The sequence below is a fragment of the Epinephelus lanceolatus genome, chromosome 24, assembly GCF_041903045.1.
Source record: "Epinephelus lanceolatus isolate andai-2023 chromosome 24, ASM4190304v1, whole genome shotgun sequence".
Lineage (NCBI taxonomy): Eukaryota > Metazoa > Chordata > Actinopteri > Perciformes > Serranidae > Epinephelus > Epinephelus lanceolatus.
The window spans coordinates 11,025,740-11,097,828 of NC_135757.1; the positions used below are offsets into that span (position 1 = coordinate 11,025,740).

At 40.3% G+C, this 72,089-nt stretch overlaps 1 pseudogene across 1 annotated transcript; it reads left to right on the forward strand.

Annotated features, from left to right (window-relative positions):
- The first annotated feature begins 16,947 nt into the window (after positions 1 to 16,947).
- Positions 16,948 to 28,241, forward strand: LOC117250220 (uncharacterized; annotated as a pseudogene). Its single transcript, XR_013490533.1, has 7 exons — positions 16,948 to 17,034; positions 24,181 to 24,845; positions 24,940 to 24,985; positions 25,122 to 25,214; positions 27,215 to 27,325; positions 27,486 to 27,774; positions 27,868 to 28,241. The product of XR_013490533.1 is annotated as an uncharacterized LOC117250220 (transcript).
- The last annotated feature ends 43,848 nt before the right edge of the window (positions 28,242 to 72,089 follow it).

Below are 72,089 nucleotides of genomic sequence, written 5' to 3' on the forward strand. Positions count from 1 at the left end.
ATTTTGGTCTCCACCAAGTCCTAGGATGAATACTTGGCTCTTTGGCAGCTAGCTGCTCTGCTATGTGTACCAGCTAGTTGCTAACTTGAGTTGAGTCTCAAATTTTTGTGGGTTCGTCATTACTACCTACAGCTATTTCATCCACTGCTATATAAAAATATTTGTTAGGGCAGCTTTAATTTATTTTTAATCATGGTCTCCCTTCTTGTTGCCCATCCAAATGATGCCACTTTAATATAACCGCTCTGGGCAGCTACAGTATGCCTGTGTGTTTAGACATACGATATTATCCTATAAGACATTCATGAGAGCAAGTTCTATGGTCCTGCGTACAAGACATCCTTGACAAGCTACTTTGTCTCATCAAAAATAGCACTGAGATATCATGGCTGCTTGAATCCCTATGTGACAAATTGCTTATGTTTCCCTTCGGACTGTCTCTGGCATGTAATGATAGTCAAAAAATATCTCTGAAAAGCCTTTAAACTGCATATTCAATGCAATGGCCAAATTAGTCTTCTGGTCCCCTAGCAACTGAGCACTCTGGAAGGGAGCCGTGTGCAGGCACTGGGAAGTGAAGTTCACATCAGTTTCTGGGATGCTGATTCTTTTTGTCCAATCTTCTTACAAGTCCTATACATAACATATTCACTGGATATTTCTTTAAAATATGCATAGGCCGGGTGCTTAAAACAAGCAAAGGGCTATTAATTATGGATAATGGCCCCCGTTGTTCCGTCCGGTGTCTCCCGAACAGTTGGCAGCAGTGTCTTGGTATAATAGGGCTGTCATTTCTTTGTTTTTTTTCCGGCAAACCTTAGAGGAAAAGCAGAAGGATTGGGTGACAGCTTGGGAGTTAAAACTTTGAAGTGTATGACGGCGCCTTTTTTTTTTTTTCCTCTACAATTTGTGTTAAAAATGTTGAACAAATGGGTGAAAAATGACACTTTGAATCTGCTGTGGTGACAAAAATGAGTCTGTCAGCTGTACGTCTCTACTATAAAGGGTTTGTTTTATATTTCATCTCAGCAGCTTTTCTCGTTGTGGTCAAAATATCCGGTGCAGGTAAGCAAAAAAAGATCAGTATAGCCATGACAACAGCACATTTAGAGTTCTTTTTCCAAGCACCTATCATTTTAGGATCAAGACTGCACTTTTTATTTGTTCAATAGAATTAAATCATCCTGTTACAAATGTTCAGCCCACTCAATGGTGTTACTGTCGTAACCTTTATTGATCTGGTATGACTGGTAGCTTATGGAGGCCAATGTTAGCAAACTTAAAGACAGAATTCTGCCTCTTACCTGTAGTGCCATTTATTAATCTTGATTGTTTTGGTGTTGGAGATATCGACCATAGAGATGTCTGCCCCCTTTTGGAACATAAAAGAACTAGATGGCACCCAGCTTACTTAAGATAATCTACAGACCTTGTTGTAAGCCTCCAACAGGGGGCCAGAGGGAGCCTTGGCCCCTCCCTTCTTCCTCTGCTCCTACTGGTGAAAATAATTGGACATGGCTGGCATTACTGTCTTTGAGAGACTGTGGCATGCTCAGTTTTTGAGCTAGCACAAAGGAAGCTGGACCACTCAAGGTCCATTAGTTCCAACTGTGTTGGCAAACTTGTTCTGAAGGGAGCTAAAAAGAAATGCTCCAAGGTTTGGTAAAATTTTGGCAGGGAAACACCTGGAACAACTGGCATGGCCATCTTCAAAGGAGTCCCTTGAATTCTCACCACAAAATACCTGAATGAAAATGGATTCTATGGGTACCCACAAGTCTCTAAACTTGAGAAGGCTTGTGCCCGGTAAATGTTTTTGTTCCTTGAAATCAATATACTCCTTCAAACTAAAACTGTATTTGTCTTTTTAAGGAAATTGCCAGCCATTCCATTAGAAAAACAGTGAATTGACTAAATATATAACACATTAAAGTAAGAAGAAATGTTAACCGCACTAGTATTGACATCGTTTTCAACTAGCATATTTCAACAAGATAATCAAATTCCTGAAATTCAGTAATGGTTTTTGGTTTTGGAGAGCCACGCCAAGATTTTCCGTAGCCCCGTGTGGCCACCCCTTTGAAAAATTTCTGAGGGAACCACCGATTGTAACTAGTTTCATGTCAGAACTATTTTCAACATAACATGACATATGACATGTTACCGACTTACAAATTTTTATGGCTAACATGCTAGCAACTCCTACTTACACATCCCTAAGACACACGGCAAGATTTGCATTCATTTTGAGTTTTTCCAACATCTTGTTGAATATAGAGCCATTATTCAATCGCCTTTTATCTCTATTTTGGTCTCCACCAAGTCCTGAGATGAATATGTGGTTCTTTAGCAGCTAGCTGCTCTGCTATGTTCAGAAGGAGGTGTGCATCTACTGCTAGCTCACTTAGCACCTCTAAGCTAGCTAACATTACAGCTTAGTCAAGAGAGACACCATTAATGTTTACATGTCACACTGTCATTAGCCTCTCGTCCATGAGTAGATGCACTCTTCCTCCTTTCAAATGTATTTTTGGGCGCTTTGAGCACCACAAGCCAAGTGTCATCTAGTTCAGTTATAAAGGAAAGAAGGCAGACATTTCTACAGCCAATATCAGCAAGAGAATTAAGTTCTTATTTGTATTTTGCTTTCAGGAGTTCTATCTTTTGTGCTAAAAACATAATAGAAAAAGGCTGCTGTGCACTTTGGTAATGTTATTAGTCCTCTCTAATTGTGCTACCTTTCCACACGTTACAAATACTTCTACAGCACTCACAATGTACCTCGCCAGGAAACATGTTTGCAGTGTCCTGCGTTTGATCCCAATCCACTTAATGATGATGTCTTTAAAGCAAATGACTCCAGAGAAATCAAGAGCAAATTGAAATGCCATTATAATGCAATCACCACTACTTGCCACCTTGGCCGCTGTACAGCAACACACTCTCTTTAATTGTTCCAACAACAATCCAGACAACATCCTATCCCTGGTAATTATTTAAAACAAAACCAAGATAGAACTTCTTCCCGACCTGTGACCTCAATAAGAAATTTAGTTTCTCATTTTGGGCCAAATGCTCATTAAAGTATATTACCACTGTGCGCTATTTAAAGAGTGAATCTATAGTTTGAGAAACCTTGCCCCAGAGGAAATCCTCTTTTTGAAACTGAGGAACCTCGCTCGTTCCTCACTGTCAAACTGCTCAGTGCTGACTGTGATAAAACTCCACACGAGCCCGCTGCTATGTGTGTGTGTGTGTATGTGTGTGAGAGACAGATAGAGAGGGGGAAGAGGAGTGTTGCAGTCTTACTGTATACCGAGGGTAGTGGGAGGGATGTGATGGAAGGGACAGGCATGGGAGAATAAAAGAAGTGAAGGGGAAACAAAGGAGGGGGACACAACAGCGAGGAAGGATGAAAGGAAGGAGGGGCGGAATGAAGGGAGAGAAGCACAGAGGAAGAATAAAGGATGGATGGATGTGAGGAGAAGAGGGGGAGCAGGTGTAAAAGGAAGAAGGAAAGGACAAGAGGCCACTGTGAGGGAGGGATTAACACAGGAGAGTCCTGTATTTATACGCACTCATCCTCCAAGAACACTTAGCAACAACTTGACCCCGGAGTCATGTTTATATGAAAGGCTGTAAAGCGGTGCCAGAGACGACCTGTACTTGGTCATGTTCATACTCTCCCCGTTAAACGACTGCTGGCCCTTAAACGGCTGACTGCTTAATTCACTCCACGTTTGGATTAGTGCTGTTTTAGCTAAGAGAAGCGCTACTAATGTACACGGTGCTATAAGAGGCACAGAAGGAGCGGGATGGGGAGGAAAAATAAAGAGGGAGATAATTCCACGAGCCTCCTGTGTTGGCTTTTTGATGTTTGTCAGTAAACAGTAGCATCAAACAAGATTTTCTCTTTAAAAGAAATATAGAAATAAACAAAAGACAGAAGCAGGATCGCCTCATTGTCACGCTGAGATGTTCGCCTCAGTGTGAGTGATCTAATAAGCTATTATCCAACACTTCTTGCGCTATAAATAGTCATTACTTGTCATGTCCAGGATTTGATACTAAACCCCTTGAGATCAGGGCTGTGAAGGCTGACAAAGAATCTGAATAAAGCTCAGAGAGGCGTTTTCAATAATATCCCTTCAAACAGCAGTTCCTATTTGAGGATTTTCTGTTTCTTTATTTGTTTGTCTTTCTGTCCCGGCCACCGCTGATACAGCCGACGAGCTGCCGTATTCATCATCTCTCATATTGTGTCATGTCACTCGGAGGTGAGCGGCATGGATAATCAACCGAATCATGAGGCTGGAGGAGAGCAATTTTTGTGCATCGAGACCGGCGCTTCACTGTAGGTTTTTTGTTCTCTGTTTTTTTTCACCCCGCGGGCCATTTGTGGGCTGCACGCCATCGCAGGGTGAAGGCGAAATTACACACCCTGATGCATAACGTACATGCAGACATATGAAGACACACATTTCTCATCTGTCATCTCCTGTTGTCAATTTCCTGTGGTTTTGATGCGCCAGTGGCAAATGGGAGTCTGAGTAATGAGTATGCGAAGTACTAAAGTGCATGTTTTCATCATGTTCATTCCAGTGTGGCGACCTTGAGCGGCAGCCAGTTGTCTTTCAGGTGGCGGTGCCGTCGCTGTGCATAAATATAATTTACAGACTGTAAAATCCTAAACAGCCTCCTGGGTCAGTCGTGACGTTGCAGAAATTTCTTGCTAACAGGGGTAATGAACTTGCTGTAAGTGGCCTCTTGTGACTTTACTGTCAAGGAGCCTCCTGCTGAACAAATTCAAGTTATTTAATAAACAAATGTTTGCTTAACCCCTACCCCAAATAGGGACTGCTCAATCATAGCTTAGTAACCGTTGCTAGGCACGGCAGGCCTGTCAAGCTCTGGATTTTTCCACATCCTTCAGTGGCGTGCTCCAACATAATCTGCAAACATAAGCATATCTGACTTACTAGCTGCTTATTGTCATAACCAAACTCAACGTTACTTCCAAGGCCAGTTGGCATTTCACACTACGTTATTCTGTGAGGCTGCAGGTACAAAAAACAACATTGTTTACAATAGCTCTTTGTGGTATCCATGGCGTTATGCTCACCAAACATATTGATTGGTCTACAACTATATAAAAGTTTCTTCTCTTCTCTTCTTCTCGCTCTACTCTCTCTATGTGCAGCCTAAGCTAAGGGACTGTCTGTTATTTATCAGAGGAGGGGGTTTGTTTTGTTTTGTATTTTTACATTAGCCTGACTGGGAGAAAATGCATGACCCTCCCCTCCATCATCAATGCCCATATTGTTTCATACTCACACCAAATGTTGGTAGCATTGAACAAACAGCACGGGGGGGAGTGAGAGTTATCACCCAAACAAACAGCTAATTTCTCAAGTGAAATGCAAATCCTCCTCACCAATCGCTTCATCACACAAGCTGTCGGTGCACCACAACGGAATATAGATGGATGCATGACAGCCACCCGTCATTGATCCTAACGCACAGAACCAACAGTATTTCATCAGCTTACATATTCCAGACACACACACACACATCACAGCAGGCACACACAGGCAGCATTAGCAGTATGTGCATATCATGTCTGATTCCTCGCCAGAAAGAAAACGTGTCATAGGCTATACAACAGTAGCAGCATTTTGTCATGCATGTAGTAGCACAGAGTGTAATATGTTTTGCAGAATCTAGTTGGTGCAAATAGTTTTTAATATTTTTTTAGTACAGTAGTATTTTTTGCAAACTTTTAAATGACACATAGAGCAAAAATATTTTGATAAAATATTGCTATTTTAAATGTAGTTTTATAACTAGATTCGGGAACAAAGACCACGCCTCAAACACATCCTATTTCCACCCAATAGTATTTAAGCACACCTGATGCATAACCCTTCATCCCTCATACATTCGACCCACGACCCTCAACTTTCATCCCTCAACCCTTCATCCCTTCATCCCTCATCCATTCCACCCTCAATCTTCATTCTTTCATCCCTCATTCATTTGACCCTCATCCCTCAACCCTTCATCCCTCGTCCTTTCATCCATTCAACCCTCATCTGTTCATCCCTCATTCCTTCATCCCTCATCCCTCAACCCTTCATCCCTCATCCCTTCATTCCACATCCCTTCATCCCTCATCCATTCGACCCTCAACCCTTCATCCCTCATCCCTTCATCCCTCATCCCTCATCCATTCGACCCTCAACTCTTCATCCCTCACCCATTTGACCCTCAACCCTTCATCCCTCATCCCTTCATTCCTCATCCATTTGACCCTCATCCATTCGACCCTCAACCTTCATCCCTCATCCATTCGACCCTCAACCCTTCATCCCTCATTCCTTCATCCCTCATCCCTCATCCATTCGACCCTCAACTCTTCATCCCTCACCCATTTGACCCTCAATCCTTCATCCCTCATCCCTTCATTCTTCATCCATTCGACCCTCATCCATTCGACCCTCAACCCTTCATCCCTCATCCATTCGACTTTCAACCCTTCATCCCTCATCTCTTCATCCTTCATCCATTCGACCCTCAACCCTTCATCCTTCATCCATTTGACTTTCAACCCTTCATCCCTCAACCCTTCATCCCTTATCCCTTCATCCCTCATCCATTTGACTTTCAACCCTTCATCCATCATCCCTTCATCCCTCATCCATTTGACCCTCAACCCTTCATCCCTCATCCATTCGACCCTCAACCCTTCATCCTTCATCCATTTGACTTTCAACCCTTCATCCCTTATCCCTTCATCCCTCATCCATTCAACCCTCAACCCTTCATCCCTCATCCATTTGACTTTCAACCCTTCATCCCTCATCCATTCGACCCTCGACCCTTCATCCATTTGACTTTCAACCCTTCATCCCTCATCCCTTCATCCCTCATCCATTCCACCCTCAACCCTTCATCCCTCATCCATTTGACTTTCAACCCTTCATCCCTCAACCCTTCATCCATCATCCCTTCATCCATTCGACACTCATCCCTTCATCCCTCATCCCTCAACCCTTCATCCATCATCCCTTCATCCATTCGACACTCATCCCTTCATCCCTCATCCCTCAACCCTTCATCCCTCATCCCTTCATCCATTTGACCCTCAACTCTTCATCCCTCATCCCTTCATCCATTTGACCCTCATCCCTTCATCCCTCATCCATTCGACCCTCAACCCTTCATCCCTCATCCGTCAACCCTTCATCCCTTCATCCCTCATCTATTAGACCCTCATCCCTCAACCCTCCATCCCTCATCCATTCGACTTTCAATCCCTCATCCCTCAACCACATCCTTTCATCTTCTAATCCCTTAATCCTCACCCCTTCACGCTTTCCTCCGAACCACTAATCCATCATAGGCAATAAATCATTCAAAGTCTTTATCTTATTGTGGTGTGTGGTCTTTGTTAGTGAAATTAGATTTGGTTATGTTTCCTGAGCAAAGGGTTCAACACATGATGTATTTAAGGACTGCTGGAAATTTTACATTTTGATCATAAGGTATTCAAAATAAACAGAAAAATACCACCATTTAAAGCCCCCTTCTCATTGCTTAAAAATTATTTGATGTTCTTCCCCCATTTTGCACCACCCTATCCCTGTATATATGCTCGTGACACTTGTCTACCTGATGTCCCTTGAAGTGAAAGGTGTGTCAACAGTAACTAAGGGAAGTGGGGCTCAGCAAGCAGTCATTAGGTAATCACTTTGTTCATTTATGTTTCAAGTCATTAGCCACATCCTCTGCTGTGTCAGTATGCAGCACCACTCACGTGCCAAGCTAATGGTGTTTCCTCAAAGCCTTACCTGCCCTAAGAACGCCATGACAGCCAGGCTCAGACATGTAGTGATTACACTATGAGGGCTAAAAATACAGTGTGTGAAACAGCCTCAGGTTCACAAGGTTAATTTCCTAACGAGCTCGTTTGCTTGTTCATTATTCTGTTTATTCACTCTAATTATGTAACAGTGTTTCCTAACACAGTCCACCTGTCCTGCGTGTTTTTGCTCTACGCCTGCACACATGGTCCAAATATGTGTCATGAGAATAAATTGCCCTTAATTGGATATGGTGTGAAAGGGAGCTGGAGGAGTGTTTCGCAAGACTGGTGGCACTTCAGGAGTTGGTTTAATGGTTTCATGGAGCCAAGACATACAGTTTCTATGGGTTTAAGAAAAGTTCAGCAATGAATTGTTGGAGCTGAGTGTGCTCAATGTACAGTATGTCCTCACTTTTTTTTAAATCTCGGAAACTTAGGATCCTTGTTTTCAGCTTGACCTGTTAAGGCCATACTTTTTTTTATCAAGGTTTCCTCAGAGCAAGAGTGGTAAAAGTTTCATAACTCACAGAGAGGCATGAAATATCTCCACTTAAAGACAAATTCTTCTTACAATAAATTATCAATATGCAAATAAATCTACATAAAACCTGTTTATCTTCAATAAGTATGCACTGCTGTGAAAATGACTGTAACATTACAGCATTTCTGAACAAGTATCGCTATGAGAAAGCAATTACAGCTGCAGAGCAACTCTGAGTTCCTCTGAATGTTGAAACTTTGAAGAGCCTGAGCTTCAGAAGCTAATAGGGCTTGTGGACACAAATACAGTGCAACAGAGTGGAACGGCCCTCGCTGTCTAAAAGAAATTGGGCAGATAAGTTGCAAGGATTTTGAAAACAACCACTCCCCAACTTAAACCCTTTTATACCCGCTCAAATACCCCGGCCTCCACCGCTGCACAGCCCTCCCCTTGTTAGTTCATTTCATGCAACACTATCCAAGGTGTTGCCGGAGACTGGCGGACATCCATGCGCAAAGGTCCAATTTTACACACTCACTGTCCGGACTTCAGTGACGTGATTATCAGCTCACTTCTTCCAAGAAATGACTAGAAGATCTGAAGTGAAACACAGGGACACACATGTGATACTCCTATGGGTGCAGACAAAAGGGCACACAGGTAGCTAATGCTCCAGGGCTCCTTCATTCAGCTGCTGTATTCTTAAGTGGCAGACATCACACAGTTCTTGAATGCTCTCTCCCTCAGGGGCCGCTGGAGTAAAAAGTGTTTTCCCCTCACCTTCTTTTCAGCCTCAACGAGACCTAAAAATGTTTAAGTGCTTAATCCCAATTAATCTGGAGTTTACAGAAATCCTTTATTACTCCACTGAATTAGCTTAGTGGTCTTAATCCCCTGACAATAAGTGCAGGCGTCAGCATGCACCTACATACACATGCACAGAGTTACGCTTGCACACACCTTGTTTTACAACAACCAGAATTCACACAATGACTCTAATCTGATTTACAAGGGGGAGATGAAGTTATCTAAGATGGTGAGAATGATGTCATGAAAAATGAGACGTTAATAAGACGATAAGCACATTTACTTTGGATGCTTTTAATTCTGCTGATGATACTGAATATGCACTTTTAATCTTGTATTACGACACACGCGGAGCTTTTATCTTACATCATGTGACATTCAGAGCATTAAAACAGCAGCAAACTGCTATTTGCTTTGGAAGGATATAGTGGAGTAATGACATTCCAAGCAGAGATTGAAGTCACGATCCGTCTGTGTGTGTTGTAATCTGAGCTTCTCTGTGGTTTGTTGTGTCGCATGTTAGCGCACGTGGGGAAACTGACTGGCTGGCTCATTGCCGCCACTGCACTGCACTTATGCAGCCGTTGCCACTGATCGAGACGCCGTCTTTGTGGAAGCATAGCGCCAACCCTCTGGTTCCCCCCTGGCTCCATATATGGAGTTAGCATTGTTAGCTGCTAGCTTAGCCGGACAACTCATATGCTTTAGTTTAGCTCCTTTAATACTTCCTTCATCACTTACTTTCACAATCTTCCCATTGCCTTAACGTTTTAGTTGCCAAACTTAACAAAACTGGAACCAGACTATAGCAACTATATATAGCAACTAGATTAATAGAGTCTATATAGAGGCAGCAGAGTCCAGGTCATACTGACGTCTTTTCTCCAAAACTATTCAATTGTATACTTCCAATTATACAACTCAATAGCATCTTTCACAAGATCCTAAACCTCTTTCCATACCACAGTTTGAAAGGCAGCCTTTTCATTATGAATTTGTAGTCTCCAAGCACACGCGGAGATAACCTGATGGCATCGTCAGACTTTTCGAGAGCTTCTCCAAGGCTACAGGAGACATTAATGCAGCTATTTCACCGGCTTAGTAGTCCTCCCCATGACAAGTAGACTGATCCTGACAGTTTGAAATACAATTGGCGAAGTGTTGCTTTAACCTACTGAGTGAGGAGGTCAGAAAAAAAGGTTCATATCAGTTGTTTTCATATGGGTTGTTTTAAAAGGAAAAACAGCTTAGTATTATTGATATTAATCACATGCTATTTTAATATATTACTGGCTTAGAGGGATAGTCTGTGAAGCAGGCATGGATGGGGGCCACCTTTCGCCACCTAAGAATCAATTTCAGTTAAAGTGTACACAGCATGAGAATAGTTTCATTCCTTTACCTTAATGTCAGATAGCAATTTCCAGCAGGAAACTAAAGCTGTTATATTGCACTCTGGAAGGCCAGACTCCATTGAGAATCATTTACTATCACTGTACAGAAGAGCTACTGGTCTACCGCTGCCTTAGTCAGTTAGTTTGTGTGTATAAAGTGTGACTTTGGGGTTTAAAGTGTTCATTTTTCATGCACCAAAGTCACACAATAACGCAACTAACTAATTGATTGGATTAGCTTTAGACCAGCAGCTCCTGTGTTCAGCAAACTTACTGTCTGATGAAAAGGTGAAACAGTGAAAATACTCTCAATATAGTATACACTTACATTTTTTTGATAAGGACTTTTGGTAACACTTTACTTGAAGGTATATACATAAGAGTGACATGACACGGTCATGAACTTGTCATAAACATTATGTACATGGCATAAACGTTTATGACTGCTGTCATTAAGTGTCATTCAGTTTTTGTAATGACAAGCTGACATTGTTTGGGTTGTCTTGATTATGACAACTTGACATTAATTAAAGTGACATTACCAGAAGTTGTCTTTGTCATGACAAGTTGACATTACATTTGTTTGGGATGTCCTTATAATGACAACTTGTCATTAACCAAGATGACATTACCAGAAGATGTCTTTGTCACAACAACTTGACATTAACAATAAATGCACCTCTTTTGTGTTTATGACAAGTTGACATAATGATTATTATTGTTATGACAAAGACATCTTCTGGTAATGTCATCCTGTTAATGTCATAATAAGGGCATTCCAAACAATGTCAACTTGTCATTACAAAAACCAAATGACACTTAATGACAGCAGTCATAAATGTTTATGACATGTACATAATGTTCATGACAAGTTCATGACAGTGTCATGTCATAGTTATGAGTGTCATGTCACTCTTATGTAGATACCTTCAAGTAAAGTGTTACCAGACTTTTTTTAGGTGGTTAAAATGCATGTTGCTGCTGGACCCCATCCACAGCAGTGCATTGCTTAGCCTCTGTGTCAGCACTATTGCCACTTCTTTAAACAGGGGGCATGCCGACTGACATCTACTGTATGCAATACACTGACTTTGGATTAGTTTCTCATACAATCCCACTTCAAAAAAAAAATCTGAACTCTCCCTTTAAGTTGCCAAAGAACCCTGTATTAACCCAGAGTAAATGCAGCTGACCAAATTCTAGATTGCAATAAAAAAAATTACAATTTAATGCAGGTAATGTGTCACAGATTACTCTACAATTAGAAAACAACCTCTGCAGCCCCAGGGGATGCACTCACACACACAATAGCACACCCCTGCAGTATAATTTCCTGCTCTCAAATGATAATTAACAATTTTATGTCACAGCGTATAATTGCAGATGAGGGGAATTAATCACATTATCTCAATTTCATAGAGGCTCACAAGTGTCCAAACAAAGACGCGCTTACTCATGTGACACAGCACGTCTATTTAAGTCTCACGTGGGTTTATGAGCAACTAACTTGTCCTTAATCTCTATCTATAACCAGAGTGCTTATTCATCCGACCTCATTTATTTAACCTTGTTTACTGTACTGCTGCATTTGAATAATTGGGACTTTATGTTTCATGCTGTGGACAGTTTGACATTAGCAGGGACATTAAGGATGAATTGATGTTTTTGGGATGGCATTAATTTCCACCCACCTGCCTGCTCCACCCACCCAACCTGTCGGGGTGTTGAAACCAGTGATCAATCTCGGTTTGGATACGTAAAGATGAGATCAGAATGAGGGTTGAATGAGGGTGTGCAAGCATTACTGTGTTTTGTTTATAGTCAAAACTAGGTTATTGCATCATAATCTCTGTTTTCCATATTTTTACATCATCAGGACACAAAGTTTTGTCTTCTCGGCGCTTGACTTGTTAGCGACCTTTCGGAGAAGCCAAAAACCTCCTCAAATAACAAATGAGTCACACAGTTTTGACTTCAAAGAGAGACAAAATGCTTCTGTACACATAAAGTCTGCATGTGCATACACGCCCATGCACTGGCTGCAGCAGTGATGCAGGGAGCCAACATTTTATTCTCTGCGCTAAACAGGATTTGGTGTCATTTTGAAGTAAATCTCCTCAGAGTGGCACACTGTAAAGATAAGGTCATATGGAGAGTGAGTTCAGCACCTCTCAGCTGGAGGGACTGTGTGTGTGTGTGTGTGTGTGTGTGTGTGTGTGTGTTGTCCGCAGCGAGCACAAATATTCGCCAGGATTTAAAAAAATATTTAAACCCAGAAGTTGGAGTGCTAATCTAGAATGTCCAGATGTCTCACACTGTGTAATCATGTGATTTATTATGATTTGCTTGGTCGGGATATTTGAATAAATTGCTGCCTGGAAAGAGACATTTTTTAAATTAGAGATCAAATATGGCTCCTGCACTTATACACACCTCACTTATTACAGTATCCAAAGCTGTGATTAAGATGATTTACAGCTAATGTTGGAGCATCCTGCTCATTTTTAGCACACAGAGTAAGCCTGCCTGTAATGTGACATCCTCAGTGATTTTGTTCCCCCTGTGCTTTATGTGTTTTACCGAATAAATGAAATGAACCAAATCACATCTGAGTCATAAAACAAAGGCCTGTAGGCTTCCTGGTGGCTCAGCTGGCAACTGCACGTGACATTAGGAGTTTTAAGTCGAGCCAACAATTGCAGCATTCACATGAGCCTATGGTCAGTGCTGCAAAAAGTGGGACAAAATGCTGCAGATCTGCAAGCACACTGAAATAACTTGTTTTCTCCAACGTTCTATTTCGAAACAGTGCTACACTGCACTGGGATTAACAAGCAATCGTGTTTTTTTTAGCACGATACGACTGTACTTCTCAAGTCAACTAGATAATGAATAGATAATCACGGCTTTGTAGGCACCGACAACAACAAAAAAAAATCTATTCATCTTTGGAACACTCCGCTCATTATCCCAGCAATCTGAGAAAATAACTGACATTTGTGAAAACATATTGCAACAAGAAGGGTGTGCAAATTACGGATTCCACTCAGCATACACTGAATAGGAGGAGGCGTCTTGTCTTAATTATGGTTTAAGAGCGTAGAGGGCACATTTTCAGTCAAGGTCAGCTTTCATTAATTGATTGAGGCTTTTGATTACTTAACACACCCGTGCTTTTCATCGAGAGTTGAGGGGCAGTTTCGAGCAGCTGGTAATTTACAAATCTGCCAACAAATCAGTGTAGGTGGAGATAAAAACGAAGATGCATCGGCCAGTGGAGACTTCGCTTAATTAAAAGCACAGATTGTGTTCAAAGTTTTCATGTATGGTTCATTAAAGCTGCAATACTTTTTCAGCAAATACTGTATGACAAAAATCCTGTTTCTCTGCCTCCTCATGATGCTCCTAATGGCATTTGCAAGACTCATAATAACAACCAATCAGTGCTAAGGTCATTCTAAAGCAGCTGTCAGTCATGTCAGTCACTGCTGAACTGGGATCACTGTCAAACTAGGCAGCACTGATCAAATATGAATAAGACTCTGACACTGCACAGACTATTTCTTGCCTTAAATTTTTCCCAGAATCATATTTTAGTGTACTGTTTAGCTGAAATATGAGAAACTCACACAGTTTCTCATTTTACACTCAGACAGTATGAAATATGTTTCTGAAAACATTTGAGCCAATTGATATGACTGATGGCTCCATTAGGGACTCCACAGGTCTGATTGCTTGTTTTCATGATTCTTGCAAATGCCTTTAGGAGCACTAGGAGGAGACAGAGGATTTTTCCACATATCATCTGCCTCATGTACTACCATCAGGATACAGTGAAAATTATTTTTAAAAAAAATAGCTTGCTGCCATGCAGTAGTCGCTAAGAGTTGTTCACAAGGCAGGTCACAAGCTGTGAACCTCCATTAATAACAGCTGCTCTCTCTGAAAATGACCTATGACTGGCCAAAGTCTCCCATCACGGGTGAGATTTTTGAATCCTGAAAAAATAACTAAATGGAGGTGTAGAAGCCTAATCTCCTCTCAGACCATTCGAATTACAATATGCCAAAAGGTTATTATGGGATTTTTGCACAATGACGCCAAAATTAAACTGCCTACCTCCGTTTTAAGAGTTTTTTTGAGAATTTAGTGCACTTCCATACAGCTGGGGGACTCACAGAGGGAGATTACCAGAAAAAAAAGAATAGTTTAAAGGGTTTATCCTGACTTTTAATTCGTGGTACGGCTTGAGCTCTTGAAATGCTAGATCCTACACTTGCCATGATGCAATTCGGGATTGTCTTTCATTTAATCCACTCTAACTGCGCACTTGTTTCAAACCTCAAACCTCCATCCGTCCAGAAGGTGTTGTCCATCTGCCATCTACCGTCGGCCTCATTCCATGTGAATGCAGCGGTAACCTCAATGACATCATCTGTACAAATGTATTATATTCTATGAGTGAGTGTCTTTTAACAACTGTACATCTACTATATAATACGACTTCCAACGTCTAGGCTTCAGTGAATGATTTAACACCCCGATTTAGCCTGAACATGCCCCTTTCACCACTTTACAACATGCATTCAGCCCCAGTCTACCCTGCCCCTGCAGAATTTGCTGTATGTAGTGAAATTACTACCTAAGTACATGCTGATGCAAGATATAATATGTAGCTTAATGCCCAAGGGCTAGTTCTCTGTCAATCTGTCAATCTGGAAATGAACTCTGTAAAAACTGCCCTTAGCTGGCCTGCTAGCTGCTGAAATAATGAAATAGCTATATATACATTCTGAAATATCCTTGGCATAGGTATAAAAGGGAATAAAAAAAAGTGTATTGTGGAAAACAATAGAACCTCTAACCAAATTTTTGAATTGCCCTATGGATGTGTGATCAATACCAAACCTTACATTTCTGAAGGCTGCAGATTTTTAAGTAGACATTATTCAGACTAGTGATCACCTGCTCAGAACTGCTCACCCAAGCAACCTCACACTCGACACTATGCATTCTTGGGTCCTAAGAAATAAACCTACCATGGCATCGTTGCATTCCCTGGCAATGCTGGAGTGTACGCAGTGGGTGCAAAAGCTCACACCAACATTTGGCCTAAATAGCCCTTTTCATGTAGAGATTACGCCACAGGGCTGCTACAAAGTCCCTCCCTTATGCCTCATTTGCATTTTGACACAGAACCAAACGTTCACGGCATCATGCCACTCCTGTATGGGATTTTGGACTTGCATGCCAGCATCCCAGAGGCAAAAGAGGTGTGGCAGGCCTGAAATTGAACACAAAAACATCTGGCTCCAGTGTGACATATAACAAATGCAATTTTGCACTTTCTAAACAAAAACAATGGGATAAAATAACAATAACAATCATTTATGGTCCCTGTTAAATGGTAGCTGATCTTGTCCTCTGCTGTGATGGTACGAAGCTCCCAGCCCTCATTGTTTCCCAAATTACAGACATTTTCGGTTGCTGTTCTTCTCCTTTGAGTTAGCCGCTAACTGCTACTAGTTGCTTCTAAAATGACTCAGTGGTGGGTTGCACACAGAAGACGTCCTCAAAATGTCACACCCGTCTCATCTGTGGTCCCATCCATTAAACACAGACATCTATTCTGCTTTTTTACTGCCTAGCCTACCTCTTTGGGTCCTCATAAATACTCTCACCAAATGTGAGGTCAACTGGATGAACGGTTTTCAAGAAAAACGAAGGACAGACATACAAACAGACACACTCTTTCCATTTTAGCTTAATAAATCAACATGTTTGAAAACAAAACAGTTGGTTTCTTGCCTAAAATCATTTCAAAACTCAAACTGGCATTGCTCCAGTAAGGGACTAAATGAAGTAACATTGACACAATTGACTAACACCATTTTCCAGGGTGTATTTTAACAACTGACCACTGTGATTTGTGATATTAGGCTGTATAAAAATTGACTTGACAAGCCTTCTTCTTCATCCAGCTCTTGTTTGTTCCTCACTGTGGATCAATGAATATTGTCCTTGCAAAAGAAACATTTGCATGGTGTAAAAACATCTGGCATCCTTACAGAATTTGCTGTATACAAACAAGCAGCTCTCTTGTTGGGCAGAGCAACATACAGCACTAGTTGCAATTACAATAATATTTAGAGCAATTACAATATAATTTATAGCTCATCACAGCTATCGGGAGTTAAATATAGGCATGTTGGCAGCTCTTACCAGCTAGGGCTCCGGCCCAAAGATATATTGCAGTCTATTAAATGAAGCTTCCAACACCTGCCAGACTGCACAGAGCAGGTGAGGAGACAGAGGTTCAGAACTGGGAGCTGCCTATTGAGCATCCTGGAGGTGCCGTGGCCCTAATTCAATGTGATGTGTGTTCAATGTGACCATCTGTGATGGGTGGTGCACACTCTACTGCCTTTATGAGCCTCAAAGTCATCGAGAAGAGCACGCATACTCCAAACACAGCTCTGCTGATGAGGGTAGCTGTGTCAGAGCCTGCTTTTTGCATTGTAATTTAAATTGGACGGTCAGTGAAAAGCAAGTTACTGTACAGTAAAATGAAGATCCAGTAAGACCTAATAGAAAGTGACACGATTAACAGGGTTCTGACCCGGTGCTCCTCTTTGTGTTTAGTCAAACCCATCACATAACAGGGATTAAACCCCGTTTACAGCTTTAGTGACTGTCATGTTGTTTACAGATGAGGCTTTCACTGCACTCTTTTCTTAATCCCCTCTCCTCCTCTACTCTCTTGAAAACGCATGCACAGCATTGTGAGGCTCTCACAATAAAAGTGGCCCCTACTTTCGCTTTGATGGGCAGGATCCCTCCTCTCCACGTCTTGTAACCCAAGAGACTCGGGTGCAGTGCAGTCGTGCATATGGGCTATAATAAGTCATCAATGATGTTTATGAGTCGTAAAAGCTCTCTCTGGGGCCAAATCTGAAAAACAGTCTTCGCTTGTGTATAAGCCTTATTATGGAGCCATTTGAAGGGAATTTAGAAGGTGATTTTTGACAGAGTTCGGTTTACGGCTTGACTTAGAAGCACCACGTGTGTTGCATTAGTATGTAGATTCTGTTTATTTCACTAGATGTATAAAAGTGATCCCATGTAAGTTTTAAAGAAGAGAGCAGACTGTGCACATTCAGTGCCCGAGGCAACTTTCCCTTGCCACCCCTATATTTGTTATGTTGCATATTTATTGTATTTATTACTAACAAGAACAGCGGCTAATGAGATGTCAACACAAATATATAATAAAAAAAACAATAAGAGAATAGCGTATGTGCAGATTTGCAATATGTCTTTTGTATCAGACCCTAGATGGGCAATTTTGCTGTCCCCTCTCTGGATAGCACCCTAGGAAGGTTCCTCTGTCGCCTACAGAAAGATCAGCCACTGGTTGTCAAGTCACTAAACACACACTTCACTTACACAGCAATCCTGAGCTATCCTGTGCTAAGATTAGCTAACATTAACCACCATTAGCTACCAGTCATACCAGACCAAGAAAGGTTGTATCAGCCAATTTACTGTGTTTAAAAAGAAGAAGAAGAAGGGTGCATTTTATTATTCATCATTTTAAATATTCAATTTGTGTTCAGTATGTCTCAAGTTAGCCAAAACAGCAAGAATTCCATCAAGGTTTAATAATTTATTGCTAGCTAAAACGTGATCTGGTTGACAAATAGTAGCGACACTCCTTTACCTCTCTGAACTTCGATATACAGGTAATGCTAAAGACCAGAGGGATGCCAAATTTGGGCAAATATATGATAAATATTATTGCATGTGTACAAACATAAAGAGACATACATCAGTTACATACCTACACGAGACTAAATTTTGCTCAGATGAGCTAACATTAGCCGCCGTAAGCTACAGGTCATACCAGACCAAGAAACGTTGTATAGGCAAATTCACTGAGTTTACTGAATTGAAGAGGGTGCATTTTATAGCTCATCATTTCTCATTTTCATTTGTCTTCTTTGTGTCTCAAAAGTTGTCGGCCAAAATAACAAGAATTCCATCAAGGTTTAATAACGTATTGCTAGATAAGCCACTGGAACCATTTTAAAACGTGATCGAGATGAAAAATAGTAGCTACCTTCCTTCACCTTGCTTAACCTCCATATACAGGTAACGCCAAAGACCAGAGGGATGCCAAATTTGGGCATATGTTTGATATATATGTTTGCATGTCTACACAGCCAAATGTCAGTTACAAAGCAAAACCAGTATAACCATTCTTAATATTAGCCTCCATAAGCTACCAGTCACATTAGACCAAGAAACGTTGAATCGGCAAGTTTACTAAGTTTATTGAGTTAAAGAGGGTGCATTTCTTTGCTCTTCATTTTTAATTTTCATTTGTGTTCTTTGTATCTCAAACATTATCAGCCAAAACAACAAGAATTCCATCAAGATTTAATAATTTATTGCTGCATAAGCCCCTGGAACAGTTTTGGAACGTGATCCGGATGACAAATAGTACCTTGGTGAAGACCTTGCCTAACTTCCATGAACAGGTAATGCCAAAGACCAGAGGGATGCCAAATGTGGGCAAATATATGCGTGCAGGTGCACACACACAAAAAGACAAAAGCCTGCAAACAGACAGACTGAATTTAATTGCCTTTGAATGTTTCAACACAACCTCTTAACTGAATCAACTCTGAGAGAAACTCCAGAGAAATGTGCAGCAAGCCCTTTCTCAAGTAAGACTAATTATTTGAATTTCTGAAATGTAGTTCAGTGAAAGCTAATTATCATGAGTCACACTTTTCCTTTATTTTTATCACACTGCTGAAGCTCTGCCTTGGTGTTCACAGAAGCACAACAGAACTCTTTCTCCATCTTGTGGCGCCTGATTGTCATCACACCCTCACTCCCTGTGACAACGCCGGTCTCAAAAAATGTTCAGCTATTTCATGCATCATTAACATGCATCAACTGCTGACAATAATGAGGATAATTGGATTTTAAATGAACGCAGCTCATAATTTGTTCCAGAGATTGATGGGGATTATTGATGTGTGCACCCTCCCACCAGCCCGGTATTAATTTACACTCATGTCTCATCACTGTTTCCTTGTCTCTGTCCTTAAATCAACCTGGCACCTGTGTGTTTAAAGATGGTGACTCTTTATCTTTTTAGTTTGCAAGATTAACTTTCATAAGGGTGCTCAATCAGTGACAGTGGAAACAGGTGTGCATCGGCAGGGCGTCAGTTGTGGAAAGAAGGTTAACACTGTTGTGCAGTCCATTACATTATTTTAAAGTCTGCGGACTGAGATAAAGCATTGTTTTGTTCATTATTGTGTGTTATTAGAATGATTTTTTTTTCCAATTTAACTCCCCCTAAGGCAATCTGAGCAGGTGGTAGGTACCAGTTAGGTGAGGTTGAAGGGACACAGGAGCTTTTGAAAACATGGCCAATCAGACGCCTAAAAAAAAGCTGTTACTGGAAGGCTACCTGGAGCAGCTGCCTCTGTGGCTCATACTGACGCCTCTGTTTCTCAATATAGTGGAAGAGTAACTCCACATTGATGTGTAAACATGCAAAAAGTCCTGTTAGCAAGGTTAAGGCCAGCACTATCTGGCCACCTCCGCTATTGCATGAAATGTTGCCTCATTTGTGATGCACGTTCGGCATCTCAAGCCAAAAACTCCTTAGCCAAAAGCTGTTTTCAAATACACTTGTGTATGAACAAGGCCTTAGAAGGTAAAAGGCCTTTCACTGTTCATAGCAGTTGGAGTTGTTAGAATGTGAGGCTGTGGGTTTTATCTGTATTTATTTCCCCTGCAGTTTAATGTCGATTTGTTGAACCCATTCGTCATTTTGTGCATCACAGTAAACACACATAGAACATGTACACGAACATTTAAATTAGAACGAAATAAGATCAAATGCGAGACATGGAAGGCAAAAACATCTATTTTTCATGCAGTGGTCAATTTTGAGATTTTGGGCGAGTTTACTCCTTGGATATGTATTCTCTCAAACTGCTTTAAAGAAAACATTCAAATTATACATTTAGATGTTTATTTTATTAAATTTTGTCTACTTGTATAATGTTATTATGTAAATCTTTGAATGGAGTTTTCTCAAAATGAGTTTTTTTCAGCCTCTGCAGCACCTATGTACACCAAACTTTCCAGTTATACACCTAGCTATCCACCTTATTTTCAAACACGGAAGTAAATAGTGATCAACTTCCGTTTTTTTGTGCGTGACTTCCGGTCAGCCGCTTTCCCTCATGCTTTCCCTTACCGGAGCTAACGGTGCAAGCTAATTTTTTTCAATTTTCAGTTGTTTATGATAGTCAATCAGTTAGTTAGTTAGTTAGTCTGTGTATTTTATATAGATAACTGTGCCCACGTTTCCGTTATAACGGAAATTTATTCCCTCTAAACGCGAATAAATCGCACGTCAATCAAAAACTATGAACCAAAAAAGCACAATCTATCCCGAGTGAGACAAACTGCTTGATCCCCGTCTCCAGTGTACCAGCAGAGAACCTGCAGAACCGAATCAGCGAAAAAACACCAGGCTACACAGCCTCTCTACCTGAGCAGCTGAACCTGCGGCTCGCACCCTCGACACACAGACGGTGCTTCTGCATGCCAGCCACACGTGTGCGCAACTGTGAGAAATAAATATGTGAGGTGTACGCTGCTTTTCTATCTTTTTTCCCTTTTCTTTCTTTCTTTCTTTCTGCCAGCGACATACACTCCTAACACAGGACGGGTTGTTTTATTGACTGAGTTGATCATTAAGCCATAGTGATGCGCGGATCGGCTCTGATAGCACCTGAATCAGCATGTACGCATCAACCATCCAGCCGTTACAACATGATTGAGCTAGCAAAGCAGTCTTGTGTTGCTGTGTGTGGTATTTATTCAGTTTTGGGAAATCACGATGTCTAGAAAGCATCAGTGGCTGCAGCTGACAGGGACAGCTAACACTAGCAGCAAAGCTAACATCAGGATGTCATCTGTTAAAAGCCTCCCGGTGTCGGATACGACATGAAACTACTCCAGTTAGCTCAATCATGTTGTAACTAAGACATCCGCTGGAATTATTTTTTTTTCACGGACCGTTTATTGAGTTACAGACACCGCTAACGGCTAACGGCTAACGGCTAACAGCTAACGGTTAGCCCAGCTAATCTACGATAACCATGTTATCAATTACAAACAAAACGTGCACACAGAAATAGTAACGTTTGTTCGATCATTGTGTTTATAGACTTTACAAATATCAGATTAGTCTAAACGGTGATATAGTGACGTGAAAAATGTGATATATACATATATATATATATATATATATATAGCTAAACTCAACAAGGTAAACAACAAGGCAATTCCCATTTGCAGTGGTCAAGAGTGCTGGACCGGAAGTGTCGCACAAAAAACGGAAGCTGGCTGCGTTCTGTTTTGCCTCCGTGTTTCCGTGAAAAATAAGGTGGATATTCTGAAGATATTTACAGAGGGATTTGTATGGGCTGAAATATGTGCCACCAGAAACTGAATTTGAATCACTTATATTTGAATTGGAATTTCTAAACTTGAATAATTGCATTGAAAAACTGAATATGAATCACATAATTTGAATTTGAATCACATAATTTGAAATTGTATTGTTAATTTGAATCATTGCATTGAAAAACTGAATCTGAATAGTATAATTTGAAATTGAATTTATTTCTATACATCTTCACATTCAGTTCTCACAATTCAAATTCAGTTCTCCAAATTCAATTTCAATTTACTGTGACAGACATCCGGTAGTTTAAGGATGAAGGAAGAGCAATCGAGCGCAGATACACAGGACTCCCCTTCGGCCAATCAGGAGCACCTACGTTTTTGAGCACGTAGGAAGAACCGCTCACTCGCTTTGGGCCTTGACCGACCCATACTGGCTTGACAATCTTGTTGACAATGGATGCGGCTGGGGCAAATACAGTAATGTGGCATTTAACCATATATTTTAACGACCTTTTTTAACTGTTGTTAATGTTATAGCTATTTTGTAGGAACGTTTCGTTTCGTCAGCAAGCATAAACAAATCATGTTTACAATTACATTAGGCGACGTTAGCATTGTTTCAGCTATCATTTTAGCAACGCAGCAAGGAGCGCCGGAGCTAGTCTACAAACAGCAGTGCATACAATAACGCCACATATTTTTTTACTGTCATTGAATAGCACTGAGTGAAAGTCAACGTTTCACTCGGTGCTATTCGATTATCTATCCAGATAATCCCAAATTAAATATTTCCCCAACGTTGCACACTTGCAAACACAGTAACGTTAGTCATCCCACGTTTCCATGGTAGCCTACTAGCTCCAGTAACAACATCTTTGCCTAGTGTTTACTACTACTCGTGATTGATTGTCATTGACACTGTCTGGGTACCGCTCACTGACAGAGGGAGAGAGTAGTAAGCGTGTCTGTGTCGCTGTGTTTGGCAGGTGCTTGCATATTTAATGGCCATAAACTCGATGCAATTACACCATAGCACTAGCACTATTCATTTGAATGGAATGCATAGCTAATTCCGGTTGACTTGAAAACACAAAAATAGCACATTTACACTTCGAATTTCGCTTCAGCAATTATATCACAGCTATCTTGGGGTCTAACAAAGATACAAACATTGTCCGATTTCAGTGTAATCCATTATTCTGAATTTGGGAGGTCTCGTTTTGGAGGCTATGTTTTTCATTCATTCCTATGGGAAAAGCATTGTTTTTATAACGTTAAGAGTGGTAAGCACACACTCACTGGAAGTCACTTTGCACTGGAAATTGTAAGGGCCTATTGTATTGATATTTTGTTTTATATTGATATAGCTAGCCATTTACTTGAATAACTCTGTGCAATATATTTTCTATGGAAAACACCCCACTTTGTGATTTTTTATTTGGTAATATTTAAGTTATTTATATTATTGTATGGGTTATTAAGTTGATGTATTGTATAGCTCTTCCAACCATATTTCTTCTAAACGTAGCCTATTTATTGCTGTTAACATTGTTTCCCACAATGCATCGGTGTGATTGTAGGGCTATTATAAAGTTATACATGGAGACACCATGACTGAGTTTAGTAGGTACATTCATCAGGTTCCTGAGATCGCTGTATAGTCATGTTGAGGTACTATAGAGCACTCTGAAACGATAGCAACAGCCTAACACAATATCGTGGCTTCACAAATTTTACATTGAACTTACAGCCCCCCCTACCAAAAACATCTTCCAGCGCGCCTGGTCTGGACGGTTTCAGGCCAATCACAGTGATAATTGAATCTGTTAATGGTAAAGCAATTAAATTTCTTTGTAATGAAAAGGTCCTACAACTTTGAACCTTTACTACTTCTAAATTATTATGTTAGCAGCTACCTCTCTGTAGCTCACATCTTCTATTTGGAATATTATTAGTACCACAATAAATAATATTAATCGTAACCCTACTATTAATGTATGACATAATGTCATCTAATACATAGTATGTCAGTGATTCACAGTGGTATCAGAAAAGAATAGCTCCAGCTGATGAAATGGGTTGCATTACTAGATGGTGTATGTTAACAATTCATTTCACTGCTTTTGCAGAACATTGTCATTCAGGAGTGCTTAGCTAGACTGAAGGAAAGACTGCAGTGTGCCCTCAACAACAACCCTCCTGATCTTGATTATTTGGAATACATAGTGACCCAAGAGAGGACCTTCATAAATGCAATGGAGAATGTAGCTCTGCCTAATGAGATCGGTGAAGCCCTCCATCGCCTGAGCAGTTTGTTAGACCTGCGGAATAAACCTCCCCCCTCAAAATCTGTGATGAGGAGTATAGGTCCCTATGGACGTTTTAGACTACAGATCATGGAGGACCACCTCCAAAGTCTTCTTCATCTAGGTCTACCTGCCACATGTGTAGCAGACATTCTTGGAGTCTCAAGAAGAACCATATACAGGAGGATGCAGGAGTACAATATGTCAGTTAGGAGCCTGTATTCCACAGTGACTGATGATGCTCTGGATAATGAAGTGAGAGCCATCAAATCTAGACTACCTCATGCTGGATACCAGATTGTCAAGGGGTGTCTTGAAGCAGAAGGCCACCATGTACAGTGGACCAGACTCAAGGCCTCTATGCATAGAGTTGATACAGAGGGCATCCTATCAAGATTGACAAGTATGGGCTGTGTTGTTCGGCAAAAATACTGTGTTCAAGGCCCACATTTTCTGCAGCACATAGACACCAATCATAAACTCATTAGGTATGTATATTACATTTGAATATAGCAGGACTTAAAATAGTTATCGTTGGAATTATTTTTTGTGGTTAATTATCCTCTGCTTCTTTATCACCAGATATAACATGGTGATATTCGGTGGCATTGATGGCTACTCTAGGAAGGTAAGTTTCCGACTGTAACAAAGTACATACTCATGAAAATATTGCTGGTATCCATCATTTTTTGGTAGAGTGTCCATCTTATAACAATCAATCCCTTAACTATTATTAGAACTCATGTCCATTTTCCACCCTCTAGATCATGTACCTCAATGCTGGATCCAACAACACAGCGAGTACTGCGCTTCAATTTTTTTCTGGATGGAGTGAGGAGATTTGGATGGCCTTACAAGTGAGTAATGCTGCAGTAAATTTATTTTGAATTATGGTTCTCGTATTATCCTTTAAGCATAGAAATGATTTGTCAGCCGTTTATGAAACCTGAAATTATCAGGATTTATTCAATGCTGCATTTAGTTTTCATGAACCTGTGTGAGGAAATGATCCAGTATTTTTAGTAAAGTGTTTTTGTGGATTCAGTTGTATGTGTAAGCAGTGGCCTAAATAGGTCAGAAGGTGGCCCTGTTGTGTTGTTTATGCCCTCAGGTGTTACGCAATTGTTGCTGTTTGTCCTTTACCGGACACCGTGTTTTCAGTTATTCGCTCTGCGTGGTCGCCATTTTGGCTTAGTGTTTGTTTATGGTCTGTAATGTAAGCACTATAGATAGTTCTCCTCATCATAGTCCAATATCTTGACCATAAACGGTTAATACACTGTTTTGTTTAAATGATGTGTTTATTGAGATGTTTGTTTACCATCTGCTGAAGTTTTAGGAATTTGTAACTTGGTTTTATATGAGTATGTCAGCAGTGATTACGGCTAGCTTTTTAGTTGTACGTGTGCTAGCTCCGCGGGTACTGTCTGCTATTTACCTACCTGTGGGTTTTCTCTTATGCTCTGTGTTTTGAGCTGAAACCTTGTTTTAAGGGGTTAAGTAGCTGTGAGGGTACAGCGCTTTATTTTGAATACTGTACAATTACTTTTATATGACTTATCTTAACTGACTCAGTGTTTGTTTATGGTCTGTAAGGTGGAGCCGCCAGCGTCAACACTCATTAAACAATGCTGTCTCAGCCACGATCTTGACCATCCGTGTGTCCGACTCGTCCCTCACATCGCACCCCCCCAACAACATTAACACCCGTTTACACGTAGGCTACACGGTGATTTAAACCCAACATTTTTCAATAAATTGGCTGTTATAATTAAGAGTATTAAACCACAATTCTTGTTATCTGAATGACAGAAATATAGGATCTTAATGAATGCCGCAACACGGACGCATGATTATGTTATAGAACAGGTGTTTATTTTAGGAGCCAGGTGGTGAAGGGCTGTGCACACACAATGTTCCAACAGAGGACAACCCTCCATTCCGAAACCCCCCACTCCGAAATTGATTTTCAAGTCCATATCGAGTTTCCTGCATCAAACACTGCCGCCCGCTTTCCGGCCGCACTTGCACGATTCTGAAATTTGTTGTACTACAAAAGCTTGAAATGAACGTTCAACTCTTTGTTTTTTATTGAAAATATGTCACTGTCTTCATTTATTATGTATAATTTCGCTAGCAGCAAACACATTTAAAGGAGACGCTTGTCAAGTATTTTTACGCGCGCTGTCCGTGGTGCTGAAATCCCCGCTGCAGCCGCCGCTCCTGCAGACAGCAGACAGCATATCAGGCTGTGTGATTGTGCACAAAGATCGGTTTAACGCATTGGAGCAATTTCATACAATTTCGGACATTTAACATGATAAACTAATTTCAATTCAACATGGTCATTTGCTTACAGGACTCAGCTGTAGCATAATATGAAGTATTTGCTTGTTTTGTGGTTAATTATGCACATGATCCGTTTGACCCCATCATGCGTCCCTGCAGACGGGGGCAAAAGCATCAATGCGCTTACCTCCGTTTCCTTTCTGATTGCGTCCATCTCGTTCATTCAAACTTTGTAAACACGGTTGGGATTTGTAGGGGACATATGTATGCTGCTCACTATAAAATGTGTTTCCTATAAATAAATGTATCTCTGTGCAGAGAGGGCTTAAAATATTCATCAGTAGGTCAACATGAGAGAAGGTCCACTTTTGGAAATGCTTGTTGTTGTTGCTATTTTATGGATTCTGATTGGCTAACGTGGGCTTGAGCTTCATGTCCGTTTACGAAAATAGCTGGCCACGTGTAAACAGGGCATAACACAACGCAGAGTCTCCGGGTGTGGAGAGACGCAATCTCTCAGGGGCTGGGTTACATATGGATACTAATTTCAAAATCTGATGTGTTACAGGGTAAGAGGTGACCAGGGTGTTGAAAATGTCCGCATTGCCGAGATGATGTTCACTGTGAGAGGCACAGGACATGTAAGCGTTATAAGTGGAAAAAGTGTGCACAACCAGAGGTGCAGTATTCCTTTTGTATTATTATCAAATTACCTCAAGATCCAAGTAGGTACATGACATGTCTTGTTATTGTTTGTGTGCCCTTCAGTGTGATAGTTGAATTGCTGTTTGGCTATTCTTTTATAGTTTGATTGACCATTTTCTATGTATGAATTGTAGAATCGAACGCCTATGGAGGGACGTTTGGACAGGAGTTACACACGTCTACTATGACGTATTACACAGCCTGGACGAAGATGGATCCCTCGACATCTCGGATAATCTTCATCTCTTCTGTGCTCAGTACACCTTCCTCCCCAGACTCAAGGCTGATTTGGCCAAGTTTCCTGCTGGATGGAATGATCATCCTATCAGGACAGAGGGCTTCCTCTCCCCAAACCAGCTGTGGGAGCTTGGGATGCTGCAGCGCCCCATCAGAGAGCCAGAGATGTCTGAGGAAAATGTGGCAGTTGAGTAATAATGCCAGTGATATTGTTGTCCTGCCTCTAAATATGATTTTCTCAATCTACATACTGATAATACTATCTTCTGTTGGTTTTAGGCATTCCAAATTGAGGATATTGATTGGGAGAGCTCAGTGCTCTCTCATGATAACTCTACCAACCCAGGTGTTACCGTGCAGAAATGGAATGTCCATTGAAGACAGAGGACATTGAAACTCTACGCCTTGCCATTGATCCCCTTTCTCATTCAAACAGTTTTGGAAGAGACATTTATTTGACCACACTCGCACATGCTTTATACCTACTTCACCATCATTGACAGTCGTGTCTGTGCCAATCAGAAGACTAAAAGCTTTAATTATTCACGATGATTCATGATTGCACAAGTCCAGTCTAGGACCCCATGTATCCAGGCACCTTATAGTCCACCTTCCATTCACAGCAAACCCATTGAAAATAAATAAATAACAAAATGCCACAAGATTTTGTATTTTGCTTCCTTACGTTTTTTATTGGACACCCTCACATTCATTCTGTCAAGCTGACACAGCCACAGGGAGGAGGGAAAGAACGCAGTGAAGGACATCTTCTCTGACGAAAACATTGTAATGGTGCGATGCCCATATGGAAATGCTGTTTGAAGTGTAACATTCAATGTCATGATATATACTTTCTAAAACGTCAAAATCAATCAATTAGCCATGCACACTGGGTCATTAAATACACCCATGAACAGAGAATTGGGTGAACAGATACAAACTGGATTTTACAAAAAAAAAAAAGACTGCACAAACCATGAAAGAAAAACATTCAGTAGTCTAATTAGCACTGCATATTTAAAACAGCAACATTTCACCTAAACCTGATGAAATGCCTGCCCTAGGTGGAAGACCTCTGTCATAACTTGTTTGAACTCAGTATAAGTTTGCAAATGCTTAACAGGCAGGCGGATTGTATTGCTACATGCGGAGACCGATCTGGACAGTCGCCCACCTCTGGATGTTCACCTTTTCAGAGACAGACAAAGCAAACAATCATGTAAATGAAATATTGGACATGGTTTACCTGCACCAGCACAGAGGTAGAATTTGGACACCTTATATCTGATATAAGTGTACTTATAATGATAACGTGATCTACATGGAAAGGCAGTATCTCTGTAGATAAATACACCACCTCACACTTGTAGTGGGTCATAAGTGATGATTGGGGAGGATTACTTTTGTATGACACTATACATTGTTTTTTAGGAAAATTCTGCATAGTGGGAGGACCAGAAGGGCAACAGACAGAAACAGAGGAAGCTCCCGCACACTGTCTTAACTTGCATATAAAGTTTAATCGGAGAACAATGTTTCAGTCGCTGGGAGCTTCATCAGGTTATGTCACGGTGTGAACCATGGAAGCAATTTAAATAGACTCAATGGACCACGTGGGCCAATCAGAGCCCACACCTGGTGATGTCATAGTAACACATAACACAAACTTTCTATGCAAGTTAAGTAAGCCTACTGAACATAAAAATCATTGCCATGCCCTGCAAGATGTAAACAAATCTTGTTAGAGGACTTTGACTTATGGACCCCACTGTATGCAAACATTACATACCTGAAGTTTGCTTGATCAAGATCCAACATGGAATATTTGGGACATTTTCCAGTCTGGTCACCCTCAAACAGCTTCTGCTCAATCCCTGCAACCATCTCTTTGAACACAAAGAATCACTCCATTCATGTAACTACTGTCACTTCAATTGCAACTTTTTTTAAAATGTAATTTAAGTTATATTTACCTCCGCCAAGGAGGTTAGGTTTTTGCCGGCGTTTGTCTGTTTGTTTGTTTGTTTGTTAGCAAAAATAACTCGAAAAGTTATGAAGGGATTTCAATGAAACTTTCAGGAAATGTTGATAATGGGAAAAGGAACAGATGATTAAATTTTGGTGGTGATCAGTTGAAGCAAAGTGAATAAAATAATACAATGCCGGGAAATCCGAGCAGCTTGGCGGAGGTCTGCGCTCTCCGAGTGCTTTTCTAGTTCAGATACGTGTACCTGTGAGGAACTCCTTCCGTAATGCCCCTGTATCAAGGCCCGCATCCCCTATGAACCGGATTTTTAACTGACTGGTAGGCGATGATATTTTCTAAATTGTGCCAAAAGATTCTGTTACCTCTCTCCACACTTGCTTGCATGTGCCTCCAGCTCATTGGGAGGAAAATTCTGGCCACGGATTGGGCACACAATCTGCAACTGGAATCACTTAAATGTTAAACATAAAAGGTGGAGACAATAATACCTCAAAAATAAACACTCAACACATCACAACATACCTCTGTCTTGGAGGACACAAAAGCACATCTTCCACCGTAGAGTGTCAGGAGGAAAAAGAAACTGTGATGTGATGCCAATATTCATTTTGCTTGATTGCATATATCTGTTGTTATTCATCTTTCAACAGATGTTTTTGCATAAACTGTTCATTAATTAACACAGCCTCATTGCAAATATAGCTTAACTACCTTAAAAATCCACATCGCATCAGGTGGAACTGGCCACTATACAAGTTATGACCAAATCCAACTGTAATGGTGAGCCTCCTCTTTGTTCTCTTAAGACATTGTATTTAAGCTTAATGGTGCAACATGTCAAGGGGAATAGTGACTCTTATGGGGTTAGATTGACATTTTAATGTTTGCTTTTGGCATAGATGGTCAAGGGGTTGAGAGAGAATTTTCTCTAGGCCTATGCGAAAGGTGATTCTACACAAAAATGGCAACTGACAATTTCAGTAGTCAAAAGTGATGAAAAGAAATGATCTAGGAGTACAGACTTGTGTCATGTCCGTAATTGTGTAATAATTGTGTAATATGTCCCTTGTACTTTGTCCAAACACTTTTTTAACCCAACCAAAATGCCACTGATGCTTGAAAAGGTACCAATTATCTCGCCTTCTGATTTGAGTTTCCCTCAAAGTCTTCCATATCTGGTTTGGGGTGCCTGTAATCCGGGTCTTCATCACTAATCTGATGAAGGAGAGTAGCAAGTTCTCATTTATTATATGAAGACGGTCAATGAAGTGAGTATTATGCAAGCAACATTCACAATGTTGGACCCGAGGAAGATCCTGATGGAGCAATACGTCTATCAGAGATATCTAGTAGGAAGCTTAAAAGTGTGCGGCAGTTGTTTCTGTGTTTTGCAGAGTACAGCTATTTGTAATATAATGTGATCTCCCAACATCATCCATACAATGAGTCTGTACATACCTCCTGTGGATAAGTATCTGAAGGCTTACATGTTTCAACATGCAGCGCTAGGATTTGTAATGGATAGCTGGTGTGACAGGAGTGGCACATTGTCTTTGGCATACTGGAGAAGGACCTGGAGTCAGGAGGCAGTGGTTGAGTGTCTAATTCCTTCTGTATTGGAGCAATATATAGGACACCCTTTCCGCCTGTACTTGCAGTCTTCAGCATTAGCCCAGTATATCCACTGTCCTCAGGAGACACCATATATAGTTTTCTAGAACCCCATTCTCCTAACAAGAAAAGTTATTAAATAGTTGAATTCTACTGAAATGTGACAGTACTCATCACTCATGATATTGATCCAAATGATTTTATAACAAGATTAGACTGGCCATGGGTAAGGTCTATGTACCTGCTCCTTTGTAAATCAGCCAGCCCCCAGACACACTTTCCAGTTTTGGGTAGAGATCTTTGAGGGTTGAACATACCCCTTCAAGAGTAATATAAATCATACCATCATATTGATAAAAGAGCATTGGTGTTGATAGTGAACTATATTAAAATATTATATGACCAAAAAAAAGATTTTCTTGTCAGTGTTGCCTCACCTCATCATGTGTGTAGTTTTCTGGGATCAGCATGGACCTGCGTCCCAAACCAGCTTGCAGATGAACAACTTCTTCACTGCCTTTGGGAGTCCGCTCAACAAGCTTTGGTAAGAGGTAAAATGTAATTTGTATCTCTTTGACTGGTGTGTGGTTGGAAGGCCCTCGAAAGCACTGGCGCTTTCCCTTGCCTCCAAAAGGGGCAGGAAAAGACCTGTGATGATGAGAATGTTTTAATTTGATGACATTTGACATTACACAATACAAGTACACATCTCACTAGCTATAGTTTTAAAAATGATTAATGTAAGGAACAAGTCAGTCTGACAAAGAAACCAAATACAGTGAAGGACGTTAACAATTCACTGTGAACACTGGGTCGGCCATCTCTCCCTCTTTCCTGACTCCTTCCCTGTCTGCTAGAATGAGACCGTATTCAGAAGATGCATCACATTATTTTATGCTGAGTAGTCAACATTTAAATGAACAGGGAACAATGTCTCAGGGGTCAAATGATTGAATTGATGATGGGTGTTTGTTATTTGTTGTGAAACTAGACACAACACCTTGGAGTCTCTGGGGCAGTTTGCTGTTGGGCACTGGGCCCAACAGGGCCAGGGGAAGGTGTTGCATTTGCAAGCAAATTAAGGAGGTGTCTTGCTGATTTGACAAGTTCTGAGTTTTTTCCCTGTCAAAAGTATAAAAATGGAGCAGTAGGTTGGAAGAGCTATACAATACATCAACTTAATAACCCATACAACAATATAAATAACTTAAATATTACCAAATAAAAAATCACAAAGTGGGGTGTTTTCCATAGAAAATATATTGCACGGAGTTATTCAAGTAAATGGCTAGCTATATCAATATAAAACAAAATATCAATACAATAGGCCCTTACAATTTCCAGTGCAAAGTGACTTCCAGTGAGTGTGTGCTTACCACTCTTAACGTTATAAAAACAGTGCTTTTCCCATAGGAATGAATGAAAAACATAGCCTCCAAAACGAGACCTCCCAAATTCAGAATAATGGATTACACTGAAATCGGACAACGTTTGTATCTTTGTTAGACCCCAAGATAGCTGTGATATAATTGCTGAAGCGAAATTCGAAGTGTAAATGTGCTATTTTTGTGTTTTCAAGTCAACCGGAATTAGCTATGCATTCCATTCAAATGAATAGTGCTAGTGCTATGGTGTAATTGCATCGAGTTTATGGCCATTAAATATGCAAGCACCTGCCAAACACAGCGACACAGACACGCTTACTACTCTCTCCCTCTGTCAGTGAGCGGTACCCAGACAGTGTCAATGACAATCAATCACGAGTAGTAGTAAACACTAGGCAAAGATGTTGTTACTGGAGCTAGTAGCCTACCATGGAAACGTGGGATGACTAACGTTACTGTGTTTGCAAGTGTGCAACGTTGGGGAAATATTTAATTTGGGATTATCTGGATAGATAATTGAATAGCACCGAGTGAAACGTTGACTTTCACTCAGTGCTTTTCAATGACAGTAAAAAAATATGTGGTGTTATTGTATGCACTGCTGTTTGTAGACTAGCTCCGGTGTTGTGTCCCTACTGGTTTCCAATTTAACTGGTTTCCTGACCGAACAGCCGCAGATGTGCTTCGCCTCCGTCAGCAGATTCGTCACAAATTCACAAACATACACAACATATTACTGGCGATCTTAAAGTCGCAGCCCACATCTACCACAGCGAATATGCTTCTGTAAGTGAGCACTACGTACCAGCGACATTAAAAAAAGAAAGGGAAGAAAATATGATATACACAAATTTGCGTCAAGCTGGACTCGATTTCACCTCAACAAAAGACAATATAACACAAACCGCACATCTACCTGTGTGAGCCACTGCCAAAAGTGCCATATATCGCCACTATTTCAACGCTACCTGTCTTAAGACGCCGCTTTTTACGGCCGTTTTTAATCTAAACGGCCGTAAAAAGCGGCGTCTTAATTGGCTAAAGCGCCGCTTTTTCCGGCGCTTTTCCTGGGAGCCTTTAAACGTCGCTTTTAACGCGACAAAGTGCCGTAAAAGACTTGGGCTTGCTAACTGTGTATATCAGCGTCATAAGTTTCCCCCTTTGCAGCACTTCTAAAAGTGGTTTGCCTCTTGCTCTGTGTCAAATAATGCCTACAATATTTTTCAAAATGTATTGAGTCCAAATGTATTACTCGTCATGCAATTTCCATTTATTAGTCTTGCTTTTTGTTTTGTTTTAATGTCATAATTATCTGAACAATCTCTAGCTAAAACATTTATTTTGACATGCTACTCGTTAGTTATTTCCACGTTTACCAGTAATCATTTGCACAATTTCTAATGTAAAACATATCAAGTTGCGCCACATCTGATCTCTGCAAACTGGTGTGATCATTAGGCGATGTTACACATTTTAACCACAGGGTGGCAGTAGTGGTTAAAACTGGCTTTTCCCAGCTGCTGGAGCTACAAGGCTACAATCTGTCGACCACATTCAATCAGCTATTATTTTTAATTTCATCATAATTCTTGCAGTTGCTAAAATGATGTTGCACTGGAAATTAAGCTTCTATTATTCAAACTTGACTCACCTTTACATCCTCCGCAGCTTTTTTTAAATGCATTTCCAGTGCTGTAAATTGTTAAAATGTGCGCAGTTTAAATGTAAAATTAAACAATGTATTAAGACTTGCTTTGCTGGTTTTTAAATGGAGTATATCTGGTATGAATTTTAACAGTAACATGAACACCACCGCACACTGCTGCAATCAATAATCAAGTCAGAAAAAACTTCCAAAACTATTTTATTATATTATTTTAAAGGTTGAATGAAGTCTCTTGCTGTCTGGACGAGGAGAAGGCGGCGGGAGTTGAATTAGTGGAGCTCATCACAGTGTGCAGCTCCTCCTTTGTCTTGATCAGAATGTGCTCCTACTTCCTTAGCCTGGGAGGAAGAGGAGAGGTTATCAGGGTCAAACTGGATCATTTAATTGACGTGTTTTGTATTTTCTTTCCATTACTACAAGAAATTTAAGGGACAGGCTTCAATCCTTGTGCTTTAATTATGAGATAAGATTAAATCTGGATCTCCTGGAGATATAAACAGAAGTGCAAATAAATAATACATTACAAGAGCTTTCACTACTGTTGATACAGGGTGCAGCCATCTTGGATTTTGAGGTCGGAGTCAGGTCGGGGTTGGAGAGGTTCCTCCAGGTTGTAAATCCAACTTCAGGGGGCGTTTCAGATGAAATTTCCGACTGGGAAGTCGGAATTTCCAACTTCCCAGTTGGAAATGCAGCAGAAGCCCAGGATGGATGCGGAGACCAAGAAGAAGCCAGGGCTGGACTTGGACAAAAAAAATCGGCCCGGGCATTTTGAGCCTAGACCGGCCCACCAGGTATTGATGGAAAGACAATGAAGCCTATGAATGAAAACAAACTTTCTTGTGACACCGCTTGTACACTGTCTTGTTGGTGTATATGTACTTGTCTAATAAATTTAAACCTACACCATCCTCCCAGTCCCATTATTCTATACAGTACTTACTTAGAGGAACCCAAAAGGCTGCTTGGTCTAGTGAACCTCCTGAACAATGAACAACATATGATGGGATCCTGAAAAATAGGACAGAGAGGAACAGAGAAGAGATGAATATTAAAATGTATAAATGACAGATTGTGAATAATAATACAGGTAATTATTGTCCACAAGTTTGCTGTTAAATGTCAGTAAAAAAACAATAAGATAAAAACATATTTAAGTAGTTACTTTTAAATCCAAGCCACTTTTATGTTAATGAGCAGCATCACATCTCCTGGCAAATCATAATTTGATTCAATCTAAATTATATCTGCAAGTGCAGAGGGTTTATGATGAATACTAGCCTAATCATTTGGTTTTACATGAACATTTTTGCTCTGTTGAGCTTTTGCTGTTTCTGAGTAAAGAATTACTGCGTAGTGCACTTATATCAATTAACAGACATTGAAATATTTTACTACCTAGGTAATAAAGACTATACTTAACTAACTAAACGAATAAAATAAAATTACTAAAGCACTAAGATCGCCATCACTAGTATAACATCATAGAAACAGCCCAGCAGTAGAGAAACCCCGTCATGCTGCTCAACAGCCAGCTGAATTGTTAAATGGCCTACTCATAACTATGCTGTGTTAAGAGTTAACAAGCACAACGAAAATAAACTATCAACCAAACTTGATTCATATCTGACCCAGGTAGACTGCTGTTCATCACTTCTTACCTGAAGTTCAAATTCCTCTCCAGGCGCACCGCCTGTGCCGTCATCATATGATGCGGCGGCCACGGGTCTCTCCTCCTCCTGCCTCCCCTTCGCCTCATCCACCTGCTGACGACCACCTCCGCCATCATTACCTGCTGCGGCTGCTTTGGATGCCAGTGCGGGTGCAGTCACTGATGCTGCCACTGAAGAAGCTCCGCCATAGCCAGCAAACATCTGTGTTATTTTAACACATTTGGCAGCATCTTCCTGAAGGACTTGTCTCTTTTTCTTTCTTATTTTTTCCGCGCCTCCTTTGCGTTTCTTCTCCATTTTGTTGATCTCCTCTCTCTCTGTATGATTGATTGATTGGCAGCCGAGGCCCAAGAGGGAGGGGGCATCGGCCCGCGGCTGTAATTGGTCCAGCCCAGAATCAATCAAGACTTATGCGCCAAGCCCAGGATGGATGCAGAGACTGGGAAGAAGCCCAGGATGGATGCAGAGACCAGGAAGAAGCCCGGGATGGATGCGGAGACCGGGAAGAAGCCCAGGACGGATGCGGAGACCAGGAAGAAGCCCGGGATGGATGCAGAGACCGGGAAGAAGCCCAGGACGGATGCGGAGACCAGGAAGAAGCCCGGGATGGATGCAGAGACCGGGAAGAAGCCCAGGACGGATGCGGAGACCAGGAAGAAGCCCGGGATGGATGCAGAGACCGGGAAGAAGCCCAGGATGGATGCGGAGACCAGGAAGAAGCCCAGGACGGATGCAGAGACCAGGAAGAAGCCCAGGACGGATGCAGAGACCAGGAAGAAGCCCAGGATGGATGCAGAGACCAGGAAGAAGCCCAGGATGGTAGCAAAGATGACTACATTACCCGTTAGCACGAGCGCACCAGCTCCCCAGGCGTTCTGTGAACCAATGCATCAATAAATTCAGGTTAACAAATGCAAATATATTAAAATTAATGTTAAAATCAGACATTATTGATGTCTCTTCCTTCCAGATTTGTTTTGCCTCTTCTGAACATGGTACGGTGGCCAAGAGAGCTCAACGCACTGCACTTCAGAAAACACACAACACCAGCAAGTAATGAAACGCGCTGCAAATAATGAAACAACAACCGAAATGTTCCCAAGTCCCCTTGTAAACATGAAGGGGGACCATAATTAGAGACGGTCCTGGTCCGTCACCGATTATGGTCCCCTTTCAAACATTTCCGTTGTTTCATTATTCCACCTACCTCTTTTCTTTTCTCCCTCCCTCCCTCCCTCCCTCATTTACTCCCTTCCTTCTTCCCCTCCTCCCCTTTTCTTTCCTCCATCCTACCTTCCTCCTCCTTCCTTCTTTCTTCCTTCCTCCCTCCTTTCCTTCATCCTTCCTTCCTCTCTCCCCCTTCCTCCTTTACTCCCTTCCTTCCTCTCTCTCTGTTTTCATTCATTCTTCCCCTCCTTCCCTCTTTTCTTTCCTCCATCCTGCCTTACTCCTCTTTCCTTCCATCTCTCTCTCTCTCTCTCTCCTACCTCCCTCGTTCCTTTTCCTTCATTAGTACCCAACTGCAGCTGCGGTAGCAGCGGTGTACAAACCACGCCCCCATGTCCACTACAAACCACTCCCACATGCACTACAAACCACGCACACGTGTACACGATTCTAAGCCGTTGTTTCTGGGCGCATGCTTTTTTTCTTTTACTTTTTCAAACTTTATTGAACAATTCATTACCAATGAGTTACATAGATGATCCTTATGATAGCAGAGTTAGTGGAATGCATAATTATTACAAATCAGTCAAAGCACTAGATATTGTGACATAGTATGACGCAGTTTGTGCATGCTATCCTCCGGAGGCACAGCTCGCAGAGTTTCACCACCTCCTCCATACATTCTTATTGTGTAGTAATACAGTTTCTATTTGACATGTCTACACTGCATGAACACAATAACATTATAAAAGCAGTAGGGTTGTCAAGATTAATCAAGTTAATCGCTGCCTATTCTGTCCCTGTATTTTGTGTTTCCTGTGTAATTCACATCGTGGTGATGGATAGAAATAACACCCTGTTCTGTTTGTAATAAGCTAAATGCAAATCTCCCTATTTTTGTAGTAGCAAAAGAGAATGTGATCTGCTCTTTGTATGAACATTGTTGTCTTACTGAAATATGCTGTACTACCTCTTTAGTTTTAAGACCACATTGTTGTGGCATTTTATCTTCAAGCTGTATTTTTGAAGTAGACATGTTAAGTTGATCTTGTGATCTTGTGATATGTTGATCTACATTGCACTTTGATAAGAATGACTTTATATTGTTAATATAGACTTAAAAACTGTCTGGGAATCCAAAATGATGGAATTTAAACATGCAAATAAACACACAATTAATCGTGAGTAAACTATGGAAAAAATGCAATTAATCGCGATTTAAAAAATGAATCGTTTGACAGCCCTAAAAAGCAGACATCACTATGAGATGCTGTGTTGTATGTTTTTTGAATGGACCTTGAGTCTGCGTAATTAAGTTGATGATGATGCTGACTTTATCAAGCAAGTATGTTAAATTCAACAGCAATATGCAATTAACAAATAATAATGACTGAAACATGAAAAAATACCAACAGCCCTTTTAAATTATTTAGATAACTTTTTATATTAATGCACATACTGAAAGTGTAGCTATGGACCATGGATTCATGGTGTGGGCACCCGGAGCTATACGACTACAGCTTGATCAAAAACCAGACAAAAAAGGAGCTTGCTTGGAGGAAAGTGAGCGAGGAGATCGGTCTGCCTGGTAAATTGTGAAAATAGGCCGCCTCTGATCTTATCTTAGATGGCACCCAGAGTTTGAGTTGGAGAGAATCCAAGATGGCTACCACAAACAACAAAACAGTACAAGGCACGAAGTTAGTAGGGAAAGTATGTTAGGCTACTGTTATGCTATATTTTCAGACAAAATAAACGGCTCTTGTTAAGACTCTGATATTCCTTCGTTCTTCCGCCTAACGTTACACTACAGAAATTATAGCGGTATAAGGCACACAAGTCTTTATTTTCGGACTTCCATTTAGCGTAAGCTAGCAATGTTAGCTGAGACCCTTACCTCATAAATGCTGACTGAGCCAAAGCGGGATCAGGATCACCATCAGTTTCAAGCAGCCTTGCGCAGTCGTTTAGTGCCCTTTTGCACCGGGAAATGAAAGTCCTCGCTGCCATTGTAGCACCTCCGGAGAACTGATGTGTAGCGGGAAAACGGGTCCTTCTTCTTCTTCTTCAGCAAATGAACTTCTGGGGACCACACCTCGACGTCACGTGACGCACTACCTGATCTGATTCGCGCATGCGCTGTGTCGTTCCCTCTAATTAAACAAAAAATACAGCTATTTAATGTAACAGTTCTCCTACTTGTCTATTATTTTGGATCATTTAATGTAACAACTCTCCTACTTGTCTATTATTTTGGATCATTTAATGTAACAACTCTCCTACTTGTCTATTATTTTGGACATATATGATGTAAGCTGCAATAACCATACATTCCAGCAAAGGGCAACTAAAACAAATAATCCCACAATTTTGTAATATTTTCTCATATTTTTATAACACAAGCTACCACAGACAAAGCTTAAAGCAAGAAAACTTGTGTGAGCCTGAAAAGCTTTGTGGGAGGAAATGTGTACAATCAACTGCCATAAAGAATTAAACTCTTACTTCTGTGTTCTAGTTTTAAAATTGCTCAAAGCCTGAAATCAGGCACGGTGCCTGAGAACTTGAAGCCCTGCACAGATCAGAACCCCTGTAAATGGCTCAGAAAATGGTCTGTAGATGGCCTAGAATGAATATAAAAATGAACTTTAAGTCAAAAAAACGAATACAATGCGGAAGTGACTTTACACACAATACCACGAACCATTGGGGCTGGCTCTAAATGTCCATTTCAATCATGAAATATCAATATTTCTTTAAAACTCATAACTGTGTCAATAGCTAAATTTAACCATCCATGTAAAAACAATAATAATAATAATAATAATAATGATCACTCATTTCATTCAAACAATGGAATTTATCAAAATTTTTACAAGTTAATATGAACTACAGATAAGATATATATATATATATATATATATATATATATATATATATATATATATATATGGAAAAAACATATTGAAAATAAATAACTTAATAAATTAAAAATTAAATTTCAATAAATAATAAAACATGAACGAAGTTATAACAATAATGAAAAGGAAAAAAGAACACATATATTGGACAAATATAATGAAATAAAATAAATTAATAAATAAAAAAAATCAACAAATCCACAAAAGCAATAACAATAATCAAACAGAATATTACTCAGAGAACATTTGAACATTGGTTGAAAAACACTAACAACGAACAATAATAACAAAGTAAAACTATATACAGTTACATTGTTAACTTGAAAATATTTCTAGAGAAAGTTTTAAAATTTGAGCAAGGATGCAGGAATCCCAATGGAGGGATCGTGTCCGCCCAGGTGACGAACACCATCACCTCCTCGAAACTGGTGTCAACTTCCCCCTCTGTAAACATAAATAAAACTGTTGTTATTAACAATAAATTTTAAAAATTCATTAACATTATGCGTTTAAGTACATGTACTTAACAAGTCCCCAACACTGTGCCCTGTACACAAATTTGGTGTCCAAAATTATTAAAAAATATACACAGTTTATTTGGTTAATTACAATTACATCTGCATCAGTCTATCATGTCATTTTGTGGGGAAACAGTAAAGAAATAATTATGATGTGTGTAATAACAGAAGGATGACTACTGTGTATTTTGCGCGTTGCATGAAAGAGTAAGCCGGAAATAAGAGTTATATTTATCAGTGTCTATGTTAGACCGGTGTATGTTTGTTTTGGCTTTTCGATATTAGCAACGGTTTCATAAATATTTATCCAAAAAATTTAACTCAACACTTATCTGTACCAACCTTGAATTGCCATGAGCCACCACTCCCACTGATATATGGTCTCTTCCTCCTCCTCCTCCCTCCTGTTGGTCCCCACAGGGCTCCAGGAAATGTCAAAGAGCTTCTGGAGACAGTTCCTCATGAGTTTCACCCCTGTATTAGTGAATACAGGGAGAAACTGTCTCCAGAATCTCTTGACCACAGTGAAGAAGTGGCCGCATTCCTCCATGCCATCAATAAATTGCTGGCTCATACTGGCAGTTCTGTTGAACACATAAAGAATAAAATTAATACACTAAGTAAATGTGTAAACACATTAAGTAAATGTTAATTTCACTTCCATTTCCATAAGGGGTAAAGCTGTTGTAGATTATATAGTGACATTTCATGCGGACATGAAGACATGTCTTGAATTGAATGTTTACACCCCTTCTGAGCTTATTGACAAAGTTGGTCCAGAAAGTTTTAATTTGATTGGTGATCATAGCAGACTCCCTGACCATTCAGTTCTTTGTCTACGTTTTCAAACGGGAGAGGTATCTAGGACTACTACCCAGAATAACGTTAACTGTCTACAGTACGCAAAAAAAGACAAGGCAACAATTATCCTATCGATTTTCTGTCTTCTGATATGTGTCGTAGGGCCCTACTAGAGGTAATAGACCAACTATAGTTGGCACAGGAAAATCAGAAAAAGGTGGACCAGTGTTAGGCCAATCTCTGTGATCTTTTACATAATGAAATGGAGAAATATTGTCCTGTTAAAAAAATGGGTCCTATAAAGAAATATTATAGAGCTAAACAACCATACTGGAATAATGAATTAAATGACTTATGGCTGAAATTGCGTTCTGTAGAGAGAACATTTCTTAAATGTAGTCCTGGGGATCCCTGGGGGAGGAGGGCCCTGTATAGTGAATTCAAGCAATGCCAGATTAACTTTGACAGAAAACTCAGGTTCTTTAAGAGGAGGTTTAAAAGAGGCCATGCTCTCAAGTTAGAACAACTACAAACTGGTAACCCTCAGCAATTCTGGAGGGAAATACACAAGTTAGGACCAAAAAAGAAAATGTTAATACCCTTGGAGGTTTTAATGGAAAATGGTGAATCCTCTTTTGAGTCTGGTCAAATATTAAAAAAGTGGGAAAAAGATTACAGTAATTTATATGCTTGTAGTAGTTCCACTTTATTTGATGATCTCTTCTTAGAAGAAATCTAATCTAATCAAAATGATATACTGAACAGTGAGATTACAGTAGAGGAGGTACTTAAAGTGCTAGACAAAGCTAAAGAAAATAAAGCTGTGGGCATTGAGGACCTCCCTAATGAGGTCCTTAAAAACCCTAACTTATGTAATGTCCTACATTGCTTGTGTCACATATGTTTTCGTAATGGTATTATCCCATCTGTGTGGAATAGATCAATTATTAAACCCATCCCGAAATCTATAAAAGATGACTCCAGAGTACCGTTAAATTATAGAGGCATTAGTTTGATTAGCACAGTCTACAAAGTTTATTCAGGAGACCTTAATAACAGACTTAATAATTTTTTGGAATCTAATGGAAGGTTAGTAGATGAGCAGAATGGTTTTAGGAAAAACAGGGCCTGTATTGATCATATTTATGTGTTATCTTCTGTGGTGAGAGCTCGTTTGGAGAAGGGTAAAAGTACTTTTGCATGCTTTGTTGATTTTAAAAAGGTTTGATTGTGTTAACCGAGACCTTTTGTTGTTTAAATTACTTTCATCTGGTATCAATGGAAAATTCTGTAACGCTATAAAAGCCCTTTATAGAGACCCCATTGCTTGTGTACAAGTAAATAACTAAAGAACGGACTGGTTCCCAACGCCTTAAACAGGTTAATCTTGGTGTTCCAATAGAGGATATGAATCTAAGTATTCTGCCTTATGCAGATGACATTATTCTGATTGCTGAAAATGAAGTCAATTTACAAAATATGCTGAATATTATGAATTCTTGGTGCAGTAAATGGCATCTTGCCATTAATAGTGAAAAAACACAAATTGTTCATTTTAGGAAAAAAAGCGAATTACAGAGTAAGCGTACATTTCAGTTTGGCTCTGTGCCTTTAAAGTACACCTGTCATTATAAATATCTTGGTTTTGTCTTTGATGAAAATATATAAGTTTTCAGAGGGAAGAAAAATATTAGCAGAGTCCGCTGGAAGAGCGTTAGGCTATGTGTTGAGTAAAATGAAGTCATGTACGGATCTTGGTTTTTCTACATTTACACAACTTTATAAATCCTTGGTTGACTCAGTTTTGTTTTATGCTGCAGGGGTCTGGGGCTTTGAAGAAGTATTTGAGTGTAGCTCGGTTCAGAATCGTGCTTTGAGGTGTTTTCTTGGTGTGCATAAATATGCAGCAAAGGTAGCTATTGAAGGGGATGCAGGATGGGATCCATGTATTATAAAACAAAGATGTGAAATGGTGAGATTGTGGAACCGTCTTGTCAGTCTGCCAGAGGAAAGGCTAACTAGGAAAATTTTTAATTGGGACAGGGCAAACCATCATCCCTGGTCTAGAGAGGTCTCAATAATATTGTCTGACATGCATATAATGTTCAGAAATAATCTGCAATGTAATATAAATTGTGTTAAACAAAAAATGTTTATGAAGTATGAAGATCAATGGAAACAGGATATATGGAAGAATCCAAAGCTCAGAAAGTATGTTCAGTTTAAGAATGACTATGCTACAGAACCTTATATTGTCCTTAATTTTAAGAGAAGGCAGAGGTCCCACTGTGCTCAGTTGAGAACTGGTACCTTACCTCTGGCAGTAGAAGTGGGAAGATTTAAAGGCATACAAGAAGATTTACGTTTGTGTGAATTTTGTGATCTCCAGGTTGTGGAAGATGAATTTCATTTTGTTTTTCATTGTCCTTTATATGGTGATTTAAGGAATTCTCTTTTTGAATCAATTCAGTTAAAAAATCCTGATCTATTTTGGAAATATGAAGGTGAGATTCTGTGTCGGTTGTTTGAAAATAATGTTTTTGCCTTGGCAAAATTTATAGAAAAGGCATGGTACTTGCGGCAAAGTATTCTGTACCCTGTATAACTAATTATTTTTTATTTTTTTATTTGTATGTGTCCCTATTTTCAGAGGTTTTGCTCTGTTATGTATTATGTCACGTGGTTATCATGGATGTAATCGTGGAATTATTTGATGTATTATTTACTGTTCAGTGTCTAATAAGCCCATGAGGGCTGGGCACCAATTATGGTGTTTGACACTTAAATAAACAGATCAATCAATCAAAAAAAACAACAAAAAAAAAACATGGTTATCATCTTATTAACTTCGAAACACGAGGTAGTTGTTACACATAAGTAATCTTCTGCCATCTCAGAAACAATTATTAATTATATAATTATATATTTTAACATAAATCCCCAATATTTTATTTGCCTTTGCCTTCATTTAATTTGACAATGTTTATTGTATTGTATTATATGTATTAATTCCCTACAGGATCTTGTATGTTCTTTAATATGTGTTAAATTTATTAAAAGAAAAAAAAATGTTTTGGTGAACCCTGCAGCAAAGTGAGCCCTCTTCCTCAGAGAGGATCTTTGCCTCCCAGTTTGTTCCTGGCGGCAGAGCAGAGTGAACCGTCTTTCTTCTCAGAGGATCTTTGTCCCATGAGAGCAGGCGCCAGTGTAAACAACTTTCGCTGGCGATTTGACAGTCACTAGAAGCACTTTATGACCCTTTGTAAAAGTTTCTGTGTGGTACCTGTGTTGTACATGAGCTAACGTTAGCGGCTAAGGACTGAGAGGCTGTCCGGTATGTGTGTGTGTGTGTGTGTGTCAGAGGAGTGTCAGTACGTTAACTTGTTAGCCGTAGCCTTGCTGTTTGTCATGTTAATGTTAAAAAAACAGGGCATGCTACACTGGCCTTATGGGTAGTGTTTTATGGGTTTTATGATTTCTTTGTGGGGTTTGACTGAGTAAAAGAAAAATATTTGTTTCATGTCAAACCGCTACAAAAGATATAGGCCTATTTTGTTTGTTGAAGACAAGAAGAAGATATTGAATTCTTTTACATTTTGTGCTGCTGAACCACCAATAAGCTTTTTGGATACTATTTAAATAAAAAACAAAAAAGGACTCGGTATCGGATCGGATGCAAAAAAATGTGATCGGGACATCCCTAATTTAAATTAAACTGATTGCAATTAATCAACTTTAAATTGTATTACATTTTCTATTCAGAATATATTTTGTTATGCTACCAAAAAATGCTATTGCCTGCCCTAAACTGTATCCCAAATGATGCAATAAATCTTGGATTAAGGAATATGATATGCATTTTTTTCTGTATAGCATAAGGAATATTTAGCTTTTTATGATATGTAATTGATATAACCTGTTGTTTCAGAGGGAAATTCAGGTGCTCAGGAAAATCTCCGCTTATCAATTAATCGATGGATAAGGTGAATCAACTAGTGATTAATGAATTAATCAATGATTTGCTTCCCTGAATCACATAGTATTTGAGATACTGCTTCTACCACTGCCTTTTGACACAAAAAGATATTAGATGTATAGTTCTGATGAGAAAAGTAAATGTACAGACAATAAGCTAAATCATTAGGCTAAGAGCATTAAATGCATTTTCTAAATTCATTTGTGTACAATGATTTTCCATGTAGGCCTACAGTAGTTCTGTTATAATGTATACAGTAGACAATTGTGTATATTGAATATGAGAAGAGTCACTCATTTGTCATTAATCACAGTTTTAATATTTGTAACATTGGTCAATGACAATATAATTACATTTAATAAAAATAACATCACAAAACATGTCTCGTGTCTCTTGTCTCTTGTGAATGCCATAACGCTCCGACGTTGTTTCAGGCGTGGAGGCTCCGTAGGATCCCTTGATATCCGTGGCGGAATCTCTGAGGTGAGGCCGGTGGCCGGATGGATGATATTCCACAGGGAAGCGCGCCTATTTCGCAGACTTTGAGCGGTGTAAAATGCCATGGTAGGCCGAATACGCAGAGGACTTCTGGCTCATTTCTCTCTCGCTGGCGACTCTCGCCATACTGCCAGGAGCGGCATAATGTAGGGGCCGGTCTACCTGGGCTCAGCTGATCGAGCCATCCCACTGGCCAATAGCACCGGCAGGTGTGTCTGGAGGTTCCTCAGTGTGTGGAGGTGAACAAGCCATCAGCTGACTGTCTTATAAAAAAGAATATTTAGAAAATATACAGGATCGCCACACTTTATACATTGGAAAGCCGAGGCAACAGTGAACAACACAGATGAAAAACCTGGCCAATGTTGTTGTTTTGATTCCTCCGATCTTTTATTACCGATTCCGATTTTGTAAAAATAACGTGATCGGTGCCGATACCCAATCCGAGGATCGGATCGGGACATCCCTAATTTAAATGATTAATTCTTATCGATCCGGGGATCGGGGGAAATGCTGCTCTATTCAACAAGTATATAGCCTTTCAAATCAAGTGGTCCCTGGAAGTTGGTCATCAGGCAGCAGTTGGTCCACAGCTGGTTGACTGTCCCAGACAAGGTTAGAGGAAGAGTGTGTTCCCAAATGCGATACTCCTTCACTCTGCGAATGGCTCTTTCCACAAGGATTCGAAGTTGGGCGATTGCTTGTGTTTTCAGAGCATCCTTCTTGCTAAACTGCGCTGTGGTAAAGGGTGAAATGATGAATTAATTTCAATTATTTCAGTGAGTCCCTCATTATTTTTGAACAATTTTCTGCACATTCTAACCTTAATAATTTGTGGTCACAATTTTCATTTAAATTCTGATTCCGTTTCATGCTTACCTGTCATCTTGAAGGGTGGTATAATCAGTGTTGCCCCACGGTCAGCTAGCATCTTCTCGATGGTGAACCCCTTGTCTGCCATGCAGCCATCTCCCGGCTCCAGTAAGTCCAGCAGTCCACTCCGTTCAGTCAGCTCTTGGTCCGAGATGGAGCCGGTGAAGAGACTTGACACAAAAGTCACAGCACTACATGGGGCAATCCCGATCAAACCCTTCAAGGTTGTTGTGTTTTTGTATGATGAGAAAACCTCTGATTGGAGCGTGAGGGATGATGGGTTCTGGCATCGCACCTCAGTGCTGTTGATGATTACCCGAACCTCTGGACTGTACTGCACAAATTTGATCGGCATGGTGTTCTTGACTTGCTGTTTACTCATCCAGATGGGCAGGGAGCCAAGGAACAGGTAGAGGTAGTTGGCCCATGTTATGACTACACGGGAGACAGTGGACACACTGACCTGAAACATGTCAGCCAGCACCTTCTCTTGCAGGCCTGCAGCAACTCAGCAGCAGTAGAGAAAAAACTCATCAACTAGTTGCAGGCTATGCATTGGACTGGGCGAAATGGTTCCAAATGTTTGTCCCTTTTTCTGAGCTTTTCACCAATAAACCACCAAGGAGGCAGATGGTTGAATGGCCTCCCAGAAGGCACAAAAAACATCTCTTGACATGAATCTTGTGTAAAATCTGATGTCCTCAGCTGAAACACAAAATTGGTGAAAATGCACTTGACCCAATTTCAGCTTTGTCAGCTCTGTTGTCAGCTCCTTAACTTCAGCTTCCAATTGTTGTATGCGTGCAGCTGCAGAATCCAGTGCACCTGTATGAGATGAGAGAAAAAAAATAAACCATCTGATCCAGATTCTGTGACCTGCATGTTGGAAGCAGTTTGTATCCCTTTAAAGCTACACGAGATAGCTTTTTACAGCTCAATATTCACCTTTACTTGCTATTGTTACACTATTACTTTGGATTAAGCAGGATTTCGCAGTGTGGTATTGGTCAAATGCTGGGACATCAATAAAATTAAGATTAGCATTTCAAAATCTGCAGGTGCATCTCGATAAATTAGAACATCATGAAAAAGTTCAGGATTTTTTGTCAGTTAATTCAGAAAGATAATACAGCATTTTCGTGCATAACATATCTGGCTTAGGAGCCGAATCGTAGTCATGTTCTTTCATCATCACGGCCCAAACTGCCATCTTCTCCGCCTCGTCCTCAACCAGGGACTCCAGAGGAAGGGTGTCATGGCCCAAGCTAGTCAATGCTCTCTCGTTAACAGACTCCCGCCTAGACACCCTGCCCCAATCGTTCCACTCAAAACGGGAGGGCACGGCCCGATTTTCAGCCGTTTGCGAGTAGTTATGTTGGCAATATCTGCTAAAGCTAGCCTGCTAGCAGTATCCGTGGTGTAGTCTTTTTAAACATGACAGGCTTTGTCAGTGTGCAGTGTTGTGCAGACTGTAATGTGGCACTGAATATGTTTGTAGACTCGCGGAAAAAGAACAAGAAACATTATATGTGTGGGTACTTTCAAGGCAAGCCGAGGGTAACCAGTTGTCTCAGGTCAGCCCAAATCAAAATGTTACCTGGATGCTGACGTAATTTACTAATACCTGAGGAAAGCTGTGCCGCAAATTTGTGTATATCATATTTTCAATCCTTTCTTTTTTTTAATGTTGCTGGTACGTAGTGCTCACTTACAGAAGCATATTCGCTGTGGTAGATGTGGGCTGCGACTTTAAGATCGCAAGTAATATGTTGTGTATGTTTGTGAATTTGTGACAAATCTGCTGACAAAGAGGAACAGCAACTAAGAAACGAGATCATATTTCTCCTGTTTTAGCTTCTCTGCACTGGCTCCCTGTAAAATCCAGAACTGAATTTAAAATCCTACTGTTAACTTATAAAGCTCTAAATGGTCAAGCTCCGTCATATCTTAGAGAGCTCATAGTGCCATATTATCCCACCAGAACACTGCGCTCTGAGAATGCAGGGTTACTCGTGGTCCCTAAAGTCTCCAAAAGTAGATCAGGATCCAGAGCCTTCAGCTATCAGGCTCCTCTCCTGTGGAATCATCTTCCTGTCACGGTCCGGGAGGCAGACACCGTCTCCACATTTAAGACTAGACTTAAGACTTTCCTCTTTGATAAAGCTTATAGTTAGGGCTGGCTCAGGCTTGCCCTGTACCAGCCCCTAGTTAGGCAGACTTAGGCCTAGTCTGCCGGAGGACCCCCTATAATACACCGGGCACCTTCTCTCCTTCTCTCTCTCTCTCTCTCTCTCTCTCTCTCTCTCTCTCGTATTCTGTTACTGCATCTTGCTAACTCGGCCATTCTGGATGTCACTAACTCGGCTTCTTCTCCGGAGCCTTTGTGCTCCACTGTCTCTCAGATTAACTCATACCGCAGCGGTGCCTGGACAGCGTGACGTGTGTGGTTGTGCTGCTGCCGTGGTCCTGCCAGATGCCTCCTGCTGCTGCTGTTATCATTAGTCATTAGTCATACTTCTACTGTTATTATACACATATGACTATTGTCACACATGTATACTGCCAGATATTAATACATACTTTCAACATATTGTACCACAGTAGCCAGAACTATAACTATAATATTATTACTTTCAATAATGTTGTTGTAAGCTACTGTCATTACCTGCATCTCTCTCTCTCTCTCTCTCTGTCTCTGTCTCTCTCTCTGTCTTATTGTGTCATACGGATTACTGTTAATTTATTATGCTGATCTGTTCTGTACAACATCTATTGCACGTCTGTCCGTCCTGGAAGAGGGATCCCTCCTCAGTTGCTTTTCCTGAGGTTTCTACCGTTTTTTTTCCCCATTAAAGGGTTTTTTTGGGGAGTTTTTCCTTATCCGCTGCGAGGGTCATAAGGACAGAGGGATGTCGTATGCTGTAAAGCCCTGTGAGGCAAATTGTGATTTGTGATATTGGGCTTTATAAATAAAATTGAACTGAATTGAATTGAATCACATGATCTTCATCAGCAGACACAGTTTGCCATGTTGTCATAGATATATTATTCTTGATTTGTCCTGTGTGCTTTTATTGCAGTTCAGGGTTATTGCAGATTAATTTGGGGATAAAAGGGCAGTTGCTACTCCATGTTTCTTTTTTTGTTGTTGGAAGTATACACAGAATTTCTTTTTAAAAAGTCTCATTTTTTTCACGTACAGTCCATTTTGAAGCGGACCATCATCGGCTCTGCAGTGGTGCTACTTTGAATCAAACCATATACCAAGAGAAAACTCCAAACCCCAAAACAATGTTGTAATATTCTATATTTTTTAAGGATTTTGCCACTTTTGTGTCATATCTTAGCAAGTGGACCATGAAATGCCTTCATCATTAGTGTCAGTAGACTTGTAGTGACCACTTACTCACCAGCAGAGGTCGACAAAGGTCACAGATTACTGAATGACTTTTAAAGTCATATGTACCCAGCTTAAAGGACCTATAAGATGGTGCCATTCATCTACATTATGTGAGGGCTATTTGTAATATCCTTGAGATTGGTTACATCTTGGGGAAATAAATCAAAACAAATGGAGGTACGGGGAAAAAGCTGATTTTTGCCACAAGGGCATACTGTTGACCATACATCATGTGTCTGTGTTTGTGTTTTCCTGCATTGCTTGTCCTGTTGTTGCAACCATAGTGTGTTTTAACATCTCGCAGAGCACTGGTTAATTGCTTCATGCTTCAGTCCAGCCACTGTGTTCACCTGAGGACACAGATCTGCTTTATTCAGTGTTTTTCACCGACTCTGCGCCTGTGTGCATCCCGCAGAGCTGCCACCCTTTACATAGAGAGCCCATCCATCTCAATAATTACTGGAATTAGTTTCACTGTGTTGCATAGCTCCACTACTCATGTCACTCCGCTATCACTGCCGCAACTGACCATAATTACAGTAGGAAACAATTACACCGCAGCACTTTCACTCTCAGCAGCATTCAGTGAACCAAGCTGTTAGCAGTGCAGGCAGTCACAGCTGTCAGAGCATCAGCAGGAACCCTACTGTACAAGCATTTCATGTTGTCAAAGTTATTGACATAAACACACTGGAGCATTACTTTTTTCCCTGTAAGTGAAAAAGAACTTAAGACTAAAGAAATGGCACTTTTATGTGCTTGTTTTTGCATCTCCTCACCCGCCTGCCCTGCTGCTGTTCCCAAGTGAACAAACAGAGCTCTCTTGGTTCTGACCTTGCCGTGATCATGCGCTTAATGACAGGTGCAGCAATGGCCACCTTAGAACTAGAGCTATTCAAATGTACTGTGTGGTGTGCTCGAATTCAAACCCACATGCGTCCTTGAAGGGATGGCAAATTGCACATGCTTTTTGTGTTTTAGAAAGTCTTCTGCGTGTCTCCCACTTTTTCATTTCTTCTCCAAAGGGATTACAAGTTGACGCATACTCCACCCACACATCATTTAACACTTGAAGAATGATAGAAAGAAGTGCTCTCTTTTTGTATGTGTTGGCTAACCCTCCCCATCACATTCCTCTTTGATGAGAGCTTAACACCCATGCCTCTGCTGAAAGATTTTTCTTGGAGAAATGAAAGAAAAGGACAGGATGTATATTCTGCCTGCTAAGGTTTGATACTGTTGTTTCACAATAAGATAATGGAGTGGTTTGAACTGAAGGAGGTTAGAAAAAAACAAAAGCCACTGTAACCATGTTTGTATTGACCACTGGAAAAACCAGAAGGCCCTTGCCAGATGATCTAAGAAGTGTGATAGGTCCGTATCTGATAAGCAGGTCAGACAGGAATGAGAGAAAGGACATGAAGGGCTTTACATTTGTAGACATTTTGTAATCAGTTCTGAGATGAGCCATAAACCATAGCAGATATCTGGGATCGGGTATGATGTGATAAAATGATCTCTGTCTTGTTAGAATAGCGGCATTTAGAACCAATAGATGGATGACTGAAAGGGCCTACCAGGCACACCAAGTGTCAGGCCCCCCCCCTGGCCTTCACTGCAAAACATCACTCAAAATTAGCCCTTATTGACCAGGAAAAGACAAAAAACAACCACAAGAAGACACAAAATGGCCTGAAAGAGACACAAAATTACTACTGTGAGATACAAAACAATCACATGGCAAAGACAAGACAAAAATGATTACAAAAAGACACAGACCAACCACAAGGAGATTAAAATGATCACAAGAGACACAAAACAACAACAACAAGACACTAAATGACTGCAAAGAGACACAAAACATCAACAAGTAGACAAATAAAATGACCACAAAGAGACACAAAAGACCTCAAAGACACATAAAATGGTCACAATGAGACACAAAAATACATCAAAGAGACACAAAATGACCACAAAGAGACACAAAATGAAAACAAAGAGACACAAATTGACAACAAAGAGACACAAAAATACCTCAAAGAGACACAAAATGACAACAAAGACAAACAAAAGACCTCAAAGACACATAAAATGGCCACAATGAGACACAAAAATACCTCAGAGACACAAAAAGACCTCAAAGACACATAAAATGGCCACAATGAGACACAAAATGACAACAAAGAGACACCAAATGACAAGAAAGAGAGGCAAAAGATCACAAAGAGACACAAAATGACTACAAAGAGACACAAAATGACAACAAAGGCACACAAGACCTCAAAGAGACACTAAATGACCCCAAAGAAATGCAAAAGATCTCAAAGAGACACTGAACGACCACAAAGAGACACAAAAGACCTGTAAGGCACACAAAACGACCACAAAGAGACACAAAAGACCTCAAAGACACACAAAATGACCACAAAGAGACACAAAATGAAAACAAAGAGACACAAATTGACAACAAAGAGACACAAAATGACCACAAAGAGACACAAAAGACCTCAAAGAGACACAAAATGACCACAGACACACAAAATGACAACAAAGAGACGCAAAAGATCACAAAGAGACACAAAATGACCACAGACACACAAAAAGACAACAAAGAAACTCAAAAGATCACAAAGAGACACAAAATGACTACGAAGAGACACAAAAAGACCTCAAAGACACACAAAATGACCACAAAGAGACACAAAAGACCTGTAAAACACACTTAATGACCACAAAGAGACACAAAGAGACCATAAAGAGATGCAAGGGAATGGCAAAGGGACACAAAATAACTACAAAAAGGGGATAAACACACAAAGCAACCAAACAAGTACCTCAAAGAGACACATAGGCCTACCATCTACAAATAACACAAAATAACAACAAGAAGACACAAAATGACTAAAAACATACAATAAATTACTGCAAAGAGACAAATAATGACATAAAAACATAAATATAGACAGTGGTATGTAATAATATCGCTCTCAATGCTACTCTGAGTTCCCTTTTTAATCATCTTTCCTCAAACAGTTCCCCACTTCCGGGTTGTGACGCAGTTTTCGCTGTCCATGGTGCTGTCACACGCAAAGGCCGCGCGTCACAGAAGTGGAACGCGTCACGCGCGGGACAACGGCGCACCCGGAAACTAATTAGTTCTACTTTTTAAATAAAAAAATATGTGTAGCTGCAGCTGTGAAGCCACTTCTACACCGTGAATGGACGCGTTTTTGGACAAGAAACTGTGAAGTTACCTGTGAGTGGTGTCTCTCAACCAACTAAGAAGTTCGCAACATTTCAGGGAACACACCTGGAGAGTTAATTAGCCAGGTAATGCGTGCGAACGGGGCAGCAGAAGTGCTTTGGAGGAGTAGCTAGCGAGCTATTAGCATTGGACAGAGGACATGAGGACTTTTGTCAACAGCAAAGTGACCTTTGGTGGACGTTGTTGGAAAGGACGTCGAAAATGTGAGTCAGAAACACCTTCTTTCTTTACGTCTTTCTGTTGCTTTGCTCACTGGTTTTCTATCCTGGTGGCTAACTTTCTGTCTGTTATTAATGCTATGTCATATTCTGTTTGCATGACGCAGCTGTTCTGTTGTTAATGCGTCATATTCTCTACTGTAGTTTGTTTGCATGACGCAGCTGTTTTGTTGTTAATGCGTCATATTCTCTACGGTAGTTTGTTTGCATGACGCAGCTGTTCTGTTGTTAATGCGTCATATTCTCTACGGTAGTTTGTTTGCATGACGCAGCTGTTCTGTTGTTAATGCGTCATATTCTATACGGTAGTTTGTTTGCATGACGCAGCTGTTCTGTTGTTAATGCGTCATATTCTCTACTGTAGTTTGTTTGCATGGCGCAGCTGTGTTGTTATTCATGCTGTGTCATATTCTGTGCTGTAGTTTGTTTGCATGACGCAGCTGTTTTGTGGACACGGGCAGTAAGAGGCTTTTAAACTGGTTGTTGAGTCACCTGTTGACTGTGTGTGTGATATGTGGTTGGTTGTGGCCTGAGGAGAAGGTCTGCTAGCTGCTGGTGGAACTTCATTCAGTTGCATGTATTTACTACATGTATTAATGACTATATGTAAACTGTAACCCTGCAAACATACATTTAAACTGTATCAGAGTATAAGCAGTGTAGCAGTAGCATCCGTATGTTATGTTCCATGTCATTTACTTACTACCAAAATCCTATTTTCCAACAATTACTACACCAGTAAAGATGTCATATGGGATGATATCAATGAATTATCAAAACAATATTATCATAGTGTTGCTTTTAAATCAATAGTACCTAGTAAATATATAAAGTGAGGTAGTAACCAATATTTAGAGCTCAGAGAATAAAACCTGCGCAGTTATTTTATCTCATTTTAATGTGTTTGCTTTAGATGTGACCCTAATTGTTCAAGTTCCATACCCATATTTAATGTTGTATTGTGATTTAAGCTACAAAACAGTACTTCACATCATGCTGTTATTGTTTTCTTAAAATAATGCCTTTTAAGGGAGCAAAATCAGCGTTATCATGCCTGACTGAAATTATTACTCAGTATGACACCTAATGAGTTTCCACAAAATATGTCAGTTTAACACAACTGATGTTTATGTTATGCAAAGGTAATCATACCAAAAGCAAGTAAGAAAACATTCAACATCTCCCAATGTTTTATTTTGTCTTTTACATATATATATATATATATATATATATATATATATATATGTATATATGTATGTATGTATATATATATATATATATATATATATATATATATATATATATATATATATATATATGTATATATATATATATATGTATATATGTATGTATGTGTATATGTATGTATATATATATATGTATGTGTATATATATATATATATATATATATATATATATATATATATATATATATATATATATTAAAGGTTCTCTATACAATATTCAGAGCACTAATGTAGCAGCAAATCACTGCTTGCTATGTAAAGATATAGTGGAGTAAGGGCATCCTGAGCAGAGAATGAAGTCATGCTCCCTGCGTGTGCTGTGATCTGAGCTTCTCTGTGGTTTGTTGTGGTAGCTGGTCCAGACGTGCGTGCCAACACCTTCTCACTCTGACCTTGTCACATATTGACGTTTTAGTCATGGACTTTCAAAGTCTGCATACGACGTGCAAGGTACCCTGGGTGCGTTGGTTGTTGATGTTCTGGGACACTGTGTCAAGTTCTCTTCTTTCAAGATGCTCTTCTGTTTTCACAGAAAATCTAACGTTTATATAGACGTGGTTAATTTTAGACAACAAAAGCAAGTGGTTAGGTTTAGGTAAAAAGAACAGGGTTTGGCTTTAGAATCTTATGGGACAGTAACAACCGGCTGCATATCATGCTGTTGTTAAAGGACGCCTATTTTTGTTGGTTTCTTTCTGACGTCGCAAGTCACTGCCCAAGCGCCGGATTCTGACGACTTAAGAGTGAGACCGGGCTCAACTTGCATGTAACCTGACACACAGTGTTCATGTTCTCTGCTCTTTATTACATAAAAATACATCCCCAATATTGGCCCCAGTATTTTAAAAGTTACAGTAAAAGTGGTTTTATGTGTGGTAATAATATTTATATATCAAAATGTTGTTTTTTATAAACAAGTGATGCTCATGACAATGTTTCAATATCACAATAAGAATGGAAATATACACATGAAAGCTAAACAATTTTTTTTCAAATGTGTAATCCTGGATAACCAATGACATTGTGGGATAACAGAAAGAAGAACTGTTATCCTGTAAGACAAAATTGTTACCGAATATGTCAAAGCTCAGTTTGAACCTTAATCAGGCAGTTGTTTTAACTACCTGTAGAACTTTACAACCTTGGACCTTAATTTACAAGTATGTAAATTCATATTAAATAAGTATATTAGCATAAAATCAACATTGTATATATATATATATATATATATATATATATATATATATATATATATCTTTTTATTACACTAGCCCTTTTTAAACAGGAACTGTGCAAATTTGCAGGAAAGCCCAATCAGTCTTTTTTCAGCATTGGCTGTATAAAAACAAAATCGGGGAGTGCAGCAAAATGCCGCCTGCCTACCTTTGTTTATACAGAAAGCACCTTTTTTGGGGCAATGGGGGGCGTGAGCAAGTAACAAAAGGTGTGGCTCAGTGTGTGATGTAAACAGTGACGTGGGAGGGGAGCCGCGGCTGGTCAGTCCTTCGGCTATTCTCTCATAAGTCGGCCTGTTCTTCACTGTCCCCATCATCTGACGGTTAATGGCCTCATCGTTTGCGAGGGCAAGGAGGGCGCGCAATGCCTTGTCTCCCCAGTTGCTCATCTTTACAGTGTCTGTCAGGTTTGTGTTTCCCTCTTGCTACTGTTTATCCACCGCCAGTGGCTCGCACGTGCAGCGTCATCAACAGCTCCTCCCACAGGTCAACAACAGCCCCTCCCGTGGCGGAAGGCCGCCTTGGTCTGTTTAAACTAAAAAGGTTCCGCCAATATGACTACCCTACGAGGCGGAAAATTGGGCACCTCGGATCAACTCGCCAATCCGGCTCTGTGTGTCTAAACACTGCCAGCTTGCCGGCAAAACAGTCCAACATTCGCGGAAAATCTGGCAGTGTAAAAGGGGCTACTATCCCAAATGACATAGGATTTTACCTCAAAGTGTACCAGTGAGTGAAAAGGGTTAATTAAACACACTTCAAGAGAGACTTTTTTTTTTTTTTTAAGATATTTTTTGGGGCATTTTTGGCCTTTATTTGATAGGACAGACAAGCGTGAAGGGGGGAGAGAGAGAGGGAGTGACATGCAGCAAAGGGCCACGGGCTGGAGTTGAACCCAGGCTGCTGCGGCAACAGCCTTGTACATGGGGCGCCTGCTCTACCACTAAGCCACCGATGCCCCTCAGGAGAGACTTTTTGACCTTTCACCATAGTTTGGGGGTCTCTCAGGGTCTTCCTGATTGTGTAACATCCTGTCTGAGACTATGTCAAAATTGAATTGGACATCCAAATTGCATGTCAATTTTATATAGTTTGTTGTATTGCACTGAAACACAATAGGATGACTTTTTGACTGTCTGTAAAATGGCACATTGCCCTACTTTATTTCTAATATGAGCCCTACGTCTCAGATTTAATTTAACAGCTTGCCCCCATGGTTCAAACTGCCACTCTTTCTACGTCTTATAAATCAGAGCTGCAGCTCTCACACCAATTTTGCTTCCAGTTGTCACATCAAGCTGTCTTGACTCCGAGCATTTGCAGAGGAAAGGATACCCTGTAGATGTTGTTGTTGATTATACAGCAGGCTTTGCTATCATCTCTTGAAGCTGAGTGTAATGTTAATGTATCCCTGGTTTGTTGCTGCAGCGGTGATTGATTTCACCTCTGTGATAAATAAATACGAAGTTAGCACCAAGTTACTTTCTGACCTGTCTCCTCAAAGGTATATTGTAAATCATCTGAAGTCTTCATTATAACACTCCACAGGGAGAAACAGATGTCACTATCCGCTATGTGAAATAATTTCGCATTATGGCAGCACTGTTTCTGTCCTATGCCTAATTCTTAATCCACTAAGTATCACTGTAAAACAAGACTATAAAGTGTGGCTGTAGTAGTCTCTACATGTGCATGCATGTTGTAAAAGAGATGGAGACAGATGGGGAGCTTAATGCAAGTAAAGTTCTCTTAGATCTGAGCTCTCTTGCCCACTCCAGCATGTGGGAGGAATGGGAGGCAAGGAACAGATTGATAATGACTTGTAAGGGAATCGCGAGTGCGTCTGCACACCATGCAAGCAGATTTTCCTCAGCTGGAGGAGGTTGGTTTTAGCCAGTGAGAAATTTAAAAGGGTTATGGGTATTAAGGGAGAGAAAGGTGCTTACAATAAGAACTGGTCGTAAATAAATTTGAAATGGCTACGGGTGTCAAAACAGCTCAGGATTCACTTGGCTTATGAGGCAACTTAAATCTAATTTCCACTATCATGGCACCTCTGTTAGTTTAAATTTCATCCTCTCTGCACTGTAAACAAACAGGATTTTTCTTGATATTCCTCTCACTGACTCACTGGCTTTCATAAGTCAATAAATTGTGTATTTACCCTTTAAATCTTTTTTTGAAAGAAATATGTGCGGTGAAACTTTTCACTCTTTCCTGATGTAACTAAAACTGATCTGCCTTATTTTCAGTCATGATCACTTTCCCTATAATATGTTTGTAAATGGTAAACTAATTGTCTTCTCATGCAGCTTTCTTGTTAAATATATGTTATGTATTTAATTAAATTCTGCCGCATCTGCATCTCCAATTATTCCAAAAGTAACTGTAAACAAGAATCTTTAACAAATGGAAGGTATAATGTTGCATGGTTATATCATGCCTGTCTCAAATGTTTTTTGGTATCTCTATGTGCTCTCCTCTCTGTCTGCACTGCTGTGCTGCATTTCTTACTTTCACCAGGGCCTACTTTTAACTTTGCAATCTCAGATTGGCACTCAAATCAAAGTGAGAGCTGGATGCTCGCTTACAGAGAACAGCTCTGGATATGCTCTATTTGAAACTTTGGGAGGATATAGTTTATTTAAACACTCACACATTCAAAACCAACACATCTAGAAGTACATGGTTTTCACAGGGACAGGAAGGAGATGAAAAACTTCTGTAGTTTGAAAAGTAACCAAAGCTGTCAGACAGATGTAATAGAGCAAAAAGTGCAGTATGAGATGTAGTGGCGCAGACATAGAAAGTAGAATAAAACAGACGTATTCAACTAAAGTACATGCACCTCAGATCTGTACTTAAGTACATAGAATAATCCACATGCAGTACCCATGCATAGCTTGAGGATGCCAGGTTGCCATTGGCAACCATCTTGAGAAATGATCAACCAGTTCTTGGCCTTTGGTTGCCACTTATCAATATTTTTAAAAAATGGCAACAAAAATACATTTTTAATATTTGTTGCATCGGTGATGTTTAATATTGCTGTTACAGGCACAACTAGATCCTGACAACACTGCAAGTTGGTTGGTGCATTTACCCGCATGTAAGCAGGCATCTGTTTTACAGATAATGGGGAAGCAAATTATGTTGCACCCCGTTCTCACTCCAACTCGTCAAATATAGGCGTTTAGTTAATGGACTTTCATGTCCACATATGACTCGCTAGGTATCCTCTTGTGTCTGTTGCTGACGTTCTGGGATGCCGTGTCAATTTATTCTCGAAATTCACTTCAGTTTCCACAGAAACGATACAGTTTCTGCTCATTAGATGCATACAGTCTTTTTTAAATACACTTACATTGGTAAAACACCTTGTACATCCATTTACCTGTGCAACAAATGCAAATGTTTGAGAAAAGGCATCACAGTTTGGCTCAACATTTATATGGGAAGCGAACACTGGGGGCCTGCGTGAAAGTCCAGTGTTTGTTGGTCCCGCTTGCCCTATAGGAATTTTTCAGCTCCTTGAATTATGTTATCAGGTGGTATGTAAAACTGATGCCACAGGCAGGGTATTAGACCACAGCGATGCATTTTCACTTCTGTGTCTGACGCTGAAATCACTGACCAAGTGGCGGTACTTGACGACTGGTGTGGTTGCAGCTAAGATTTCAATTCTGCAAAGTATCAGATAAAACACAAACTACAAAGGATTTTGCTTAGTTACTGTATTAAAGCTTTATGTCAAACTTTCATTGTCTTAACATCTTTTAAAAACTTTTTTTTTTATTGTCATGGAACATTGCCCACATACTCCATAATAGAGACAAATCTTTAGATTGAATAAGAGAACAAATTACATGTTTGCATTTTGTTTAGAGTGCTGTTTTGTTTGCAAGTCCCACGTCTTAGAAATATATTTAGCATCCACTTAGCAGACAGCCTTACTGTGATACCCTGATACAACAGGGTGCGTTAAATTAGCATGAAATTGCAGCTAAATAGTAGACATCTATGAGAAAGAAATCTATTAAAAGTTTTCCTTGTGTTTTGGGACTACAGAAAGCAACTCAGAATGGGCACAATTAAGAGAAATAGTTTTTCCAAGATAGACATATAAAAAAAAAAAGTTTTTTTTTGAGAGACAGACCTTGAACTTCTTCAGAGAATGATGGATTTAAAAAGCAGACTCCTCGGAGAGAGAGAAGTGGAAAAAAAAGTGCTCTCTTTGGGAGATGGACCAATCTGAAAACAATTTTTGCTGAAAGAGACAGTTAGGAGAAGGAGAGAGGCCATTGTTGGGATGGAGGAGACACAAAGTATGTTGTAAAGCTTGAGACTGTGTCTGTATGTGGTCGTCTGCACACAGTTAGCAAGACTCCTCCAGACCAACCCCTGCGTGGATTGACACCGCCTTTGTGTGGCAGTGAAGCATTGTGGGAGTGTGGACAACTTGGGACTCCAGTCACGTTCTCAGAGCCACTACAGAGGCATCTGACTGACTGCCAGACACACACACAGACACAGATAGCTTAGTCCTGACTTGTGTTGGATGTTGGATTGGCACTGCCATTGTGTGGCAGTGGAACGATCTGGGACTGCAGACTTGGAATGCAGCTCACGCATGCAACATGACACACAAATCCAGAGCAGCGGGGATGATGGCATGTGTGTGTATATACAGCTGCCAGACAGCAAATGAACAGCATTAGTTAGAGAGGAATTAAGAGGCAGCGGCTGAGGCATTGGGAACCATTACATCAGACTCCCAGAACAAGTCTTCCAAGACATTATACCCAGGTCTCTGTTATTTCTCCATCAATCTGAGGTCGCTGTCTGGAACAGACTCTATAGGCTGCGCAATTTATGCTTTTACTCACAGCTCCTTATGCTACAGGGTAGTGAAGTGTGTGTGTGTGTGCTGTTGCATAGGCTGATCCAGTGGTTTATAGTTTATCATCATTAAATTAAATGTGATCTTTTTTGTCTTTCATGTTGGCAATCAATGTGTTGGTTTGCTGAATAAACATTACTGTAGTAGAACATTATTAATATACGCAATGCATTCCTGCGCCTGTGGGTCACCTGTCTTACTGATATGAATAACTTGTCCCCCAAAAGACAACATGACATCATGTCCAGATATTAACAGCCCAGCTGTGGAGTCAATGGACTGTGGAGTTTACAATCTGTGACTGAAGATAGAGGAAAATCCAAACATGAGAAGTTATTCAGTGTACTGCAATGCATCGATAAGTCAAGGGGATATTAAAGATTTGAGTCTCTTTTTAGGTGCTAGAGTCAAATTTATGTTCTTCCTCATTTACTAAAGGACTACAGCGAGGTTTTGTGCAGGTTAAAAGGTTTGGCACGGCAAAAAAATTAAGCTTTTGATCTCATGCATTATGTATTGAAAGGCCTTCCTGTTCAGAGGTACAAAAAATGGGAGGAGAGGAAGGACATTCATACAGATAGCTGGCTGCTGCACCTGGTTATCACTGTGTTGGAAAGTTAACCCTCTAGAAATGTGGATGAACGTTAATTCTGTATTGCAGCACTACAAAAGCAAACAAGCTGCACAGATAAACAGCTAGTTCTGTGTTTAGTTCATCATCCTCTCCCTTCAGTCAGTGCTGATAGAAGCATCTCAGTCACTTGAATCATGGCTGAGTTCATGACAATTCTTCCGTCAGAGCAATTTGAATACGTAACCCAAGAGATTATCATGCATATAACACCGATGCTTCATCTCATGTAGGAGCTCGGCCTGTTTTTCTTTCAGGAACAAGCAATCTGTTTTGATGGAAGCCCCTGTCTCTAATAAACACATTTAGCCAACAGTTCACCTCCGTTCACTCTCTGGGGACAGAAAAAAGCCCTTATGGGAAATGTATGAAATCACAACCTGCAATTGCAAGTAGATGAAGCAGGTTGTAGGAAAATGGGTACAGCACAAACTGTATTATAACGCCTCATCATGAAACACCTCCAGGGGCCTGCTGATGATGGATACTGCGTATTACAGTGTGAGTGCAAGGGTTGACTTTTCCTTTAAGGGTCAGTATGTTGGAATGTTTTCTAATACAATTACATATAGCCCGTTGTTTGTGGTACAATATTACATACTGGAGCTGCTGTTATTATGCTGGGTAATAACTAAACATTCATCTTGATACCTTGGTGTAATTTTTAAACAAGGGATGGTTGCTAGCCTCTGTGTAGTGTTACTGGTTTTGCTGGTTTTCAGTGGGATGAGTGCTGATGGTGAGCATTGCGATATTTGCATTCACTTTCCATTCGACATTACACAAAGCACAAGAATTAGTGGTATCACACGTAAATGATTTTGATCTCCCATTTCATGTTTAAGCATCATAAAATGTAGGAGCCTGAGCATAGCAACATCTTGCTAAACAGAATAGTTAGCTAATTGATCAGTCAATTGCATCCCATAAACTTTTATTTCAATTAATTGTATAAATTACCGAAATTCATGGAAATGAGCTGAAATCAGATCATTAGGATACTGGAGGCACTAGAACTTAATTATGTAGATAATATTATGCACATCTTTAACATGTATATCTATTAAAATACTATGGTAGCGTTAAAAAGCATATTGACAACGAGTGCCATATGTTCAGCATGGATGATGGTGGCTATAAGCTACATTGGTGCCAATTAGTTTTCATGCATTCAGTCAATTCCTGAAGAGGGCTTTCTTTAAAATTGGCAAAATAAGAAATCTTTGCTCTTAAATGATTCTTATTAACAGTCTATAAATAGAGAATTCAAATTGAATTATTAGTGGAGGAACAGTTTCAATTTACATTTTGAATTAAATGGATTAAGAGTGCACTGACCCACAACCCAGCTGCACTCACACGCGGTTATGATGGGGAGAAAGAAACTCCCTACAATATAAAAATTAATCAGCATCTAGTAATTTGTTTTATACAGTGACAAATTAGGTTTTGAAAATGATGCTGTAAAGGTGTGAGAGAACACCTTGCTTTAGAATCACGCCTAAGAGCTAAAACATCTGAATTGCTTTTGATGCTTTTGATTGTAATACAAGAGCAAACACTTTTGGACTGCAAAAGGCTAAGAAAAAGCTTCAGCGACAGAAAAGCATTTAAATTAACTATCGACAGCTTTAGACAAAACACGGCTCTGTGCCTACAGCTACAAATCTCTGACTCAGTGTTGCTGGAAAAGAACAAACATGCTTAATTGACTTAATCCCGTTTTATACCACTTTTTGTTCAACAAGTGTACCTCACAAGAGAGTAGCAAAAACACATTTGAAAGCCACAACAAAGAAAAGAAGGTAGAAGGTAGAAGTGAGCCAGAAAAAGTGAAGTTAAGAAATTGAAAAAGTGAAAGAAATACGTAAATATGTGGACGTTACTTATGTGTTGTTTTTCTGGAGGATGTTCTTTGAAAAAAACTCTAATTGTTTTTGAAGAAACTGCTTTTATCACACAGTTGCTGTGCGTCTGTTTACTCTACGCTTTATACATCCACAACAAGTTCGCCTTGACAAGGATATTATTTTTCCCACTTTACTGTTCTTATGAAAAAAGCAAATTGTGTCATGGTCGCTGTTATAACCCAGAAGGCACCTCAAACAACAAAGTCTTGTTCAATTAATCAAACTTATTATAGCGGGCATGCATATAAATCACTAATACGGAGGCAAAGCTGACATCAATAAAATCTAACGGCCTTAATGAGTGAGGGGAGAAAAAATGAGATATGAGCAGATGTTCAAAATGAAAACCTCATCAACAATGGTTATGTAAAGGTGTCATGTCAGGCGTGAGACACTGGGTGGTGCTGTTGAACTGAAGAAAGTGGAGGGAGTGAGAGTGTGAGATGTAGCAAAGTGGATGTGTGAAATGCAGAGGGAGATAGAGGAGAGATACAGTGAGAGGGGTGAAGACTGAGAGAGATACAGAGGCAGAGCAAAGGGGCTAAAGAAGTAAAGAAAGGGAGCTGGATGGAGGCGGAGGGGGTAGAGAAGCAGAGGCAGGAAGAAAATTTCCTTAGTTTGAGAAACTGGTAGTGAGAGAGGGGTTACAGATAGAAAAAGAGGTAGTGAGTGGAGGGTAAATGTGGTATAAACATCATATCAGTCTTCCCGCTGTGTTAATTACATCCATTATTAGCCAGCTAGTTTCTGGGTCAGATGAATTTTTATTCACAACAACACCCTTGGAGGAGAGATTATAGAAAATTACAACAAATGCCTCAGCCCTCATTCAGGAGGGCCAGGCCTTGTTTATGGGTAATTGTGAAAAGCAATATACCGCTCTGCGAAGAACGTGTTTACCAGTTGAGCTCTCCCCAAGGGCCACGCCACAGAGTGAGACGCACAGCGAGCTTTACATTTGTTTTGGTTTCCCAGCTCTCCACTCTTTGACTATTTGTCTCCTACATCCCCTCTCTTTCTCTAATGCTACATACAGCGTCTTTAGAGGCAAATGAAATTGTGCTCTGCGTATTATGACAGCGCCATGAATTGCATTTAATTACACCAGAGGAAAATGATATCATCACTTCCAAGCAGTTGGTTGCTAAGTCTGTCACTGTGTTTGAACACGCACGTCTGCAAGTTCCCCAGTCTAAGTACCTGAGCGTGTGCATGTATGTGTCTACGTGCAAATCCCCCAGCGCCGCAGAGTCAATCTGTGTGTTCTGCCTTTCGATGAGCGGATATCTGAACGCTAACAGCTTGTCAGCCACGTGCACAGGTTTGCAGACAGAACAGACCACCGAGCGATGTTCTGCTAGGTGACAACAACCTCTGGGAGAATGATGTAACGCAGAAAGGGGGGGGGGGGCAGACAGGGAGCCACACGTGCACACAAACTCAACACACAGGCACGGACGGAAACGCATAACTAGTCGCTTGCTGCACAGTGGGGTAGATTGTGTAACAGATCAGCTTGTTGTCAAATTGGTGAGACTTGCTCTAAGGCTGTTTCTTAAAGCCAGACAGGAATGATGCAGCAAATCTGTAATGACTGCAACACACACTCACAAGCATGAATCATTTATTTATGGCCGCATAAATAAAGCGGCGCAGCGAGATAAACAGTGAAGACGATTTTGTGAGATCTGTCAGTTACATGGTGCTACAAATAAAAACACAAAATCGTGGATAACAGAGGCAGCCATGAATCTGCCAGTAATAGCTGACACAAGCCCGTTATGCTGCTAACGGAGTGGCTCTCCTCTGTGGTACACTCATCATCTGAAGGCTCCTCACCTGGCTTCCACTGAAGAATATTAAAATATGCAGTTGGCACCTGTGAAGTGTTCTGCGTAGGATGGAAATAGCACTTGCTTGAAGCAGGAGATGGTCCTTTAAATTGTGAAACTCAACCTGGTGTTGTAATTTAAGGAATCTCTTGGTTTAAATGGGGAAAAGAATGCAAAATATGCCTCACTGAAACAGAGCAAAACCACTTTTCAATGTGTTAGCTACTCATTATCACTCATTTACTTCATCCCTTAAGAGGCACTTGTATTTAAAGTGTAGGATGCATCGAACATAACACATTGTAAGCATAGCCATCTGTATATTTAAATAAGATACTGAGGTCACACATGTATTATAAAGGCAGCTAACGGACTGTGTCATAGGTCACGTCCTCTGTTTAATGATGGTCATTCCAGTTTGATGTAGATGGCTTCTTTCACACTTCCTTCAGACCAGTTTCTGAGATACACCTGTGACATAAGGAATGACCGTGTTTTTTTGTTTTTGTGTCTCTTCCTCTCTGTCCGTTCTGGGTCTTTTATGAGATTTTTGCAAAGGCCCACTTGGGAAGCCACAGGTTTCAAGTGCTTTAAGTGCACTTCAGACTCAGTGACAAACTGAGTTAGAAGCTTGTCCACCCTAAGGACAAAACACCCATGCATAAGCAGAGTAATGTATTGTATGCAGCCAGGAATGCACAGATTTGTACATTGGCGAAACAAAACAACCACTCCACAAGCGCATGGCACAGCACAGGAGTGCCGGCTCGTCAGGTCAAGACTCAGCTGTCCATTTACATCTAAGGGAGAAGGGACACTTCTTTGAGGACAGCAATGTTCACGCCTCTGCCAGAGAGGAAAGATGGTTTGAAAGAGGTGTGAAAGAAGTCATCTACGTCAAACTGGAACGACCATCGTTAAGCCAGAGGAGGTGGCCTACGACACCACTTATCACCCACTTACAATGCAGTCTTGGGATCCCTTCCTAGAGGATTTAACATCACCTGGACCCATTTAACTCTAACGATACGCAAGACGGCTGGGTGGGTCAAAGACTCACATGTGACCTCAACGACTCCCACACAGAGTTTAAAGCCTGTGACTCCACAGCAGTCAGTTAGAACTGTAGAAGCCTCTTAGATGAGAGGTGAAACGTCTTCAAGAAACTCAAGCAAGTCCAGTTGCCTATGATACAGCACTCATGATAACCATGACCTGGATGACTGAGAATCTTCACCGACAATTTAGCGAGTCACTGTATTTTTATTTACAATGTCCAAATAATCATACTGATGTTACAATTTCAACTAATGTATGATAGAATAACATTAGATGTACCATATCAACAAGAGTTTATGATCATGGAACTTTGTATTCTGTCACAATATTCACTTTGATTGGACAAAATGCATATAAGGCCACATGCCGAGAACAAATTTTCTGCAGCTAACCTCCTGGAGGGAAGCCATCCTAAAAGGTCTGATACTGAAAACTGCAGTGTCCCCTGCATTTTAAGAAGGGCTAACATTCTTTAACTGAGTGGTTGAGATTGCTCAATCAGTTTAAGATAAATACAACTCTCCCACGCCATGGAGAAAATCATTACATGGTTACCAACAAGCTGGGTGGCTTCGTATATGCAACATTCACATAGTTACTGTACCATACTGCAATGCACTGAGTCAGGATGTTCTCTGTCATGCAGAAGTGGACCCTCTTTAGCCTCCTCAGCCTCCTACTCTTATACAGAAAGGCATCGAGGGTCCAGGTGAGGGCCTCAGAGATGTAAAGAACTCTGTGTTATTCATGTTGTTGGGAGAACGTCTGCAGCTTTTAAACGCCACAGGTCGACAATAGGCTCTATGGTCTTGTTGATGTTGAGGGCAAAGTTGTTGTCATTCTGTAGATCCACTCTGCAGGGCACTTAACCTTACCTTAACATACCCTCATGTCTTTTGAAACACTGGTGAATTCTCCAAACAAGAACCAGAATGGAGAGAGCCTCTTCCTTTAGAGTTTAAGTCCAAAATTCTGACATTTACAGCAGTGGCACTGTTTTTTATAAAAACACTGTGCTTTTCAGAGACTTAGGTGAGTGTACCTGTCAACCAGACATGGCAGATATTTTCATATCACACCAAGATGTCTTTCTTCACTGAATCTGATGTGTTTAATTTCTGTATTGTGTACTTACACTCACCAAATTGCACCATTCCTACATAGACCACGGTTTAATATAAGCAGGTGCATATGCATTTCTAATATTTGTAGTCATAGCTTGTTGTACTGTATGCTCACAAATTAGTGTTTACAGTCAGACATATTGGAAAAGGTACAGCTGTTACTGCAAAGTACACCATGAAACGGTGGTTGTGTAATTCAATGTGTGTTTGAAAGCCAAGACGCCTACAGTGATTTCAAAACGGCAAAGTCAACAACACCATTGACCTTTTTAATTTGCATATTAAGACATCTTTCATTTAAAGGTATTTGTCTTGAAAAACATGGAGGCATAAAGAGCTAATGCCTTAACAGCAGTGGTGACTATTGCATCGAAGTGCAGGGAATTATACCACCCACATAAATGTACATGGATTAATGTGTTTAATGGAAGGGATTTATATGTATACACTGCCAGTGTAGTTACAATGACTTTATAGACTTGCAGGTTTTATGGAATAGTCCAGAATACTTGGTCATTATTAGGTGGTACTCTCAGGGTCTTTTAATTTACAGTCCTTGAACATATTAACTGACTAAGACCATTAGTGTCTGTCCTTAGATGGACCAGCTTCACTGTCATTTGCCTCCAGTTTGCTGACATTCATTCATGTGGATTGGACGGGTCAGTTTGAGGGCAAGCACTTGTTTTTGGTCAGCTGCATCTCTGTGCGCCTATCTGCTTGTTCCATGGCATGCTGCACAGTAAGTTGCCAGTAGCCTGGTGGGTATAACGACGCCCTGCACACTTGTCATATGCGCTGATGCATCACGGCTGCTCGACTGGGCCACAGGGCAGGATAGGGACTCAACATTGACTGTACACAAAGAGAAGCGTATTTGACTATTTTCTTCTGCCATGAATTACAAGTATTCAATATTGCCCCAGCATTTTATTCTTGGCAGGCTGGAAAAGCCTCTGCAACACTACAGTCTTGAATTAAAATCCAGGATAATGACATCCTTTTAGGTAAGCTGGCACCTCACAGACTTAATGGTTCCGGGGAAACTTCATTTAATTGTGCAATTATGATTTTTGTCGGTTTTCAAATGAATAATATAATATTCCAAGAAAATAACAATTCTTGCAGGCTTAAGGTACAGTTTCTATCTAAAATTATGTTCATATACAACTAATTTAAAACAGTAAATTAATATTTTAACGACATGTAATGCTGCACAGATGACATTTTCTATCAGTGTAATGAGGAAATGTTTCAGTTGAAGGTATTTGTGAATCATTTACTACCAAAACAAAATAGTAACAGTGAACATATCTGCTTAGCTTTATTGTGTCACTGCTTTAAATCTGTTTTCTCTCCAGTAACTCGATCATGATTGCATTTTGTATTGATTTCTAGGCACCGTATGGCACCTCAAAGCAAAGTGTCTTATAGTGGTCTTGTGTTAAATATTGACAAAGTCCAAGCTCCCTTAATGTGAGACAGAATGTGTTCATGTTTACAAAAATAAACCAAAGTCACCATATTTCCCTAACCTTAATGAAGTGTTTTAATAGTCTAACCTCCTGTTCACACATATGGACACAGAGTAGCCGGCTGTGAAGCTTAAAATTATGTTCATCGTCGAGCACATTATTTACTCTGCTGCAACTGGACAGTTATTTCCCCCTGTTGTTACAAATAAGTTCATTTTGTGAGCCAATCAATAGAAAATAAAATGGCAAGTGCCTCATGGTCAATCAATTATCATTTTATCAATGGAAATGCGTTTGCTGTCTTTGTTGGGCTTGTGTGATATTAAATTGAATATCTTTGGGTCCCTGACTATTGGTTAGACAAAAAAAAGATTGGCATTGACATTTTTGTGGCAATTTTTACGACATTACCGAAGAAAATTGTTGCCGTTTACTTTTATTTCTGTATATTTGGTTTAAAATTCCTGTTCTGCGATAAAAATAATGGGTACTTACCTACTTACTTACATTTTCTGACATTTATTGATCAAAGTAATTTAAACAATGAATCAATTAATAGAAAAAATCACCAGATACATTGATAAAGAAAGAAATTTAGTTAGGTAGTTGCAGTTCTGCAGATTTGTATCACCATAGGAAACACGTTGAGCCATTGAGGTTGACTGATTGGCCGATATCCAATATTTAACAACAGGAAAGTCAATTACCCAACTCCAATCAATTTTGTGGATAAGGCAGACGAGCATGCTGCAGTACATGCACTGGACACACAAACACACACACATACTTCCACAAAAGCAGAGCTACTTAGCTTTTCCCATTGACCTGACAATCAGAAGCGTGGCCATGGCTGGAGGCGTGTTCAATTAAGATCCGTGGACTCGCACTTAATTGCTGTTGAAAGTGCATACAGACACTTGGGAACAAACATTTTGTTTTGCTTTTGCACTGCAGGGTGGATAATTTGGAGTGTGCAAGGGCAGAAGGAATCATTGTAATGTTGTTTTTCTCGTTTTTTTATTTGCTGTATTAATATTATTATTGTCACCGTAGTTATAAAAACCCCATACCAATAACAAAAGCAAGCACTTGAATCAGTCTAATGGGGTAATACTGGCATATGAACAGTTTTATAAGCGATTTACTTCTCCCAAAGTAGCCAGTGATGTAAGCCATTATGAAAAATCCCCAGCATGAGACAGATTTGTGTGAAACAGCAGAGCCATTTTCCTCATAAAAGAAGTACTCACATAATTCACTACAGTACTTTATTGGTGTGGTTCAAAGACATAATGACTGAAAAAGCCCCTTTTAAGTCAAGCACCATGATATGTAATGATTCAAATAACTCCCTCTTAAGCAACAGAAAATAAAATGATCCTAATGAGTCCTTCCTTTCATGTTGCATGGGCTGATTGGAGCCCATGCAGTTCCCCTCATTGCTGGGAGGCTGAAAGGTTTTATCCATATACATAACATCACTGAAAGTATACGTCATACATCCTCACTGTGGCTGATTGCAGCAAATTGATGGATTAATAGGAAAAGATGGATCGGAAGATGCAGACTGTTATCAGTGTGGACAATGGAAGATGGAGGGGAGAACTAATGACTGGCATTTACCGTTAGCGCCATTCAGGTTAAATAGAGGTGTGTCCCATCAACTGATAGCTGTGGGAGTGATGGCTGTGATTTATATGATGACACATTGCTTGAAATCCACCATTTGTTATCATATTTTACCTCTGGACTCAAGTTGGTTTGGTTCCTTAACAGACCAGAGTATGTTGTCTCCTGATGCATTGGTGAAGATGACATATTAATTCATTTAATACGATCTGGAAAATTACAAAGTAGCCTACATCAGCAACCTGCCGACCGGGTCATGGTGCTAAATCCAGCCTGTAGTGCACTTCTATGACAATATGTCAATGTAGTGTTTGACAACCCACAAGTGGAGCATCTGCATTATGAAAGAGTTTGTTTCATGTGTTTTTTGGGGTGAAGGCAGAGTTAAAGCTAGTTCACATTACATGATTTTCACCCCGATTTTGAGTCGTGGAGACTATCGCAATTTTTTTTTTTTTTTTTTTTTTTTTTTTTTTTAAGATTTTTTTATGGGCATTTTTTGCCTTTAATTGATAGGATAGTGAAGTGTGAAAGGGGGGAGAGAGAGAGGGGGAGAGACATGCAGCAAAGGGCCACAGGCTGGAGTCGAACCCAGGCCGCTGCGGCAACAGCCTCGTACATGGGGCGCCTGCTCTACCACTAAGCCACCGACGCCCCAACTATCGCAATCTTTTGAGTGTTCATACCTGGCGACGTGTGTTTCTGTCATCGGGAGTCTCGCCAACTGCGTCATGACCTGTGTGTGCACACCACAAGATTTCTCCACCGAGCCCTCGCCGACAGAGCCCCAGATAACGCGGTGACGTCACCAAACTACGTTTTTTTAACTTGGAGACGACACATCGTATAGGCATGGATACTCTTGCCAGTGTTGAGTCAGATCTGCCTCCAGGGCCTGGGTCCAAACACAGTGCACTCCCTGTGATCCTGTGGACGCCACCATTGTTGTTGTTGCTTGCCAGTTTGTCAGTGTTGCCAGATCTTGGGAGAGAAACAAGCAACCAGGGCTATGGAAACAAGCCCAAAAGAAGCGACGGATATAAAGGCGACGTTTAGAGAGCAAGCCCAAAAAACCACAATCCGTGACTACCAATATTTGTAAGCGACTTTACAAAAAAACAAGTCCAAAGTAGTGGCTAATAAGCAGACCTGGCAACCCTGCGGCTTGTCCCCTTCACATTTCTTCCATCCTCCTGCGTGCTGATGTGGGACATATCCCGCCACTCACTGGCTGATGCTCTTTGTCAGTCGTGTCAGACTTCTTCAGTTTTCTAGCATGCCAGATATCCAGTCCCAGTCACAGACTAGGGGACGACTTGCTCGTATGCTTGTTCACACATGAGGACTCGTCATGGCAGACTATCTGCCGACTCACCTCCGACCCAAGGTGGCTCTCAAGATCCTCTGCGATGTCAAAATCGCCGTGAAAATTGTGTAATGTGAACTAGGCTTTAGTCTCTCAAAAAACTAAAACTGAGCCAATATGGCAATATTTTGGAT